The sequence below is a fragment of the Tachypleus tridentatus genome, chromosome 2 (genome assembly GCF_004210375.1).
Source record: "Tachypleus tridentatus isolate NWPU-2018 chromosome 2, ASM421037v1, whole genome shotgun sequence".
In the NCBI taxonomy this organism is placed as follows: Eukaryota; Metazoa; Arthropoda; class Merostomata; order Xiphosura; family Limulidae; genus Tachypleus; species Tachypleus tridentatus.
In genome coordinates, this window is record NC_134826.1 from 155,437,141 (window position 1) to 155,509,229 (window position 72,089).

At 33.9% G+C, this 72,089-nt stretch overlaps 2 protein-coding genes across 7 annotated transcripts in view; both read left to right on the plus strand.

Moving 5' to 3' along the window:
• Positions 1 to 4,241: 4,241 nt before the first annotated feature.
• Positions 4,242 to 43,395, plus strand: LOC143245434 (histidine--tRNA ligase, cytoplasmic-like). Of its 6 annotated transcripts, none has more exons than XM_076491786.1 (14): positions 4,242 to 4,433; positions 5,680 to 5,929; positions 11,169 to 11,252; positions 11,677 to 11,796; positions 16,906 to 17,127; positions 26,527 to 26,634; positions 26,785 to 26,883; positions 30,693 to 30,786; positions 31,708 to 31,835; positions 37,992 to 38,064; positions 38,629 to 38,807; positions 39,163 to 39,279; positions 42,918 to 43,064; positions 43,192 to 43,395. In XM_076491786.1, exons 2-14 carry the CDS (start codon positions 5,807 to 5,809, stop codon positions 43,324 to 43,326), a joined length of 1,629 nt encoding a protein of 542 aa, XP_076347901.1. In that variant the 5' UTR covers positions 4,242 to 4,433; positions 5,680 to 5,806; the 3' UTR covers positions 43,327 to 43,395. The 6 variants fall into 6 exon arrangements, with proteins under 6 accessions (XP_076347901.1, XP_076347900.1, XP_076347899.1 ...); XM_076491785.1 differs by having other exon boundaries at positions 4,245 to 4,958; XM_076491784.1 differs by having other exon boundaries at positions 4,252 to 4,649.
• Positions 43,396 to 68,337: 24,942 nt separating this feature from the next.
• LOC143245433 (sodium- and chloride-dependent GABA transporter 1-like) overlaps positions 68,338 to 72,089 on the plus strand; it is a 220,192-nt gene continuing 216,440 nt past the window's right edge. The window contains exon 1 of the mRNA XM_076491783.1: positions 68,338 to 68,453. The gene's annotated coding sequence lies outside the window, so the exon portion shown is untranslated. The remainder of the gene's footprint in view (positions 68,454 to 72,089) is intronic.

Consider the following 72,089-nt stretch of genomic DNA (forward strand, 5'->3'; position numbering starts at 1 on the left):
CAGCACTTCTCTGCACTCTCGTGAGCTTAACTCACTTTCTCTGCATTCTTTTCCTCCAAACCTCAAGAGTTTTATAGAAGTGACATTTAGAAGCTTGTGAATCGTTGGCAGGAAGTAATTTTGTTTGTTTGTTTGTTTGGGAATTTCGCACAAAGCTACTCGAGGGCTATCTGTGCTAGCCGTCCCTAATTTAGCAGTGTAAGACTAGAGGGAAGGCAGCTAGTCATCACCACCCACCGCCAACTCTTGGGCTACTCTTTTACCAACGAATAGTGGGATTGACCGTCATATTATACACCCCCACGGCTGGGAGGGCGAGCATGTTTAGCGCGACGCGGGCGCGAACCCTCGAATTACGAGTCGCACGCCTTACGCGCTAGGCCATGCCGGGCCGGCAGGAAGTAATGAATAATAATAAAACATTAAATAACATTAAAAGCGTTTAAAATCTTTTTTTCTGAACCTAAAATCGGGCATTACTTAAGGAATAACTTTATACAAATTATTATAACTTAAATTTTTATTAAAAATATAGAGGGCAATGAATTTTTAAATGTAGCATCGATCCATTTATCATTTCTACAAACATCGCTATACTATATAGTGCATGTCATTTATAGTGGTAAAACGTACAGCTCTGGTATTAATTACAGTCTTGTGTTTAGCACTTCCATCTTCCTGGTGTCCTAAAGGAAAAAATATTATTATTGTTCTTTTTCTTTTTGCTTTTCAAAGTTTTCTTCACCTTTTAATTTTCTGTCTTGCTCTTTTAACTGTTTCGTTAACTCCCATATCGCCTCGTGAAGTCATCTCGAATGTTTACGTTACTCAATGTTCTATTGTATTAACATCAAAATAACCATACTTCTGTAAACAATGCTGTAACGTTATTCTTTTGCAGAGCTGGTTCTTTTAAGTTATTTGGCTTATTTCTACCTTAACAGTTGTACAAGCTTCTACACTATTATAGCTTGTAGGCCTAAGTTTAAAAGTAATTCTTAACAGAAATGCCTCACAAACGGTACAACTGACGAAAAAACAGTTTACTTGTAGAGTTTCAAGGCCAGAAACTGAATATACGTAACACCGAGGCTACCGAATTTGGTAAAACCTTCATGAAATTTGGTAAATTTTGCTAATTTGTCTATTGCATGGCCAATAAAAGATTTTCAAATTTATTGCCTCCTTTACGTGAAATTTGACCTTGTGAGGGCAATTTTATATGTCTAAATATTTGAATATGCTTGATAAGGGCTCATTGCGCAGGCTTAAGATAATTTCAGACAATGATGATCCACCGGCAGCTCTTTCAGCCTTGTTTTCATATACTGTAGCTTTATGATTTCGTGAGTTGTGACTCGTAAGTGTCAGTATTCGTTTACAGTATAATGCATTATTTAATTTTAAATTTATGTTTTGCTTAATTTTTATAATTTTATTTAATTTACGTTTAATCTAACCCACAAATCATAATGGCTGAGGAAAGGAGTAATAACGTTAGTGATTTAGTAGAAAGTCCGTGCACAAAAGTAAGCCAGCATAAGCCTAGTTACGAACAGAAACATCAGTTGTCACAAAAATGGCTTAATGATTCTAAGTTTGTCTTTGTCCAAGTTCGAAAAATTTAAATAAATCATTTTGTAAAATATGCAGTTATGACTTATCTGTGAGTGTTACTATACCTGAGAAACATATTGACAGTGAAAAACATTTGAAAAATATTAAAGCAAGTACCCAGACTTCTGAAGTAATTGATTTCTTACGGCCTTCTACTTCTTCATATAGCATACCTCAAGTGGCTTCCACTACTGAATCAATGGCCAGCCAGCAGTTGTCTTATTTTTTACTTCAGCGGTATTAGAAGATGGGATGACTTTAACAATTACAATACTAGAAGGTTTGCAGAATCGAATTGTAAAAAGTGTACTTTGCATTTCTAACTTTTATTCTGCCATATGTAAATAAAATAAATTTAGAGTTTCAAGTTGAGAGCTTCAGAATTTATAGGTTACGTGCCTCCATCAACAGTAGTATGAAAGATATCTTTGTTAATTTTATTAAAAGAGAAATACTAAAAGATACAGATATATCGAAGGTTAACATCAATGATCCTTCAATTTACCTTCCTTTAAAATATATCGTGGAACAAGAACTGAAAGTATCTTTCTGAAATATTCTTCCAAAATCCAAACCAAAGAACTCAAATAATTTCAGCCTAAGACACTGAATTTTTATGTCAAACTAAGCAAGAAAATGTACAAACGGTTTGTATCATCTGGTATGTTCACGTATTTACAGCTATTTGAAAGTTTAGATCCAGAAAATATGTCTCAAAGACAACCACATTCAATTATCCCATTGGTCATGAAATTTCCTAATATTATTGAGTGAAAAGATACCAGTAGAGAATGTCGAGAGTTAACTTTGTAAAATAATGGACCAGAGAAATACAGGCATTATATTTATCAAGAAAATGTGGAGATAAATTTTGTTTCCCAATTATCTCCAAATTAATGATAAACTTAGTATCATTGTCTCATTCTTCAGCTACAGTAGAAAGGCTGTTTTCTTTGGTAGACAATATTACGGTAAAATATCGTTCCTGGCTAAGTACGGAAACACTATATGCCTTATTATATGGCAAAAATATTTTAGAAAACACATGTAAAGAATGGCAACTGTGTGAAAAAGTGTGAAAAAAAATGAAGGAAAATAAGTTGTAAACCAATGAAGAAGAAAAAACACCAAGTTTTTAATAAAAAAAGGTTAGTTACATGTTGTTGTTTTTTTATTTAACTTGGTAAAATCCAAGAATTTTCGGTAAATTTTAGAAAATTATTTGGTAAAATCTGAAAAAATCATCTCGGAACACTAATCCAAATGCTTCACTCAATGACTAACAGTAACACTACCAACTGAAATTAAACTTTATCACCGCTGGCTTACTAATTGCCTGGCCTGCTACAATTTACTTCTGACATCTCATTCTAAATGTTTCTCGAATAATAAATTTCTTAATGTCAAACTTAGAATGCCCCAGGTGGGCCTATTTTATAACCTTTTAAGTCTTAAGGTTATGTGTCTTCCAGCTAACTTTTAAATTAAAACCCAGAAATCATAGTTCACAACAATAGGCGTGGCTCCCTTGTGGCACAGCAGTATGTCTGCGGACTAGATTCACACCCCTCAAAACCGGGTTTCGATACCCGTGGTAGGCAGAGCATTGCGTAGCTTTTTGCTTAATTCAAAACGAACGAACAATAGTTTGCCTATTTTTGTGTTTTTATCCGCTAGTTTTATCAGTGCTGTGAATATTGATTTTGTTTCTCGACGAAGATGTAGAGAAATAAGTTTGCAAGAAATAGAAACTTCTATTAGATGTAATTTAGTTGTGAACCTTATTTATACTATAAATGAAACTTTAGACCGAATAAATACAGACTGTGTATATATTTAAGTAGATTGGACTTTCCAATTTTTTGGTCGCTAAAGGACTCAACTCACAATTTACGGGTTGCGAGTTCGGATCCTTTTAACGAACATTCTCTCCTTTTCAGCCGTGAATCTGCCATATTGGCATTATTAATCCTACTTTTCGTTGGTATAAGAGTAGCCCAAGTGTTGGCGGCGGGTGTTGTTAGGTAACTATCTTTTCTATAGTGTATCACTTCAAAATTAAGTAGAGCTAGCACCAAAATCTCTCGATCAGTTTTGTGGGAAGATAAAACTAAAACAAAAATGATCCATTATTTGTTTTAATGAATAACGAAAAGGAACCTACCCAACGGTAAGGCCTAGCATGGCTAGGAGGTTAGGGTACTCAACTTGTAATCTGAGGGTCCCGGGTTTGAATTCTCGTCACACCAAACATGTCCGCCCTTTCAGCGCTGTAAGTGCGCTGTAATGTTACGGTTAATTCCACTGTTCGTTGATAAAAAAGTAGCCCAATGCTTGGCGTTGGGTGGTGATGACTAGCTGCCTTCCCTCTAGTCTTACACTGCTAAATTAGCTACGTCTAGCGCAGATAGTCCTCGTGTAGCTTTGTGCGATATTCGAAAACAACCACGCAAAAGTAAAAAATTAACAATCGGGAATTTTCGAAACATTATAAATAAATATTCATTACAGCAAAAATATAAAAGTTAACTGTGGAGTATTTTCTAAAGACATTTTATTTTTAGAAGTAAAAAATAATTTATTCAAAATATGTACCTTTCTTTATGTATTACATAAAGCCTATTAGCACAGCGGTGCGGATTTACACCGTTAGAGAACAAGTATTCTGTTGTGTAGCTTTGTGGTTGATTCCAAATAAACAAAGCTTTATGTATTAATTTATGTAATTTACGCTGGTTTTAAGTTTGCAAAGTATTTAGTTCTATTAATCAACATTTAAATATTACTATTTTCAAAATGTTTCTTCCAAATTTCCGGTGAGTGAAGCGAAAGTGCCCGCCGAGTGATTGTAGCTATGGTGTATACTGACCAATATCGTTTAGTATGAACGTGAGGTCGTTTATCCACTAGGCAAAATCGTACGAAATTTTAAAATATAGAAGGCCAGCGAATAAAACTATTGACTGTTGACGTAGATAGAAACTTTGTTATTAATGAAGTAATTACTTCTATGCTACAACCAGTTTTGGAAGGTAAAATTACAATTTATAGTTCTAACGTTAACTTCATCTTGCTTGTTATTGTTGTCAAAAGATCATATACCATACCGGTATATTGCATGAATGGAGGAACCTCGAATTTTAACGTTATAGACTCTTAAGCATATTATTTAGAACTAAAACTACTAACTACGAACAGTTCAGTCACCGATGAAGTCCTCCTAATGCACCTTATTCCTATGAACCCCTGTAGATTAGTGTTTCTGAACAACTGTTCCGTCAGTCACCTTATCAGGCCATGAGATTTTATAAAACAAAGAAAAACTGACATAATATTCACAGGTATATTATCAATAAATATTTGTTGTACTAGTATGTTTATAATCTAAAACAGTTTAGAGAGGCAGCCCCTAGAAGTGAGAATCACTGTAGTGGTGCTGTAGCACGTCAAAAATCTTCCTTAATTTCTTGAACATTTTGTTTTCCACACAAAACTTGTATCACTAAGTGTAGAATTCTTCGAAACTAAAAAAAGAAAAAAATCATTTTGAGAATATTTTGAGAAAATGCAATTTAAGTTACCACTTTTGTTAGGTTAGCTTTATAACCTTGTGTTTATAAGAAGTGGTAGGCCTAATTTTTTTTTCTGGGTGTTTGTCTTGGTAAAGAAAAAACATAGCTTGGTGATATATGTGCTCTTAACTTTATTCTTCTCTGTAGAGTGCTGACGTCAGTGGTAAGGTTTACGGATTGGTATTACTTTTTGTTATAGCATTATTAGTTTAAATTAGAACTAAAACTTGTTTACACTTGTTGAAGATTGTGTTCAAAGTGTATTAATGACAGCTTTGTTAACACTTATTAATATATTTCTCTACATATCTCATACCTATAAAAGTATTCTGTAACCCTGTAATATTTTTATTACATTTAATATAACTGTTTGATTTTAATATCTCAATTATTACATTTATGTTCTCAATGATCAAGGTAATATTGATTAAAATACCCATAAATATTTGCAGGTTTATGTTTTAACAAGTATGTCTTTCTTTCCTTGCAGCATTTGTGACCTTTCTATATTCAGTGGACAGTGGGATAAACACAGGTGAATACCTGTGCCTGTACTTCCACATGAACTGACAGTGGTCTTTTGTGTATCAACAATTCTTGCCTACTTTCCAATTCCCATGGCAGCGACATTGATATGTAACTTTGCTAAATTATCTGGTAACCTGTCGTATAGTCATCTGATGGTCTCAAACATCATGTTTCTCAAATATTTGAATTTCTCGTTTCGACTGTGCCATCAGGTACAACTCAGTTTTTATAATAAATTATAAATGTTGAACAAGAAAAATTATGTGAACTTAATGGTAATTAGTGTTAGATTAAACTATTTTGGAACTTGTCAGTCAATAATAATACAAATAAACAAACATTAAAAGGATGTATTGTTGGTGCTGAACCATCACACATAATGTATAAGTGTGTTAAAAAGGATAATCTTCATTTCAAGAAAATTAAAACTATTTGTGATACATTGGAAGAAATTTGAAAACAAATTATTCAAGCCAACCATCTCTTGAAAGAGCTTGCTAAAGTTTTATCAGAATTTAGTTGTTTCACATAAACTTTCATGTGAAAATTGCAGTAGTTATGTACAAAATAAGAGGTTAAATCCCATATAATCCAATTCTGTTTACTCAAATCCTGTTTTAAGAAATGTTTATTATCCTTATCATCTCTATGTGAAATTTGGGCTTTGCAGAATTTGGATTTCAGGCCCTTTGCCCGTTTTTACTTATTAATAAATGACATGATAGATAATTTATTGTACAATGTAGGATTTAACATATAAAACTTTAAGGTTCATAGGGCAAGTGGTACTGTCTTTTGCATGTTAAGTGCCTAAAGAAACTCTTGATATAGGAATCTTTACATATGTTTTTGTTGGTACTTAGCATTTATGTAGCTTTTATTAATAATTTGAAGATTTAAATTACTGCTACTCTAGACTTGCATAAAAATTGTTCTTATTTTTGTAGCTAGGTACCTGATGAAGGTTTCTCATTATGTTTATAGGCTTATGATACTAAAAACCAGGGTTTAATCCCTTGTAGAAGAGAGAGAGAACAGATATTTGTTGTGTGGCTGTGTGCAGAAACAAAGAAATAAGCTCAACCATTTAAAATATTCCATCTATAATGTCCTCCATAAACTATCAGAGGTTTGTAATACATTACCACTGTTTTAAAACACACCATTTGTAATACATCACCACAGTTTTAAAACACACCATTTGTAATACATCACCACAGTTTTAAAACACACCATTTGTAATACATCACCACAGTTTTAAAACACACCATTTGTAATACATCACCACAGTTTTAAAACACACCATTTGTAATACATCACCACTGTTTTAAAACACACCATTTGTAATGCATCACCTCTGTTTTAAAACACACCATTTGTAATGCATCACCTCTGTTTTAAAACACACCATTTGTAATACATCACCACTGTTTTAAAACACACCATTTGTAATACATCACCACAGTTTTAAAACACACCATTTGTAATACATCACCACAGTTTTAAAACACACCATTTGTAATACATCACCACAGTTTTAAAACACACCATTTGTAATACATCACCACTGTTTTAAAACACACCATTTGTAATGCATTACCACTGTTTTAAAACACACCATTTGTAATACATCACCACTGTTTTAAAACACACCATTTGTAATACATCACCACAGTTTTAAAACGCACCATTTGTAATACATCACCACAGTTTTAAAAACACACCATTTGTGATACATCACCACGGTTTTAAAACACACCGTTTGTGATGCATCACCTCTGTTTTAAAACACACCATTTGTGATACATCACCACTGTTTTAAAACACACCATTTGTAATGCATTACCACTGTTTTAAAACACACCATTTGTAATGCATTACCACTGTTTTAAAACACACCATTTGTATTGCATTACCACTGTTTTAAAACACACCATTTGTAATGCATTACCACTGTTTTAAAACACACCATTTGTAATGCATCACCACTGTTTTAAAACACACCATTTGTAATACATCACCACTGTTTTAAAACACACCATTTGTAATACATCACCACTGTTTTAAAACACACCATTTGTAATGCATTACCACTGTTTTAAAACACACCATTTGTAATGCATTACCACTGTTTTAAAACACACCATTTGTAATGCATCACCACTGTTTTAAAACACACCATTTGTAATACATTACCACAGTTTTAAAACACACCATTTGTAATGCATCACCTCTGTTTTAAAACACACCATTTGTAATACATCACCACTGTTTTAAAACACACCATTTGTAATACATCACCACTGTTTTAAAACACACCATTTGTAATGTATTACCACAGTTTTAAAATACACCATTTGTAATGCATCACCTCTGTTTTAAAACACACCAGTTGTAATACATTACTACTGTTTGTCTAACTTTCCATTGATTAAGTTTTGTTTTGTAAGTTTATTTAGTGTTCTATTGATGAGTTTCTCTGTTTTTACCGTGGAGTCATTAGTGATCTTACTCTACTGGTGTTTGTCTAGTAACTCCATCTTGGTGCCACGATTATTGATGTCTCAGATGAGTGAACTGGTAGAATCTTGATTTTAGATGATTCAATGGACTGTTTACTCTTTAGTGATGTTTGATTTCTTGAGGATTGTGTGAGTTTGATGTTGGTTTGTTCAGCTGTGTCTATAGTTTGGACTGTGCTAGGTTATGTGGCAATGTTTAGACTGAGTTTAAGAATCTTGTTTTCTGCATCACTTGGTAGTTTTAACTGTAATTATGGCCTGTGTTTGTAGTCATAGGGTCATCTGTCTTGGTCGTTTTGTTGAAGTTTTGGACTTTTTTCTTACTTGATGCTTTCTAGATTATATCTATAGCATTTGGTGTAAAGGTGTGAGGTGTCCAGTGTATTGTCACTGGAGTATAATTATTAAAATAATTTAATTACTAACTAGTATTTATTAGCTGTTAATCTGCAGGGAAGTCCTAACAAGGACTATTTCAGTGGCTGTAGTGGTGGTAATGTATGGCACTTCATCCTAGGTCATGATTAGAAAGTTTGGAATGGTATCCATTCATATGGGACTGGACACCACAAATGTTGAAGTTCCCCAGTGGTTCAGCAGTAGGACTGAAGACTCATAATGCTGAAAGTGTGTTTTGATTCCTGTGGTGGGCACAGCACAGATAGCTCTACAAACTGATCAACATATGTTTAAAAATATTCACAACATTAGTTTCACTTGACCTGTTAAAATGAATGAAGTCACATCAACTGTAAGATTAAAATATTAACCTAAATTAATGTAAAGTTACCATGATCTCATGACCAACAGTGAAGTCTTGATCACCGCCAGCTTTTTCCTGTCTTATTTAATCAAAATACTTCTTCAAGAAGTCTGACATTCTGATCTTTAATCTGATATTATTTTTAATTCAGAGATAGTTTAGTTAGTAAGACTACAACAGTGTTATTAGTTAGTAAGACTACAACAGTGTTATTAGTTAGTAAGACTACAACAGTGTTATTAGTTAGCAAGACTACAACAGCGTTATTAGTTAGCAAGACTACAACAGCGTTATTAGTTAGCAAGATTACAACAGCGTTATTAGTTAGCAAGACTACAACAGTGTTATTTGTTTATCAAGTTGCATAAACATAGGCAAGAATGCAAAATATAACATTAATATCAGACAAGTACATAGTGGTAATGACTTCAAAATACTTCTGTGAACACATATAAAACTGCTTTTAAGATATTCATTTTAAACCTAGAACATTTTATATCTGTAATTGGTCTGTAGCATACTTGTTATACACAAGGTGCTGTACTTTTTATATCTGTAGATTGGTCAGTAGCAACTTGTACAGAAAGTTTTGTACTCTTTATATCTGTAGTTTTGTCTGTAGCAGACTTGTTATTCACAAGGTGTTGTACTCTTTATATCTGTAGATTGGTCAGTAGCAACTTGTACAGAAAGTTTTGTACTCTTTATATCTGTAGTTTTGTCTGTAGTAGACTTGTTATTCACAAGGTGTTGTACTCTTTATATCTGTAGATTGGTCAGTAGCAACTTGTACAGAAAGTTTTGTACTCTTTATATCTGTAGTTTTGTCTGTAGCAGACTTGTTATTCACAAGGTGTTGTACTCTTTATATCTGTAGATTGGTCTGTAGCAACTTGTACAGAAAGTTTTGTACTCTTTATATCTGTAGTTTTGTCTGTAGCAGACTTGTTATTCACAAGGTGTTGTACTCTTTATATCTGTAGATTGGTCAGTAGCAACTTGTACAGAAAGTTTTGTACTCTTTATATCTGTAGTTTTGTCTGTAGTAGACTTGTTATTCACAAGGTGTTGTACTCTTTATATCTGTAGATTGGTCAGTAGCAACTTGTACAGAAAGTTTTGTACTCTTTATATCTGTAGTTTTGTCTGTAGCAGACTTGTTATTCACAAGGTGTTGTACTCTTTATATCTGTAGATTGGTCAGTAGCAACTTGTACAGAAAGTTTTGTACTCTTTATATCTGTAGTTTTGTCTGTAGCAGACTTGTTATTCACAAGGTGTTGTACTCTTTATATCTGTAGATTGGTCAGTAGCAACTTGTACAGAAAGTTTTGTACTCTTTATATCTGTAGTTTTGTCTGTAGCAGACTTGTTATTCACAAGGTGTTGTACTCTTTATATCTGTAGATTGGTCTGTAGCAACTTGTACAGAAAGTTTTGTACTCTTTATATCTGTAGTTTTGTCTGTAGTAGACTTGTTATTCACAAGGTGTTGTACTCTTTATATCTGTAGATTGGTCTGTAGCAACTTGTACAGAAAGTGTTGTACTCTTTATATCTGTAGTTTTGTCTGTAGTAGACTTGTTATTCACAAGGTGTTGTACTCTTTATATCTGTAGATTGGTCTGTAGCAACTTGTACAGAAAGTGTTGTACTCTTTATATCTGTAGTTTTGTCTGTAGTAGACTTGTTATTCACAAGGTGTTGTACTCTTTATATCTGTAGATTGGTCTGTAGCAACTTGTACAGAAAGTTTTGTACTCTTTATATCTGTAGCAGACTTGTTATTCACAAGGTGTTGTACTCTTTATATCTGTAGATTGGTCAGTAGCAGACTTGTACAGAAAGTGTTGTACTTTTTATATCTGTAGCATACTTGTTATTCCAAGGTGTTGTACTCTTTGTATCTGTAGATTGATTTGTAACAGACTTGCACACAAAGTATTGCACTCTTTATATCTGTATATTGATCTGTAACAGACTTGTACACTAAGTGTTGTACTCTTTGTATTTGTAGATTGGGGTGTAGCAGACTTGTACACATTGTATCTTTGTATTCTGTAAATTGGCTCAAAGAAGTCTTGTTATATATAAAATAATGTAGTCTTTCTGTTTATAGATTGATTTATCCACATAAGGTTGTTTTTGTTTTTTTTCTGTTGATAGATTAATCAAGTTCCAAAGTCCTTAGAAGTGAAGACTTCATTAACTAATCATGGTCTTGAGAAATACACTCTTAAAACTCCAAAGGTATTGTTTATTTTCTCAATAGTGTAATCTATGATTTTGTAAAAGAAACATTTTGTTTGTAATTTAATATCTTAAATTTTAACCAACACATTTGTTATGTATTGAACCAGAGTATATCTTTTAACTAAATTTTTTAGAACAATTTATGGTTTGTAAAGTTTAGGAACTAAAATAATATTCTTATAAATAACCAAAGATGGCAGATGAGATGTAACAGTAGAAGCACTGATGAATCTGCAGATCAGACTGTATAAGTAATTTAGTTTTGATAGAAAGATTCAGAAAGATGTTTGATTGAAATCTATATACTTATAGAAATTTGATTATAGTCTTTGTAACACTTTTAAAATATTATAAGTATGTCCAGTGTAGTTGTTTATAATAAAGCTTTTAAATGTTTAAATAAGTGTTTCAATGCTCTTAGGGAACAAGAGACTATGGTCCTCAACAGATGGCAATTAGGGAGCATGTGTTTGATAAAATTATTCGTTGTTTTAAACGTCATGGGGCCGAAACCATTGATACTCCAACTTTTGAATTGAAGGTAAATAATCCACAACTTTGTTTTGATGTAACATAGAGTGAACAAGTTATTGAGGTTTTGGAACTTTGTTCTTACAGTAGGTAATAAGGTCATTTGCAAATTAGTGGTAAAACTCTGGTGTAGTAACAAATTTAAAATGTTTTTGTTTTATGTACAAGTAAAATATCCAGAAGAAAAATGTAGTAATTACTTTAAGTTTGGTTGTGGTGAAGAAGGGTTCAGGGAATTAGTAATTACTTTAAGTTTGGTTGTGGTGAAGAAGGGTTCAGGGAATTAGTAATTACTTTAAGTTTGGTTGTGGTGAAGAAGGGTTCAGGGAATTAGTAATTACTTTAAGTTTGGTTGTGGTGAAGAAGGGTTCAGGAATTAGTAATTACTTTAAGTTTGGTTGTGGTGAAGAAGGGTTCAGGAATTAGTAATTACTTTAAGTTTGGTTGTGGTGAAGAAGGGTTCAGGAATTAGTAATTACTTTAAGTTTGGTTGTGGTGAAGAAGGGTTCAGGAATTAGTAATACTTTAAGTTTGGTTGTGGTGAAGAAGGGTTCAGGAATTAGTAATTACTTTAAGTTTGGTTGTGGTGAAGAAGGGTTCAGGAATTAGTAAGTACTTTAAGTTTGGTTGTGGTGAAGAAGGGTTCAGGGAATTAGTATTACTTTAAGTTTGGTTGTGGTGAAGAAGGGTTCAGGAATTAGTAGTACTTTAAGTTTGGTTGTGGTGAAGAAGGGTTCAGGAATTAGTAATTACTTTAAGTTTGGTTGTGGTGAAGAAGGGTTCAGGAATTAGTAATTACTTTAAGTTCAGTTGTGGTGAAGAAGGGTTCAGGGAATTAGTAATTACTTTAAGTTTGGTTGTGGTGAAGAAGGGTTCAGGGAATTAGTAATTACTTTAAGTTTGGTTGTGGTGAAGAAGGGTTCAGGGAATTAGTAATTACTTTAAGTTTGGTTGTGGTGAAGAAGGGTTCAGGGAATTAGTAATTACTTTAAGTTTGGTTGTGGTGAAGAAGGGTTCAGGGAATTAGTAATTACTTTAAGTTCAGTTGTGGTGAAGAAGGGTTCAGGGAATATAATTTACATAAAACTTGTGTGACCGAAGTTTTAACAGAAAATTTTTGACACTGCTCCTCTAAGACTAACAGTTTTTTCTCATCTGTAGTTTCAAGCCTGCTATGGCTCAATTTGAGTCATAAACTATTCTTTCACTAAAATCTTAGCTGATTTTCAAAACATCAAATATCTTCCCCAATAACTGTGAAAGATCAATTGTTCATGTTTCTAATTGTTAGAACTCTCACAATACTTCAAGATAACTGGTTGAAGTTTATGGTTATGAGAACTTATTGCCACAAGTTAACTATTCATGCCTCCAGTTATGAGAATTTCTATAATGCTGCAAGACAATTGGTCAATGAGTATGGTTATCAGAGCTTCCATAATATTATGGTACAAGGCAACTGGTTAAGGCTTATGATCATCATAACTCCTACAGTGCCACCAGTCAGCTGATTATGTTTCTAGTCATCAGAACTTCTGCAGTGCCACCAACCAACCAGAATCAAAACTACCACAGTTATACAAAGCAATTATTTAAGGCTTCAGGTCATTAGAAACCCCCGAATAATACAAGACTGGTGGTCATCAGAAATCTCACAATGCTTATAGGAAACTAGAGAAAGCTTATTATTATCAGAACTTCTACAATGGTGTAAATCAGTTGTTCAAGGGCATGGCATGGCAACATGGTTAAGGTGCTTGACTCATAATCTGATGGTTGTGGGTTCGAATCCCTATCATCCCACATGTGCTAACCCTTTAAGCCATGAGGGCAATATGATGTGATGGTCAATATCACTATTTGTTGGTGAAACAGTAGCCCAAGAGCTAGCAGTTGATGACCTGTTGTCTTCCCTGTAATCTTACACTGCTAAATTAGGGATGGCTAGTGCAGATAGCCCTCTTGTAGTTTGGTATGGAAATTCAAAATAAACTGTTGGTCAAGGCTTACCATCATCAGAAGTACCACAATTTTACAAATCAGTTGATCAGAACTTGTGGTTATCAGAACTTTCACAGTTCTATAAATCAGTTGGTCAAGGCTTGTTGTCATCAGACCTACCACAATGCTACAAATCAGTTGGTCAAGACTTATGATCATCAAAACTTCCTCAATGCTACAAAGAAATTGCTCATGATCATCAGAAGTTCCATAATACTATAAATCAGTTGGTCAAGACTTATGATAATCAAAACTTCCTCAATGCTACAAAGAAATTGCTCAGGGTTCATGATTATCAGAAGTTCCGCAATACTATAAATCAGTTGGTCAAGACTTATGATCATCAAAACTTCCTTAATGCTACAAAGAAATTGCTCAGGGTTCATGATCATCAGAAGTTCCATAATACTATAAATCAGTTGGTCAAGACTTATGATCATCAAAACTTCCTTAATGCTACAAAGAAATTGCTCAGGGTTCATGATTATCAGAAGTTCCGCAATACTATAAATCAGTTGGTCAAGACTTATGATCATCAAAACTTCCTTAATGCTACAAAGAAATTGCTCAGGGTTCATGATCATCAGAAGTTCCATAATACTATAAATCAGTTGGTCAAGACTTATGATCATCAAAACTTCCTTAATGCTACAAAGAAATTGCTCAGGGTTCATGATTATCAGAAGTTCCGCAATACTATAAATCAGTTGGTCAAGACTTATGATCATCAAAACTTCCTTAATGCTACAAAGAAATTGCTCAGGGTTCATGATCATCAGAAGTTCCATAATACTATAAATCAGTTGGTCAAGACTTATGATCATCAAAACTTCCTTAATGCTACAAAGAAATTGCTCAGGGTTCATGATTATCAGAAGTTCCGCAATACTATAAATCAGTTGGTCAAGACTTATGATCATCAAAACTTCCTTAATGCTACAAAGAAATTGCTCAGGGTTCATGATCATCAGAAGTTCCATAATACTATAAATCAGTTGGTCAAGACTTATGATCATCAAAACTTCCTTAATGCTACAAAGAAATTGCTCAGGGCTCATGATCATCAGAAGTTCCATAATACTATAAATCAGTTGGTCAAGACTTATGATAATCAAAACTTCCTCAATGCTACAAAGAAATTGCTCAGGGTTCATGATCATCAGAAGTTCCATAATACTATAAATATGAACAAAATATGCAAGTCAGATAGTTGTAAAAGCTGTCTATGCTCTGACAACATTACTCTGACACATGTTGGATCATGTTTTTTTTTATAGATTATTACATTACTCTCACACAAGTTGGATGTTAATTTCTCTCTAGATTATTATATCACTCTGACACAAGTTGGTTATTTGTTTCTAGATTATTACATCACACTGATACAAGTTGGTTGTTATTTGTTTCTAGATTATTAAATTACTTTGATACAAGTTGGATGTTATTTTTTCTATTTCAGTCCTATGAAAAGAAATCACTTAAATAATGGGGTCTTTTTGTATGTCTACACAAAATAGAAAATCATAAAAAATCTTAATTGTATCTTATTAAATTAAGGTAGTAACATTAAAATGTATTTATCCATGATGTTAAGCATGTTAATGTTTGAATATATTTGTTTGCTCATGATTTTAAGCATGATAGTATTTTAATATGTTAATTTACCTATAACATTAAATGTAGTAACATATAATGTATCAGATTGCCCATGATGTTAACTCTTTTAAAGTTTGAATGTTTTGGCTACAAGTATAATTTTTCTTTAGTGTATTAGTACATTATCATGTGTTATATGTTTGTTTTTTCTTTACTGTATTTTTACAGTATTGTCTTCTAGTTATGTAGGGCACTTTGTTTTGCTTCTGCCTGTCTGGTTATCTCAAAATTGATGGAATGGATTAATTTTGCCAAACTTGCATACATATTTTTGGTCATGATTTACATTTGAAGGTAAACATGAAAAGGTCATTTGCACATTTTGTCGTAGTCTTTTTTTACAGATAGTACTTTGTGTGGGAAAGCATTAATGTATAACATTAGTGAAGATGTAGGTGGTTCATAAACAGTCTCTACTTATGTGATATAATTTATTTTTAGGATTATGATATTAGTGTTATACTAATCTGATGCTATGTCTTTTAAGAACTGTTAGATTTGCATGAAACTATTTTGTCTGTTGTGCAGTACTTGGGGTTAAGTAATTCATATTAATATGATTTGTGTAACTTCAACACGTTGTTACAGTTCATGTCACTACATTCAGTCATGCTATGTATGACAACTGTACTTCTTAACAACAGTCTTGTAGCATTGTTTTTATTTCATGAAGGTATTATATCCAAACACACCATTCTTCACTGCATCCTCTCCTTAAGCCTGTGTATGAGAATGACAGTTTCTCAGTGCTCATTTCAATAGTTAATACCATATTAGGGTATGTGGATGACTCTTGTCACTGACCTTTGAGTCAGTGGATTTTCACCTGTTACAACATGCCACTCTTTGCTTACAACTGTTGGTTTATGACTTGATGCAAGTTTCTTTCTGAATGGTCCTGTGGTCCAGTTTGATCCATATTCCTACACTTTCTGGTATCATTGAATACTCAGGGTATACTTGTCATGGAAAATCTAAAGTAATTCTTTTGACCAAAGTGTATGACTATTTTGCATAAGAAAGAGCTATTATATAACTATTAAAAAAATGGTCAATTTCTGTGGCTTCACACTGTGTATGAAATGGTAAACAATGCCAACATGGAGTTCTGATACATATCATTCCATTGTAACTTTATATGTATCATTTGTAGTTATTATGAGACTTTCTGGTTTGCATATACAAAATAGTTTCAGTATAGCATTATCAATCTTGCATTACATTAGATTTGTACAACTTCTATAGGACAAATACAATAGTAAATGATCCTAATGCAGCCTATTGGTACAATAGCTTTTTCAATGTGTGCTCTTGTGATAGGATTTTGGGAAATAATTGTATTTATTATTTCAAATTAATATAGTAAAAAAGTCAAAATAATCTGTTTAAAATATATCAGTTTTTATAATGGCACATGTAACATGTATTTGATTACTGCTCCCATGCCATTAAATTGTTACAGGAAACCCTCACAGGAAAATATGGGGAAGACAGCAAACTTATCTATGACCTAGCAGACCAGGGAGGTGAACTTCTGTCTCTTAGGTACGATCTCACTGTACCATTTGCTCGTTACCTAGCAATGAATAGGATCACCTGTTTCAAAAGATACCAGATTGCCAAGGTTTACCGGAGAGAGAATCCTGTCACGAGTCGTGGAAGGTATAGAGAATTTTACCAGTGTGTATGTATCCAATCCTATCGTGGGAAGTACAGTCTAAATAATTATACTTGTGTGTAAGTATCTGATACTGTAGTGGGAAGTACAGTCTAGAGAATGTTTTGAGTATGTAAGTATCAGATCCTACCATGGGAAGTACAGTCTAGAGAATGTTTTGAGTATGTAAGTATCAGATCCTACCATGGGAAGTACAATCTAGAGAACTTTACCTGTGTATAAGTGTCTGATCCTGTTGTGGGAAGCACAGTTTAGAGAACTTTACTTGTGTATAAGTGTCTGATCCTGTTGTGGGAAGCACAGTTTAGAGAACTTTACCTGTGTATAAGTGTCTGATCCTGTTGTGGGAAGTACAGTTTAGAGAACTTTATCTGCGTATAAGTGTCTGATCCTGGCGTGGGAAGTACAGTCTAGAGAATTTTACCAGTGTGTGAGTATCTGATGGTTTCTTTATGTGTACACATTGCTCATATGAGTACACTTTGAGATGTGTACATAACTATTAATGTGTGGTTCTAGTTCCTTGTTCTTTAACATGTACACATAGTAGTTACTGTTTAGTTCTTTACTTGTATAACAGTTGTTAATACTTGGCATGTCCAAATAGAAGATAATGTTTAGTCTTGGTTAATTATTCTGTGTTATGTGCACATCATTGTTTGTTTGTAGTACCAGTTCTTACTCCTCATGTCCATATAGAAGATAATGTTTAGTCTTGGTTAATTATTCTGTGTTATGTGCACATCCTTGTTTGTTTGTAGTACCAGTTCTTACTCCTCATGTCCATATAGAAGATAATGTTTAGTCTTGGTTAATTATTCTGTGTTATGTGCACATCATTGTTTGTTTGTAGTACCAGTTCTTACTCCTCATGTCCATATAGAAGATAATGTTTAGTCTTGGTTAATTATTCTGTGTTATGTGCACATCATTGTTTGTTTGTAGTACCAGTTCTTACTCCTCATGTCCATATAGAAGATAATGTTTAGTCTTGGTTAATTATTCTGTGTTATGTGCACATCCTTGTTTGTTTGTAGTACCAGTTCTTACTCCTCATGTCCATATAGAAGATAATGTTTAGTCTTGGTTAATTATTCTGTGTTATGTGCACATCATTGTTTGTTTGTAGTACCAGTTCTTACTCCTCATGTCCATATAGAAGATAATGTTTAGTCTTGGTTAATTATTCTGTGTTATGTGCACATCATTGTTTGTTTGTAGTACCAGTTCTTACTCCTCATGTCCATATAGAAGATAATGTTTAGTCTTGGTTAATTATTCTGTGTTATGTGCACATCATTGTTTGTTTGTAGTACCAGTTCTTACTCCTCATGTCCATATAGAAGATAATGTTTAGTCTTGGTTAATTATTCTGTGTTATGTGCACATCCTTGTTTGTTTGTAGTACCAGTTCTTACTCCTCATGTCCATATAGAAGATAATGTTTAGTCTTGGTTACTTCTTCTCCCACTTTGAATATTGTTAATGGTCATGGTTGTATGATCTTTTCCAAGAACAGTTACTGTTTAGAAATTGTTCGTTATTTCTAAAGTGCGTATATATATTTTGTTGTGATGTGTAGTTAGTTACTTAACATGTAGCACATTCTGTGTAGTCATGGTTCTTAACTTTATTTAGAAGGTAATGTTTCACCATATTTCATGTAAGTACTGTTAAGTTGTAGTTAATTATTCACTAACATGTAGATATGGTGGGTAGGTGATGCTTGAATTCTTCAATTCATGCATACTTGGATGTTCATGTTTAGTTCTCTTTCACCATCCCTTGATGCATATGCACGATAAATAATATTTTGATTATGTTTAGTTTTCTTTAACTTACATTTGACAATCATTTATATATATCCTACATTAATTCTATATGTCCACATCTTACTCTGTGTTATATGGCAGTATATTTTGTACCCATTTATTTAGAAGGTAGTGCTTACACTTCATTTTGAGCTTGTGTAATTTAAATGTGTTCATTACCTGACATGTTATGGGGGCACTGTATTGTTGCAGTGTCTTATTCACCCTACAGCTTCCTAACAATAGATTGGTTTCTAATCTAGTTATCTGCCATATAATGCTCTTTCCTTGAGACATGGTATTGCTCACTCCACTTCCCTGTTGATATAGTTATCCCTTTGTTCCTCTCTTTTCACCCCTCTAGCTCCATGTGCCATTGTAAAGGCTGTGTTTTTAATCTAACTCTTTTCTGTTCCCATTTCCATTTCACTTCATTACATTGTCACTTATTTCTCCTTCATCAAATGATGGTTCTCCTGTGATCTGTAAGTCCCTTCTGCCTTTCTTGATTCCACAATTGCCTTTCTTCTCTGCTTCCATCTAATCTCTTTCATTTCATCCCTTTTCCTCCTCAGTGTAGATTCCTGTACATGGTGAGGGGACCTCCCAGGGAAGGTTCTGCTATTTCAGTTTACCTCCTCTTAGATCTAAACATCCACCTACATGTTTGCCATGCATGGTGACCTGTGAAGGAGAGAAGAGGATCCTGGTGGTTGAGGGGTCCAACCGTAACACACCACTTTGGCCTCGAATTCCTGTAGATGGGCAGCCTTGGAGTGGCCCCCCTTGGGTCAGTCAGCTGGTCCACTTGGGCTAGGGTCAACCAAGTACCAGTGTTCTCAACAGGTGTCATGGACATTGTATCTGATGCTGGTGTTTGGGTATAGTGCTCACAAAACACTGGCATTGCTGCAGTGTCCTTGTTTGACATTGTAGTGCGTATCTCCACTCCTAAAGATGGAAGTATGATGCCAACCAATGTCTTCATTCTCACATTTACATCACCACATTCACCTGCCACTGTCAAGGCAGGTTATCTTAATTGCAGGGTGGACCACCTGATTCGACTTGAAACGTTAATCAGAGAAGCCTTTCTCAAAGGACAACATCTTGTATCAATATTCCTTGACATTGAGAAGGCTTATGACACAACATGGAGGTATGGCATTTTGCGAGACCTCCATATATATGAGTTATGTGGCCATTTACCCATTTTTATTAAATATTTTTTAATGGACAGGAGATTCCAAGTTCGTGTGAGTTCAACACTTTTCCTTTCTTTTATACAGGGACTTGGAGTTCCTCAGGGCTGTATTTTGAGTGTCACACTTTTCAGTATAAAGATTAATGCCATCACTGAACAACTCTCTGAATACCCTGTTGGTGGCAAAAGTGCATGCAAATGGTTTTAGAGAGAGAGAAATTAAAGTCATTTGCCGTGGTCCACTTCAGTACATGATCGAGGGCAGTTTGTAGTTGCTGCTCAATATATTTCATGTTCGACAATTGACATGAGATGTGAAAGTTGTCAAACATGAGATATATTGAGGGGCAACTACAAACTGCCCTCGATCATGTACTGAAGTGAGCCACGGCAAATGGCTTTAATTTCTCTCTCTCTAAAACCATTTGCATGCGCTTTTGCTGCCAACAGGGTATTCACCCTGATCCTGAACTCCGTATCGGTGAAGTTTTGCTACCTGTGGTCCCTGAGACCAAGTTCTTGGGGCTTATCTTTGACTGTAAGTTGACCTTTATACCACACATTAAGCAGCTACGGGTCAAATGTACAAGAGCACTGAACATCCTCCGTGTCCTCTCTACCACCAGTTGGGGAGTGGATCGATTTTCTGTGTTAAAGATATATCGTGCTCTTATTCGATCGAAACTCCACTATGGATCACTGGTCGATGGCTCTGCCAGACCATCAACCTTAAAGATGCTGGACCCCATTCATCATAAAAGACTTCAGCTCTACACTGGGGCTTTCTGCACCTCCCCAGTTCAGAGCTTATACATAGAGTCTCATAAACCTTCTTTGCACCTTCACCGTCTGCAACTGTCTTTACTATATTCTTCAAAACTTCTTTCCACTTGGGGTTGTGTTTTCTTTCCTCTGTGGGTCATACTTTTTCAGAACAGACAATCTGCCATTGCTCCTTTTGGCCTTCACATCTAGGCGCAGTTGGATGAATTGGGTCTGTCCTTGGATAACATTGCAGTATCCATTGGTCAGCCCATCCCACCATGGCTTATTACAGTCCCCTAATGTGACCTTTCTTTAAGTCATCTGAGAAGAGCAGATACTCCCAATTGGAAGTACCCTCTTTTATTTACTGAACATCTTTCGAACAATCTTTCCATTTCAATTTATACAGATGGTTCTAAATCAGGTGACTGTGTGGATTCTGCTATGGTTTATTGTGGTTTGGTTGTTACATGCAGAATCCCCTCTATACTTCTGTGTTCACTGCTGAACTGTACGCCATTTCTCTTGCCCTGGATCATATAGAAGCAAAACAGTACTCCAACTGCACTATTTATACTGACTCGCTTAGTTCTCTACTGGCTCTGGAATCGCTTCACGTTGGTTCACACCCTGTTCTCGCTGATATTCAAAACCAACTGGCCCATTTCTTATTAACATCTACTTCTATCCAGTTTTTCTGAATACCAGGCCATGTTGGTATTCATGGGAATGAGCTTGCAGACACAGCAGCTAAAGCTATCTGCTCTTGCACTATCACCGCAGTGTCTATTCCAAACATGGACTATGATCCTGTATCCAAGGCTCTGCTCCATGCCAGCTGGCAGTCGACTTGGAGTGAGCAATGAGAAAACAAGCTTTTCCAAATAAAACCCTATATTGGACATTGGCTGTCTTGCTGTCATAAGGATCGGAAGGAGTAAGTTGTTCTAACTGGATTACATATTGGTCACAGTTTTTTAACTCATCGTTTTCTTTTATCTGAAACTCATGCACCAGTGTGTAGTGTATGTAACACTCAAATCACTGTAAGCTACATTTTTCTTTCTTGCCATCGTTACGACTCTCAACGACGGCACCATTTTAAACATGTTCTGTTCCAAGGATTGTCCATAACATAAGACAGTGTTATTGGTGACAGTGACACTGTCCACCTTGATAAAGTTTTTAGTTTTTTAAAAGGCCATTAATCTTTTTAATGTCATTTAAATGTTTTATATTTATTCAATAATCCTTTTTTATTGTTATTCCCTTTAAAGTATCACAATTTCTCTAGTTTGATTTGAAATTAGAAAATGGCCATAACATTAAATAACTCGACACCAAGACTGGAAAGGCCAACTTCAGGTGAATAACACTGCTGTTTGAACTACCTGTTAGTCATCCTGGCAAGTTATTATTACAATTTTGCTATATGTCTTTTAAAACTTTTATTACTTTACTTTTTGATAATGGTTGTAATGACACATAACCCAGAACCAGGACTGGAAAGGCCAACTTCAGGTGACTGATGGTGGTTCTTGTACTTACCTGTTAGTCTTCCTGGCGGTAATTATGATAATTACCATTATGCTACAGAAAATCTCTTGCAACTTTTCTTGCTGTGGTTTCTCTCCTAACATTGTTGACTAGATGTCAACATTGGTTTTATGCTATTTATGTTTTTAAATGCTGTTTTGTTTTACCTTCATCTCCTTTTATGAATTTTACTACATTTACTTTATTTTTACCTTTTTACCAGACGTTTTGTGCAGATAGCCTAGCATCAACCAACCAAGCTATTTCTTCTTTCCTCTGTACACATTTCTAATTTCTTATTTCCATCTTCTTTCTCTTTCTGGCTGTTTTTTCCTTCCCTTCTATTCCATGGTAGGAGTACCTGGTCTCCCCTTTTCTTCTCTATTCTCTCTTTCTATTTTTGATGTTCTTTGTGTGGTGGATAGATGCTCTTGTCCTTTATGGGTCAAACAGTGTTTTGTCACATCCTCTGGTGGACAGATGCTCTTGTCCTTTATGGGCCAAACAGTGTTTTGTCACATCCTCCATCTTCATTGTTCCTGTTGCTGTTTTTTCATATTTCAGACAAGTCCTCTGCTTGAGCTCTCTCTTCATTCCCTGTTATGGGATAAATCTGGAAACTTTTCCTCTCACTGTGGACTATTGCACAAGTACACATTAACCCAATAAAAACAATGTGAAGTATGTTGCATAACTCTTGTTATATTTTCTTCCAATAATAAAACCAGTGGAAATTTTTTTTTTAATTTTATAATAAGTTTCATAAAAGTATGTATTTTCAAAAATATATAATATTTAATTTTATTGTATTTTTTCTTACTGTTCCTACCAAAGCTTCAGTATTTAATGCAGTTGTTTGTGCACAAGCTCTGAATTGTTCACAAGCAAGATGGTTTTTGTGTCAAATAAAAACCTACTATACCTTATCTTGCAGTTTACACATTGCATATTCTCTGGAACCTATTAAATAAATATTAAAGGTTTTATTAAGAGAAATGTTTATATTTTATCTTTCACATTCTCTACCATATCACTAACTAAATCTATTACACTATGTAACACACATTTTGTTACTGGTTGGTATGTGTTTTTTCTTAATTCTTTATGTTGTAAAAGTACAGTAAATGGCCATTATTCCCTTCAAACTTTGCTTTTCTGACCTGGATAATGAAATTTAGAGATTAACCTATTTTCTATGTAAAAATGGGCAAATTTGCACATTTTCATTTACATAAGATCTGAATAAAACAACATATGAATCAAGATTTACACGTGTTTATACTAAAGTTATATAAAAATGAACAAAAACGTTTAGAAGTGAGTAGTTTTTCGAGTTTTGCAACTGTAATGTAAATCACTTTATAATGTAAATCAGCCCCCAAATATTGTCTCCCATCATGTTTTTGTTATACGCTTCCAGGTCACAAAAGCAAAGTTTGAAGAGAAAAATAGGTCTTTTTCATTTACTTTAGGCATAAGCAACTGGGAAATAACACTTTCTGTCCAGGAACAAGAAAAAGTAAAAATGTTGTTACGTAGTGTTATCAACATACAGTACAATAAAGTGCTTAAAGTTAATAATACAAATATGTACTTACCTTTTAACTAATATTAAAACATCTTTGTTTTTTGTTATTTCACATCTTTTCCCTTTTACTTATGGTTTCCTTTTCTGGTGTTTGCCATTGATTATTTATGTTGACACATGTCAACAGGAAGCTAATAATGATAGGATGGCATGGATAGCAGAGCATTGAGGAAACTCTTTTTATACAGACTTCTTAATAATATCAACTAGCAGAACAAGGGTAGGATTTGGTTATTCCACAGAAATGATTAAACCTTACAAATACATGAAACACATGTAGCACATAAGTTATTAAAAGATAAAATTAAACCCAAAATACAATTTAACTGTCTTTCTAACTATAACACATTTTGGTAAGAAACAACTAAAGAGCTATCTTCAACAAAGCAGTTAACAATAGTACAAGCAGTTTCATCTACACAAGAATGACAGCCTGGTGCCAGTTTTGACATAACTGTTATTGGATTATAGTGTAAATGAGTTCTTTCTGACAACTATAAATGTGTTAAAAATACATATTTCTAAAGGTTAATGTTAAACTATGGATGGGTGGGCATGGCACTTGTCGGGTTGACAAAATTTATTTCTTGTTTGAATTGCATTCAGTGAAAGTACTTTGAATCACATGTGTCAGAAGGGCATTCAGTTACCTCTGTTATCTACTTTTCTTTGTGACTTACTAATAGTTCCTTTTCTCCAACAGTCTGTTTATAGAGATTGTCCTGAATCTTTGGAAATTACAGGTGGAACCTGTAAGACCACTTTAGACCTTTTAATCTTTGGTTGCTTGTTTGTTTCATTATGATCCTGTGACCTCTCCCATAATTGTTTCTTGTCCATCAATTTCCCATTCTTTCCAGATTCCTACCACTAGGGGATAAAAATTTTGCTGTGTATGTCAGTGTTGAGATTATAATCACCAAAGTCTGATGGGAACATGTCTGGTTGATTTGATTCTTCTGTGGCAGGTATTCAGTACTGGTTCTTAGGTGATCCCTGTTCTGTCAGAATGACTTTTTATCCATTCTCTGCACTAATACCATTGTCTCCTGAACCAAGTTTCTTCCCATTAACTTGGGATTCCATTACCACTCTATCACAGAGTTCTATTTAGCCTTTTCCAGGTTTCACCTCCAAGCTTTTTGTTATCCTCAAACAAATCAGGGGACTAACATTTTGTGATCCTTCTGTCTTGTCTCAACAAATTTCTTGGCCTTTCCCAATTTAGGTCAGCTTCATTAAATCTTCCCTAAAAACACTGGCCATTTTGTTCATATGATCAACTCCATTACATCTTCCCTAAAATCACTGGCCATTTTGTTCATATGATCAACTCCATTACATCTTCCCTAAAAATACTGACCATTTTGTTCATATGATCAACTCCATTACATCTTCCCTAAAAACATTGGCCATTTTGTTTAGATGATGAACTCCATTAGATCTTTCCAAGAAACTCTGGTTCTTTCTTTCAGATTATCAGTTCCATTACATCTTCCCTAGGAACATTAATTGTTTCCTTTAGATTATCAGTTTCATTAGATACTCCCAAGAGACAGTGATGATTAGAAAAGTCTGATTTCTACTAAGAGAATTAGGAAGCCTCTAAGCTGTGAAATATTTTGTTTACCAGTTTAAAAGGAAGGCTTTTATTTTTAAACTGTATTTTTTTTTTTCAGGTAAACAAATAGCATTTGATAGATTTCTGTTATTCTTGAAAATGATATTAAAAACTGATAATAAATATTGTTTTATATGATTTCATTAGTGCACTAAAAGAATGAATGATTGAATGTGGTTATAAAGATATTCTCTATCTAAACTAGTGATGTTCTTAGCCTATGTGTACCGAATTGTACTGAAAACCCTAAAAAAGAAGAATGATACAACAGCCTGAATTGGGAAGGAGCTATGTTTTTAGCCTATGTGTACTGAATTGTGCTGAAAACCCTACAAAAGAAGAATGATACGACATCCTGAATTGGGAAGGAGCTAAGTTTTTAGCCTATGTGTACTGAAAACCCTACAAAAGAAGAATGATACAACATCCTGAATTGGGAAGGAGCTTAGAACAAATAAAACTTCTGTTGCTGGTGTTTGACTGAGAGAGGTTTCAATATGAACAGTTAATTTGTGTAAATAATAAAAAGATCACTAGATTTTAGATGGGTCCTGAATTACAAATAGTTAAATCACCAGAAAGCAGCAATAGTCAGACTTCATAAGACAGTAGGAATAATTAATAAACAACAGTATTGATAAAATGTTTCATTGTTGACTCCTTCCAAAATTAATATATGTTTTTAAAAGCATCTCAATGCATGTTGCTGGAACTATGATGTTACATGTTTGATGTACAGAACACATGCTGAGAAGATGTAAAATCAGTTTTGTGCAAAACATAAAGTATGTATTAACCATTAACATAATGAGAAACTCTGGTGGTATAGGTACATTATAATTATTAAGACTCCAGTTAAGTAGTAATATTTCTCTTACAGGACTTTGACATTGCAGGCCAGTATGACTTGATGCTTCCAGATGTTGAATGTGTAAAAACAGTTGTGGAAATCCTGTCAGAACTGAATCTTGGAGACTTTATGATCAAAGTAATTATTTTTATAAAATTATGATTATTAGGGAAGAAATTACTGTTTTAACTTTCTCACACAAAACATAAATTAGACTTTTTCAAGTATGAGACAGTTATAAGTATGTAATTAACAAAGCGCTGATAAAGATGAAGTTTGTCTTTACAGGTTAACCATCGTAGCTTATTAGACAGAATATTGGAAGTGTGTGGTGTCTCACCAGACAACTTTCGCAGTGTTTGTTCTTCTGTTGATAAACTGGGCCAGGTACTGTCATGAGCTAGTTTCTACTAAGTACTGACTGTGTATTTAGTTATCATCCATGTAGGTTTAGTCATATTCATGTAAGAGTTTATAATGATATGTAGCCTGCTAATCATGACAGTGATAAGTGTAGGTACTTTACTATGTATATGTTACTAATCATGACAGTGATTAGTGTAAGTACTTTACTGTGTACATGTTACTAATCATGACAGTGATTAGTGTAAGGGCTTTACTATGGTAATAATCATGACAGTGATTAGTGTAAGTACTTTACTGTGTACATGTTACTAATCATGACAGTGATTAGTGTAGGTACTTTACTGTGTACATGTTACTAATCATGACAGTGATTAGTGTAGGTACTTTACTGTGTGTATGTTACTAATCTTGACAGTGATTAGTGTAGGTACTTTACTGTGTACATGTTACTAATCATGACAGTGATTAGTGTAAGTACTTTACTATGTATATGTTACTAATCATGACAGTGATTAGTGTAGGTACTTTACTGTGTACATGTTACTAATCATGACAGTGATTAGTGTAAGTACTTTACTGTGCACATGTTACTAATCATGACAGTGATTAATGTAAGGGCTTTACTATGTATATGGTAGTAATCATGACAGTGATTAGTGTAGGTACTTCACTGTGTATATGTTACTAATCATGACAGTGATTAGTGTAGGTACTTTACTGTGTATATGTTACTAATCATGACAGTGATTAGTGTAGGTACTTTACTGTGTACATGTTACTAATCATGACAGTGATTAGTGTAAGTACTTTACTATGTATATGTTACTAATCATGACAGTGATTAGTGTAGGTACTTTACTGTGTACATGTTACTAATCATGACAGTGATTAGTGTAAGGGCTTTACTATGGTAATAATCATGACAGTGATTAGTGTAAGTACTTTACTGTGTACATGTTACTAATCATGACAGTGATTAGTGTAGGTACTTTACTGTGTACATGTTACTAATCATGACAGTGATTAGTGTAGGTACTTTACTGTGTGTATGTTACTAATCTTGACAGTGATTAGTGTAGGTACTTTACTGTGTACATGTTACTAATCATGACAGTGATTAGTGTAAGTACTTTACTATGTATATGTTACTAATCATGACAGTGATTAGTGTAGGTACTTTACTGTGTACATGTTACTAATCATGACAGTGATTAGTGTAAGTACTTTACTGTGCACATGTTACTAATCATGACAGTGATTAATGTAAGGGCTTTACTATGTATATGGTAGTAATCATGACAGTGATTAGTGTAGGTACTTTACTGTGTATATGTTACTTATCATGACAGAGATTAGTGTAAGTACTTTACTGTGTACATGTTACTAATCATGACAGTGATTAGTGTAGGTACTTTACTATGTATATGTTACTAATCATGACAGTGATTAGTGTAGGTACTTTACTGTGTACATGTTACTAATCATGACAGTGATTAGTGTAAGTACTTCACTGTGTATATGTTACTAATCATGACAGTGATTAGTGTAGGTACTTCACTGTGTATATGTTACTAATCATGACAGTGATTAGTGTAGGTACTTTACTGTGTATATGTTACTAATCATGACAGTGATTAGTGTAGGTACTTTACTGTGTACATGTTACTAATCATGACAGTGATTAGTGTAAGTACTTTACTATGTATATGTTACTAATCATGACAGTGATTAGTGTAGGTACTTTACTGTGTACATGTTACTAATCATGACAGTGATTAGTGTAGGTACTTTACTATGTATATGTTACTAATCATGACAGTGATTAGTGTAGGTACTTTACTATGTATATGTTACTAATCATGACAGTGATTAGTGTAGGTACTTTACTATGTATATGTTACTAATCATGACAGTGATTAGTGTAGGTACTTTACTATGTATATGTTACTAATCATGACAGTGATTAGTGTAGGTACTTTACTATGTACATGTTACTAATCATGACAGTGATTAGTGTAAGTACTTTACTGTGTACATGTTACTAATCATGACAGTGATTAGTGTAAGGGCTTTACTATGGTAATAATCATGACACTGATTAGTGTAGGTACTTTACTGTGTGTATGTTACTAATCATGACAGTGATTAGTGTAAGTACTTTACTGTGTACATGTTACTAATCATGACAGTGATTAGTGTAGGTACTTTACTGTGTACATGTTACTAATCATGACAGTGATTAGTGTAAGTACTTCACTGTGTATATGTTACTAATCATGACAGTGATTAGTGTAGGTACTTTACTGTGTATATGTTACTAATCATGACAGTGATTAGTGTAGGTACTTTTACTGTGTACATGTTACTAATCATGACAGTGATTAGTGTAAGTACTTTACTATGTATATGTTACTAATCATGACAGTGATTAGTGTAGGTACTTTTACCGTGTACATGTTACTAATCATGACAGTGATTAGTGTAAGTACTTTACTGTGCACATGTTACTAATCATGACAGTGATTAATGTAAGGGCTTTACTATGTATATGGTAGTAATCATGACAGTGATTAGTGTAGGTACTTTACTGTGTATATGTTACTTATCATGACAGAGATTAGTGTAAGTACTTTACTGTGTACATGTTACTAATCATGACAGTGATTAGTGTAGGTACTTTACTATGTATATGTTACTAATCATGACAGTGATTAGTGTAGGTACTTTACTGTGTACATGTTACTAATCATGACAGTGATTAGTGTAAGTACTTCACTGTGTATATGTTACTAATCATGACAGTGATTAGTGTAGGTACTTCACTGTGTATATGTTACTAATCATGACAGTGATTAGTGTAGGTACTTTACTGTGTATATGTTACTAATCATGACAGTGATTAGTGTAGGTACTTTACTGTGTACATGTTACTAATCATGACAGTGATTAGTGTAGGTACTTTACTGTGTACATGTTACTAATCATGACAGTGATTAGTGTAGGTACTTTACTATGTATATGTTACTAATCATGACAGTGATTAGTGTAGGTACTTTACTATGTATATGTTACTAATCATGACAGTGATTAGTGTAGGTACTTTTACTATGTATATGTTATTAATCATGACAGTGATTAGTGTAGGTACTTTACTATGTATATGTTACTAATCATGACAGTGATTAGTGTAGGTACTTTACTATGTACATGTTACTAATCATGACAGTGATTAGTGTAAGCACTTTACTGTGTACATTTTACTAATCATGACAGTGATTAGTGTAAGCACTTTACTATGTATATGTTACTAATCATGACAGTGATTAGTGTAGGTACTTTACTGTGTACATGTTACTAATCATGACAGTGATTAGTGTAGGTACTTTACTATGTATATGTTACTAATCATGACAGTGATTAGTGTAGGTACTTTACTATGTATATGTTACTAATCATGACAGTGATTAGTGTAGGTACTTTACTATGTATATGTTACTAATCATGACAGTGATTAGTGTAGGTACTTTACTATGTATATGTTACTAATCATGACAGTGATTAGTGTAGGTACTTTACTATGTACATGTTACTAATCATGACAGTGATTAGTGTAAGGGCTTTACTATGTTACTAATCATGACAGTGATTAGTGTAGGTACTTTACTGTGTACATGTTACTAATCATGACAGTGATTAGTGTAGGTACTTTACTATGTACATGTTACTAATCATGACAGTGATTAGTGTAGGCACTTTACTGTGTACATGTTACCAATCATGACAGTGATTAGTGTAGGTACTTTACTGTTTATATATTTTTTGGTTTCCAGTGGTCCTGGGAGGAGGTGAAGGCTGAGATGATTGAAGTAAAAGGTTTGTCTCCCAAAGTTGTTGAAAAAATAGGAAGTTACATTCAGAGAAATGGTATGTATGTTTTTATTGGCCTTTTAATAAAATCTTTTCCATCACAGTATAACATTGATAATGTAAAAATAAGAAAGTGACAGATAATCAAAGGTTTTATTTCTAAGTTTTTGAAATCTTTTGACTTATTTCAGCTTGAGTGAGCTTTGCTCACTTACCTTGGAAATTCACAAGAATTATTCAGAAGAAAGTTTTCTGAATATAACGATGAAATAGTTCTTGTTTTACATACTTAGACTACTGTTGTTTCTGTTAATTGATTGCTCCTAAATCTTTGTTTTACATACTTAGACTACTGTTGTTTCTGTTAAATGATTGCTCCTAAATCTTTGTTTTACATACTTAGACTACTGTTGTTTCTGTTAAATGATTGCTCCTAAATCTTTGTTTTACATACTTAGACTACTGTTGTTTCTGTTAATTGATTGCTCCTAAATCTTTGTTTTACCTACTTTGACTGCTGTTGTTTCTGTTAAATGATTGCTCCTAAATCTTTGTTTTACATACTTAGACTACTGTTGTTTCTGTTAAATGATTGCTCCTAAATCTTTGTTTTACATACTTAGACTACTGTTGTTTCTGTTAATTGATTGCTCCTAAATCTTTGTTTTACATACTTAGACTACTGTTGTTTCTTTTAAATGATTGCTCCTAAATCTATTAGTTATGATCTATATTGATCCAGATTTGATCAGAACCAAAGATGTAGAAATATGCATGATGCATTATTTTTGCTCTGTGTGTTATGTTCTTCAGATGTTCTGATTGTAACAAAATTTGGAAACAGGAAAAGTAAAAGTTTAATAAGAACTAACATTAAACTTTTTCATTTGAAATATTCTTCACAAACAAGTACTTTAAACAAGAAATGTTTTTTATTTGTGTGATACATGTACTAACTTAGTGCATCATATTTTCAAGATGGCTTAAACCTTGTAGAAGAACTTATTAACAGTGAAGATCTCACAAGCAGTGGAACAGCACGAGAAGGATTGGAAGCAATGAAACTGTTCTTCAAATATTGTGAAATCTACGGAATAATTAATAAAGTTGGGTGGTTAACTGTAGTTTCTCACTAACAATAAAGAATTGGTTTAATAAAACTATTGTCTTCCTAATATATATGAAAGGTATGTTTATTAAAAACATATTTCTCATTTTCCATCAATCAACTTGTTGTCTGTAAGTTTATAATTATAGGTTTTAACATTATTATTTTTTACAAACATATATATACATATTCCTATATTTTCTTAAAAGGAAGAATGATATTAGTAGGACAGACAAACTGAACTTGGACCTAAGCATCAAACAACAACATGTATGTACCAACAGGAGTGTACACAAGAAGTGTGGAGTGTATCTTGTAATATACTGTTATTATAGATTTCTAGTAATTACTGGGTTTGTAAAATCATCTTGTTGTTTTCGGACTTATTATACTGTTGTTAAGGTTTCTAGTCATTAGTGGATTGGTAATATATTTTTGTCTTGGGACTTAATATACTGTTATTAAAGTTTGTAGTCATTACTGGGTTTGTAATATTTTTTGTTTTTTATCTTAATATACTGTTATTAAAGTTTGTAATATTTTTTGTTTTTTATCTTAATATGCTATTATTAATGTTTGTAGTCATTACTGGGTTTGTAATATATTTTTGTTTTCTGTCTTAATATGCTGTTTTAAACGTTTGTAGTCATTACACGGTTGGTAATATCATTTCTTTGTCTTGGGACTTAATACACTCTTATAAAAGTTTCTAGTCATTACTGGGTTTGTACCAGCATCTTGTTCTTTTTGATCTTAATGTATTGTTATTAAAGTTTCTAGTCATTACAGGGTTTATATTATCTTGTTTTTTTAGATCTTAATACGCTGTTATAAAAGTTTCTAGTCATACTGGGTTTGTAATATTGTCTTCTTGTTTTGGGTCTTATATACTGTTATTAAAGTTTCTAGTCATTATTGGGTTTGTAATATCTTGTTCTTTTTGGCCTTAATACACTGTTATTAAGGTTTCTAGTCATTACAGGGTTTATATTATCTTGTTTTATTAGATCTTAATACGCTGTTATAAAAGTTTCTAGTCATACTGGGTTTGTAATATTGTCTTCTTGTTTTGGGTCTTATATACTGTTATTAAAGTTTCTAGTCATTATTGGGTTTGTAATATCTTATTCTTTTTGGCCTTAATACACTGTTATTAAGGTTTCTAGTCATTACAGGGTTTATATTATCTTGTTTTTTTGGCCTTAATACACTGTTATTAAGGTTTCTAGTCATTATAGGGTTTGTAATATTATCTTATTGTTTTGGGTCTTAATATATTGTTATTAATGTTTCTAGTCATTACTGGGTTTGTAATTGCATCTTGTTCTTTTTGGTCTTAATACTGTTATTAAGGTTTGTAGTCATCATTAGGTTTGTAATATCTTGTTTGTTTTTTTGCCTTAATATACTGTTCTTAAGGTTTCTTGTTATTATAGGGTTCATATTATCTTGTTGTGTTGGGTCTTAATACACTCTTATTAAGGTTTCTAGTCATTACTGGGTTTGTAATATTATCTTGTTGTGTTGGGTCTTAATATACTGTTATTAATGTTTCTAGTCATTATAGGGTTTGTAATATAACCTTTTGTATTCTAGAAGGTAACGGAAAATGCCACCAGCCTTTCTTAGCTATATTATATTTGTTGTGTAGAAGTTATAGAGATACACTGTATTTTATGTTATTAGACACAAAATTTGACAACTAACTTTTTTGATAAAAGTATTAACTCTTTCATGATGTGTTATGGGTGAAAAGTCATGTCATCTCATTTGTTGATTTGCATTCAAAATTTTATTGAGCTACTATTTTATGAACTTATATAGTAAGTTTGGTATAAAATTGTAAATTATAATTTAGAAATTATATGATATGTGAGTTAATTTCTTAATTTAAAAGTTAATATTAAATGAACACTTCTAAATATATATATTAGTGAGTCACCTAGTACATTGAAGTTAGCACTGTGTAAAATTATATATTTCCAATGTCAGTGTACTAAGTTTTTAGTTTAATTTAAATTAAGAACTTATATTACTAATGTTGACAAGATAGAATATAAAGTAAAGACCATGTATTTTTATTTTTCTAAGATATGTCTTATGTACTGAATCAAACATAGTGGCCCCATTAACCTCTTCCCGCTTTTGGAAATGGTCTCTAATACAAACTTACTTCAATATATGACATGTGAATAACCAATCAAAAAATTAGATTGCCCCTAGAGTGGGATTCTCAGCCATAATAGTCTTTGAAAAGACTATCTTATTTTTCTGATCTAAGATTTCAACAAAGTAGGTTTGTGTCTTTAATCTACTTGAAGTTGTTGTATATCCTCCATGTGTAAAATATAAAAAGGCTTAGCAACCTATGTCCAGCAGCAACCAACTATAAAGGTCTCAGCATGTTATAGTGCATATACTTTATGTGTTAATGTTCAGATGAACCTGTCTGTGTTATACTGAGCCCATAATGATATGGTTAAAAGCACTCTATATCAATTAAATGTTTCTTCTTCCTGTAAAACATACAGTATTTTTGTAAGTTTTTTATTGTTATGTTTCTTTTGTAATATAGTTATTATTGTTGGAAGTTTTCTTTCAATGTAATATAGTTATTATTCAGTGATGTCAAGAAAACCCACTTGTAGAGAAATATATATGCAAAAACGGCTCGTTTGGGTTGAGAAAATGTAGTTTACGTAGAAGAGCGAACAACGTTTCGACCTTCTTCAGTCATCATCAGGTTCACAAAGAAACGTTGTTCGCTCTTCTACATAAAATATTTTCTCAACCCAAACAAGCCGTTTTTGCATATATAGTTATTATTCTTTGAAGTTTTCTTTCAATGTAATATAGTTATTATTGTTGGAAGTTCTCTTTCAATGTAATATAGTTATTATTGTTGCAAGTTCTCTTTCAATGTAATATAGTTATTATTCTTTGAAGTTTTCTTTCAATGTAATATAGTTATTATTGTTGGAAGTTCTCTTTCAATGTAATATAGTTATTATTGTTGGAAGTTTTCTTTCAATGTAATATAGTTATTATTGTTGGAAGTTTTCTTTCAATGTAATATAGTTATTATTGTTTGAAGTTTTCTTTCAATGTAATATAGTTATTATTGTTGGAAGTTTTCTTTCAATGTAATATAGTTATTATTGTTTGAAGTTTTCTTTCAATGTAATATAGTTATTATTGTTTGAAGTTTTCTTTCAATGTAATATAGTTATTATTGTTTGAAGTTTTCTTTCAATGTAATATAGTTATTATTGTTTGAAGTTTTCTTTCAATGTAATATAGTTATTATTGTTTGAAGTTTTCTTTCAATGTAATATAGTTATTATTGTTTGAAGTTTTCTTTCAATGTAATATAGTTATTATTGTTTGAAGTTTTCTTTCAATGTAATATAGTTATTATTGTTTGAAGTTTTCTTTCAATGTAATATAGTTATTATTTTGAAGTTTTCTTTCAATGTAATATAGTTATTATTGTTTGAAGTTTTCTTTCAATGTAATATAGTTATTATTGTTTGAAGTTTTCTTTCAATGTAATATAGTTATTATTGTTTGAAGTTTTCTTTCAATGTAATATAGTTATTATTGTTTGAAGTTTTCTTTCAATGTAATATAGTTATTATTGTTGGAAGTTTTCTTTCAATGTAATATAGTTATTATTGTTGGAAGTTTTCTTTCAATGTAATATAGTTATTATTGTTTGAAGTTTTCTTTCAATGTAATATAGTTATTATTGTTTGAAGTTTTCTTTCAATGTAATATAGTTATTATTGTTTGAAGTTTTCTTTCAATGTAATATAGTTATTATTGTTGAAGTTTTCTTTCAATGTAATATAGTTATTATTGTTGGAAGTTTTCTTTCAATGTAATATAGTTATTATTGTTTGAAGTTTTCTTTCAATGTAATATAGTTATTATTGTTTGAAGTTTTCTCTCAATGTAATATAGTTATTATTGTTTGAAGTTTTCTTTCAATGTAATATAGTTATTATTGTTGGAAGTTTTCTTTCAATGTAATATAGTTATTATTGTTTGAAGTTTTCTTTCAATGTAATATAGTTATTATTGTTTGAAGTTTTCTTTCAATGTAATATAGTTATTATTGTTTGAAGTTTTCTTTCAATGTAATATAGTTATTATTGTTGGAAGTTTTCTTTCAATGTAATATAGTTATTATTGTTTGAAGTTTTCTTTCAATGTAATATAGTTATTATTGTTTGAAGTTTTCTTTCAATGTAATATAGTTATTATTGTTTGAAGTTTTCTTTCAATGTAATATAGTTATTATTGTTGGAAGTTTTCTTTCAATGTAATATAGTTATTATTGTTTGAAGTTTTCTTTCAATGTAATATAGTTATTATTGTTTGAAGTTTTCTTTCAATGTAATATAGTTATTATTGTTTGAAGTTTTCTTTCAATGTAATATAGTTATTATTGTTTGAAGTTTTCTTTCAATGTAATATAGTTATTATTGTTTGAAGTTTTCTTTCAATGTAATATAGTTATTATTGTTTGAAGTTTTCTTTCAATGTAATATAGTTATTATTGTTTGAAGTTTTCTTTCAATGTAATATAGTTATTATTGTTTGAAGTTTTCTCTTCAATGTAATATAGTTATTATTGTTTGAAGTTTTTTCTTTCAATGTAATATAGTTATTATTGTTTGAAGTTTTCTTTCAATGTAATATAGTTATTATTGTTTGAAGTTTTCTTTCAATGTAATATAGTTATTATTGTTTGGAAGTTTTCTTTCAATGTAATATAGTTATTATTGTTTGAAGTTTTCTCTCAATGTAATATAGTTATTATTGTTTGAAGTTTTCTTTCAATGTAATATAGTTATTATTGTTTGAAGTTTTCTTTCAATGTAATATAGTTATTATTGTTTGAAGTTTTCTTTCAATGTAATATAGTTATTATTGTTTGAAGTTTTCTTCAATGTAATATAGTTATTATTGTTGGAAGTTTTCTTTCAATGTAATATAGTTATTATTGTTGGAAGTTTTCTTTCAATGTAATATAGTTATTATTGTTTGAAGTTTTCTTTCAATGTAATATAGTTATTATTGTTTGAAGTTTTCTTTCAATGTAATATAGTTATTATTGTTTGAAGTTTTCTTTCAATGTAATATAGTTATTATTGTTGGAAGTTTTCTTTCAATGTAATATAGTTATTATTGTTTGAAGTTTTCTTTCAATGTAATATAGTTATTATTGTTTGAAGTTTTTTTCTTTCAATGTAATATAGTTATTATTGTTTGAAGTTTTCTTTCAATGTAATATAGTTATTATTGTTGGAAGTTTTCTTTCAATGTAATATAGTTATTATTGTTGGAAGTTTTCTTTCAATGTAATATAGTTATTATTGTTTGAAGTTTTCTTTCAATGTAATATAGTTATTATTGTTTGAAGTTTTCTTTCAATGTAATATAGTTATTATTGTTGGAAGTTTTCTTTCAATGTAATATAGTTATTATTGTTGGAAGTTTTCTTTCAATGTAATATAGTTATTATTGTTTGAAGTTTTCTTTCAATGTATATAGTTATTATTGTTTGAAGTTTTCTTCAATGTAATATGTTATTATTGTTGGAAGTTTTCTTTCAATGTAATATAGTTATTATTGTTTGAAGTTTTCTTTCAATGTAATATAGTTATTATTGTTTGAAGTTTTCTTTCAATGTAATATAGTTATTATTGTAAGTTTTCTTTCAATGTAATATAGTTATTATTGTTTGAAGTTTTCTTTCAATGTAATATAGTTATTATTGTTTGAAGTTTTCTTTCAATGTAATATAGTTATTATTGTTTGAAGTTTTCTTTCAATGTAATATAGTTATTATTGTTTGAAGTTTTCTTTCAATGTAATATAGTTATTATTGTTTGAAGTTTTCTTTCAATGTAATATAGTTATTATTGTTTGAAGTTTTCTTTCAATGTAATATAGTTATTATTGTTTGAAGTTTTCTCTCAATGTAATATAGTTATTATTGTTGGAAGTTTTCTTTCAATGTAATATAGTTATTATTGTTTGAAGTTTTCTCTCAATGTAATATAGAATTATTGTTGGAAGTTGTTTTTTTTTTGATGTAATGTTACTTCTTGGTATTATATATTTAGTATTGCTGTGTTTTACTCAGATTTCATTTGACTTGAGTTTAGCTCGAGGACTGGACTACTACACTGGACTTATATATGAAGCAGTTTTAACAGGTAAGCATCATCACAACAGACAACTATGTACAAATAGATGTATTCTCAAGATGGCTGTTATCTGTATTAAAATTTCTAACAACAAATACATGGTGATGGTAGTGACTTCTAACAACAGATACACAGTGATTGTAGTGACTTCTAACAACAAATACACTGATGGCAGTGACTTCTAACAACAAATACACTGATGGTAGTGACTTCTTACAACAAATACACGGTGATGGTAGTGACTTCTCACAACAGATACACAGTGATGGTAGTGACTTCTAACAACAGATACACAGTGATTGTAGTGACTTCTAACAACAAATACACTGATGGTAGTGATTTCTAACAACAAATACATGGTGATGGTAGTGACTTCTCACAACAGATACACGGTGATGGTAGTGACTTCTCACAACAGATACACGGTGATGGTAGTGACTTCTCACAACAGATACACGGTGATGGTAGTGACTTCTCACAACAGATACACGGTGATGGTAGTGACTTGAGAATATAGATGTACATAGAATATATTATGTTTTATTCTTCTAACTTAATAACATCTCTTTACAGAATTCAGTCACAGAACTAACTCTCTACACGGACACATGCCTTCTGTTGGTAGTGTAGCAGGAGGTGGTCGATATGACAACCTTGTTGGAATGTTTGATTCAAAGTGCAGAAATGTTCCGTGTGTTGGATTTAGTGTTGGAATTGAGAGGATTTTCTCCATAATGGATGCTCGAACTCATGTAAGTGTGCTGTAACATACTGAATTCCTACTGTATTGGCTTCTGATTCACCAGCTTACAACGAAACAAATTTCTGTTAATTTACAAAATTAATGAACTTTTGCTACAAATTAATGAGTGATAAATATATTTTATTTTGAATGTGAATTACTATAAATATTTCTTTGATTCTTCTTACAAAAATTGTGTACTCACAAATGTATGATTTATTCTATGGTAATTAAATGACACGTAACAAACATGTATGGCTTATATAGATATATCACACATATTCTATTCCACACTGATTTGGTAGATACATATAAAGACACAGATCTTAAAGGTTTAAGATACTCTTTATTCTTCATTGTATCAGATGGGACTTGAGAAACAGAGAACTACAGAAACACAGATATATGTTGCTTCAGCACAAAAGAACATGACAGAAGAAAGAATGAAGATTTGTAAAGAACTGTGGGATGTTGGAATAAATGTAAGTTTGTAAAACAACTTTGTTAATACAGGATTCTTTAACTGACAACATTATAATCAGTTTTACTACTACATAATGAACTAAACATTCTTTATCTGGCATACATAAAAATCAGTTTTACTACTATGTAATGAACTAAACATTCTTTTTCTGACATACATTATAATCAGTTTTACTACTATGTAATCAATTAAACATTCTTCAATTGATATACATTATAATCCATTTTACTGCTATATAATGAACTAAACATTCTTTATCTGACATACATTATAATCAGCTTTACTACAACATAATTAATTATACATTCTTTAACTGAGACACTTTATAATCAGTTTTACTACAACATAATGAATTACACATTCTTTAATTGAGACACTTTATAATCAGTTTTACTACTACATAATGAATTACACATTCTTTAACTGAGACACTTTATAATCAGTTTTACTACAACATAATGAATTATACATTCTTTAACTGAGACAGTTTATAATCAGTTTTACTACTACATAATGAATTACACATTCTTTAACTGAGACACTTTATAATCAGTTTTACTACAACATAATGAATTATACATTCTTTAACTGAGACACTTTATAATCAGTTTTACTACTACATAATGAATTACACATTCTTTAACTGAGACACTTTATAATCAGTTTTACTACAACATAATGAATTATACATTCTTTAACTGAGACAGTTTATAATCAGTTTTACTACTACATAATAAATTATACATTCTTTAACTGAGACAGTTTATAATCAGTTTTACTACTACATAATGAATTACACATTCTTTAACTGAGACACTTTATAATCAGTTTTACTACTACGTAATGAACTAAACATTCTTTATCTGACATACATTATAATCAGTTTTACTACAACATAATGAATTATACATTCTTTAACTGAGACACTTTATAATCAGTTTTACTACTACATAATGAATTATACATTCTTTAATTGAGACACTTTATAATCAGTTTTACTACTACATAATGAATTACACATTCTTTAACTGAGACACTTTATAATCAGTTTTACTACAACATAATGAATTATACATTCTTTAACTGAGACAGTTTATAATCAGTTTTACTACTACATAATGAATTACACATTCTTTAATTGAGACACTTTATAATCAGTTTTACTACTACATAATGAATTACACATTCTTTAACTGAGACACTTTATAATCAGTTTTACTACAACATAATGAATTATACATTCTTTAACTGAGACACTTTATAATCAGTTTTACTACTACATAATGAATTACACATTCTTTAACTGAGACACTTTATAATCAGTTTTACTACAACATAATGAATTATACATTCTTTAACTGAGACAGTTTATAATCAGTTTTACTACTACATAATGAATTACACATTCTTTAACTGAGACAGTTTATAATCAGTTTTACTACTACATAATGAATTACACATTCTTTAACTGAGACACTTTATAATCAGTTTTACTACAACATAATGAATTATACATTCTTTAACTGAGACACTTTATAATCAGTTTTACTACAACATAATGAATTATACATTCTTTAACTGAGACAGTTTATAATCAGTTTTACTACTACATAATGAATTACACATTCTTTAATTGAGACACTTTATAATCAGTTTTACTACTACATAATGAATTACACATTCTTTAACTGAGACACTTTATAATCAGTTTTACTACAACATAATGAATTATACATTCTTTAACTGAGACACTTTATAATCAGTTTTACTACTACATAATGAATTACACATTCTTTAACTGAGACACTTTATAATCAGTTTTACTACAACATAATGAATTATACATTCTTTAACTGAGACAGTTTATAATCAGTTTTACTACTACATAATGAATTACACATTCTTTAACTGAGACAGTTTATAATCAGTTTTACTACTACATAATGAATTACACATTCTTTAACTGAGACACTTTATAATCAGTTTTACTACAACATAATGAATTATACATTCTTTAACTGAGACAGTTTATAATCAGTTTTACTACTACATAATGAATTACACATTCTTTAATTGAGACACTTTATAATCAGTTTTACTACTACATAATGAATTACACATTCTTTAACTGAGACACTTTATAATCAGTTTTACTACAACATAATGAATTATACATTCTTTAACTGAGACACTTTATAATCAGTTTTACTACTACATAATGAATTACACATTCTTTAACTGAGACACTTTATAATCAGTTTTACTACAACATAATGAATTATACATTCTTTAACTGAGACAGTTTATAATCAGTTTTACTACTACATAATGAATTACACATTCTTTAACTGAGACAGTTTATAATCAGTTTTACTACTACATAATGAATTACACATTCTTTAACTGAGACACTTTATAATCAGTTTTACTACAACATAATGAATTATACATTCTTTAACTGAGACACTTTATAATCAGTTTTACTACTACATAATGAATTACACATTCTTTAACTGAGACACTTTATAATCAGTTTTACTACAACATAATGAATTATACATTCTTTAACTGAGACAGTTTATAATCAGTTTTACTACTACATAATAAATTATACATTCTTTAACTGAGACAGTTTATAATCAGTTTTACTACTACATAATGAATTACACATTCTTTAACTGAGACACTTTATAATCAGTTTTACTACTACATAATGAATCACACATTCTTTATCTGACATACATTATAATCAGTTTTACTACTATGTAATGAACTAAACATTCTTTATCTGACATACATTATAATCAGCTTTACTACAACATAATTAATTATACATTCTTTAACTGAGACACTTTATAATCAGTTTTACTACAACATAATGAATTACACATTCTTTAACTGAGACACTTTATAATCAGTTTTACTACTACATAATGAATTACACATTCTTTAACTGAGACACTTTATAATCAGTTTTACTACAACATAATGAATTATACATTCTTTAACTGAGACACTTTATAATCAGTTTTACTACAACATAATGAATTATACATTCTTTAACTGAGACACTTTATAATCAGTTTTACTACTACATAATTAATTATACATTCTTTAACTGAGACACTTTATAATCAGTTTTACTTCTGCATAGTTAATTATACATTCTTTAACTGAGACACTTTATAATCAGTTTTACTTCTGCATAGTTAATTATACATTCTTTAATTTCACTTTGTTCTTGAATGAACTTCAATCTTTTAGAACAGTTGCATTTTCGACGTTGAGAAAATTGTATCTAATTTATATAAAATATTTAAATGGTTCCATTGTTCTCATGAATGATTATTTGCTTCCTCACCTGTTTCTTATTGTCCTGTAAACAAAGTAAAAGTACTTTATATATAATATAATTTTCGAGAAGTTCTGAAATTCAGTATGTATGAATAAGTGATATTTTAGTCATTTTAAATCTGGTAGCGATAACTGTAAGTCGTTTTTATGTCAAAACGTACACATTTTTGTCGTGAGGATGATAAAATATGAACATGATCATTTGTTTTTACAACTAAGTACATATAAATTTTATCACGTATACATACGATGTTCAATATAATTAGTTATTTTATATTTCAGACTGAACAGTCCTACAAAATGAATCCCAAGTTATTAGACCAGCTTCAGTACTGTGAAGAACGAATTATCCCTCTGGTCGTTATTATTGGCGAGACTGAATTACAGAAGGGCGTCGTGAAGCTTCGATATGTTACAAGTAGAGAAGAGGTGCTAGTTTGTTTTTAAAATATGTTTATGGTTTGATGTTAGAGGAAACATTAATGCTTTTTAGAATAGTGAGAGAAGTGAGTAAATGAATTATTTTTGTATTTGATACCTTTTTTGTCTTTTACAGATAGAAATTGAAAGAGATAAGTTAGTTCAAGAAATTACAGCTCATATCAGTACATTTGAATATGAAACACATCTGAAGGAATGTTCGTCAACAATTCATTTAAAACCTGAGACTTCAAATTCATTATTATCCTAACATTTAACACATTCTTGCTGTGTGAATGTTTATGACTTGTAATAATTAAAGATATTTGATTTAAAAAAATGAATGTTTTTTATAAAAGTGTAATATCAACTGTGTTTCGACTTCTAATGTATAATTTTTATCAGACTAAAAATCCTGTTAGCTACATCTTGACCTATACAACTTAATTTTATATACAAATGATATAAATTATTGAAGGTTTGTATGTTTTTTCATCTACAATTTCATAGTACTTTATCTTAAAGTTAGTGTCATACTCAAGTGTCTTTAGTAAGATGACAGATGTACTGAAGTGTCTTTGATAAAAAGTTAATGTTGTATTGAAGTGTCTCAAGTAAGAAGATAGTGTTGTAATGATGTGTCTTTGGTGACAAGTTAGTGTCGTACTGAAGTGTCTTTGGTAAGATGACAGATGTACTGAAGTGTCTTTGATAAAAAGTTAATGTTGTATTGAAGTGTCTCTAGTAAGAAGATAGTGTTGTAATGATGTGTCTTTGGTGACAAGTTAGTGTCGTACTGAAGTGTCTTTGGTAAGATGACAGATGTACTGAAGTGTCTTTGATAAAAAGTTAATGTTGTATTGAAGTGTCTCTAGTAAGAAGATAGTGTTGTAATGATGTGTCTTTGGTGACAAGTTAGTGTCATACTGAAGTGTCTTTGGTAAGATGACAGATGTACTGAAGTGTCTTTGATAAAAAGTTAATGTTGTATTGAAGTGTCTCTAGTAAGAAGATAGTGTTGTAATGATGTGTCTTTGGTGACAAGTTAGTGTCGTACTGAAGTGTCTTTGGTAAGATGACAGATGTACTGAAGTGTCTTTGATAAAAAGTTAATGTTGTATTGAAGTGTGTCTAGTAAGAAGATAGTGTTGTAATGATGTGTCTTTGGTGACAAGTTAGTGTTGTACTGAAGTGTCTTTGGTAAGATGACAGATGTACTGAAGAGTCTTTGATAAAAAGTTAATGTTGTATTGAAGTGTCTCTAGTAAGAAGATAGTGTTGTAATGATGTGTCTTTGGTGACAAGTTAGTGTCATACTGAAGTGTCTTTGGTAAGATGACAGATGTACGGAAGTGTCTTTGATAAAAAGTTAATGTTGTATTGAAGTGTCTCTAGTAAGAAGATAGTGTTGTAATGATGTGTCTTTGGTGACAAGTTAGTGTTGTACTGAAGTGTCTTTGGTAAGATGACAGATGTACTGAAGTGTCTTTGATAAAAAGTTAATGTTGTATTGAAGTGTCTCTAGTAAGAAGATAGTGTTGTAATGATGTGTCTTTGGTGACAAGTTAGTGTTGTACTGAAGTGTCTTTGATAAAAAGTTAATGTTGTATTGAAGTGTCTCTAGTAAGAAGATAGTGTTGTAATGATGTGTCTTTGGTGACAAGTTAGTGTTGTACTGAAGTGTCTTTGGTAAGATGACAGATGTACTGAAGAGTCTCTTTGATAAAAGTTAATGTTGTATTGAAGTGTCTCTAGTAAGAAGATAGTGTTGTAATGATGTGTCTTTGGTGACAAGTTAGTGTTGTACTTAAGTGTCTTTGGTAAGATGACAGATGTACTGAAGTGTCTTTGACAAAAAGTTAATGTTGTATTGAAGTGTCTCTAGTAAGAAGATAGTGTTGTAATGATGTGTCTTTGGTGACAAGTTAGTGTCATACTGAAGTGTCTTTGATAAAAAGTTAATGTTGTATTGAAGTGTCCATAGTAAGAAGATAGTGTTGTAATGATGTGTCTTTGGTGACAAGTTAGTGTTGTACTGAAGTGTCTTTGATAAAAAGTTAATGTTGTATTGAAGTGTCTCTAGTAAGAAGATAGTGTTGTAATGATGTGTCTTTGGTGACAAGTTAGTGTCATACTGAAGTGTCTTTAGTAAGATGACAGATGTACTGAAGTGTCTTTGATAAAAAGGTAATGTTGTATTGAAGTGTCTCTAGTAAGAAGATAGTGTTGTAATGATGTGTCTTTGGTGACAAGTTAGTGTTGTACTGAAGTGTCTTTGGTAAGATGACAGATGTACTGAAGCGTCTTTGATAAAAAGTTAATGTTGTATTGAAGTGTCTCTAGTAAGAAGATAGTGTTGTAATGATGTGTCTTTGGTGACAAGTTAGTGTTGTACTTAAGTGTCTTTGGTAAGATGACAGATGTACTGAAGTGTCTTTGACAAAAAGTTAATGTTGTATTGAAGTGTCTCTAGTAAGAAGATAGTGTTGTAATGATGTGTCTTTGGTGACAAGTTAGTGTCATACTGAAGTGTCTTTGATAAAAAGTTAATGTTGTATTGAAGTGTCCATAGTAAGAAGATAGTGTTGTAATGATGTGTCTTTGGTGACAAGTTAGTGTCATACTGAAGTGTCTTTAGTAAGATGACAGATGTACTGAAGTGTCTTTGATAAAAAGGTAATGTTGTATTGAAGTGTCTCTAGTAAGAAGATAGTGTTGTAATGATGTGTCTTTGGTGACAAGTTAGTGTCATACTGAAGTGTCTTTGATAAAAAGTTAATGTTGTATTGAAGTGTCTCTAGTAAGAAGATAGTGTTGTTATGATGTGTCTTTGGTGACAAGTTAGTGTCATACTGAAGTGTCTTTGGTAAGATGACAGATGTACTGAAGTGTCTTTGATAAAAAGTTAATGTTGTATTGAAGTGTCTCTAGTAAGAAGATAGTGTTGTAATGATGTGTCTTTGGTGACAAGTTAGTGTTGAACTGAGGTGTTTTTGGTGACAAGTTAGTGTTGTACTGAGGTGTTTTTGGTAAAATGCCACAAAATACACAACGTGGTTGATATTCATCAAATCTAGGAATGAAATGTCCAAGTGTGTACTAATGGATTAGTTTTGTAAATAATATAAGAATATAGAACAGATTTTAATATTTTTCTTGGTTTAATCACAAGATAATTACTAAGGCTTTCATTATTTTAAATGTCTGAAGTAAGAATGTTTTATCTGATAGTAAAGTAACAGATAGATTGTATAAATAAATAATGTTTTCTCGGGTATTCCAATACTTGCACACAAAACCTGTATCTCAGTGTTTTGTAGGGTATTCAATACTTGCACACAAAACCTGTATCTCAGTGTTTTGTAGGGTATTCCAATACTTGCACACAAAACCTGTATCTCAGTGTTTTGTAGGGTATTCCAATACTTGCACACAAAACCTGTATCTCAGTGTTTTGTAGGGTATTCCAATACTTGCACACAAAACCTGTATTTCAGTGTTTTGTAGGGTATTCCAATACTTGCACACAAAACCTGTATTTCAGTGTTTTGTAGGGTATTCAATACTTGCACACAAAACCTGTATTTCAGTGTTTTGTAGGGTATTCAATACTTGCACACAAAACCTGTATCTCAGTGTTTTGTAGGGTATTCAATACTTGCACACAAAACCTGTATTTCAGTGTTTTGTAGGGTATTACAATACTTGCACACAAAACCTGTATCTCAGTGTTTTGTAGGGTATTCCAATACTTGCACACAAAACCTGTATTTCAGTGTTTTGTAGGGTATTACAATACTTGCACACAAAACCTGTATCTCAGTGTTTTGTAGGGTATTCCAATACTTGCACACAAAACCTGTATTTCAGTGTTTTGTAGGGTATTACAATACGTGCACACAAAACCTGTATCTCAGTGTTTTGTAGGGTATTCCAATACTTGCACACAAAACCTGTATTTCAGTGTTTTGTAGGGTATTACAATACGTGCACACAAAACCTGTATCTCAGTGTTTTGTAGGGTATTCCAATACTTGCACACAAAACCTGTATTTCAGTGTTTTGTAGGGTATTACAACACTTGCACACAAAACCTGTATCTCAGTGTTTTGTAGGGTATTCCAATACTTGCACACAAAACCTGTATTTCAGTGTTTTGTAGGGTATTACAATACGTGCACACAAAACCTGTATCTCAGTGTTTTGTAGGGTATTCCAATACTTGCACACAAAACCTGTATTTCAGTGTTTTGTAGGGTATTACATTACGTGCACACAAAACCTGTATCTCAGTGTTTTGTAGGGTATTCCAATACTTGCACACAAAACCTGTATTTCAGTGTTTTGTAGGGTATTACAATACGTGCACACAAAACCTGTATCTCGGTGTTTTGTAGGGTATTACAATACGTGCACACAAAACCTGTATCTCAGTGTTTTGTACGGTATTACAATACGTGCATACAAAACCTGTATCTCAGTGAGAGTTTTTAATCAATGAGTAAATAGTTCACTGAGTAGGTTTACCTGTTGTGTCATAAACACCTTATGGTTGGTTACTAGTTATACATATACCAGTGGTCATTAAACAAGACATGGTAAAACACAAAATGTTTTAGAAATATTTGTAATATAATTACTCAGCATATGTGACATAAAAACTCTACTGGCCTTTACCTTGACGTAAGAGATGTACTAGTCTTAACTGTAGCATTTGTGACATAAGAATGCTACTGGACTTCACCGTAGCACCTGTGACATGAGAGGGCTACTAGTCTTGACTGTAGCACCTGTAACATGAGAGTGCTACTAGTCTTAACTGCAGCATGTGTGACATAAGAATACTACTGGACTTCACCGTAGTACCTGTGACATAAGAATACTACTGAACTTCACCGTAGCACCTGTGACATAAGAGTGCTACTGGACTTCACCGTAGCACCTGTGACATGAGAGTGCTACTAGTCTTGACTGTAGCACCTGTAACATGAGAGTGCTACTAGTCTTAACTGTAGCATGTGTGACATAAGAATACTACTGGACTTCACCATAGCACCCGTGACATAAGAATGCTACTGGACTTCACCGTAGCACCTGTAACATAAGAATGCTACTGGACTTCACCGTAGCACCTGCAACATAAGAATGCTACTGGACTTCACCGTAGCACCTGTGACATAAGAAGACTAGTGGACTTCACCATAGCACCAGTGACATAAGAATACTACTGGACTAGCTGTAATATGTGATGATAACAAGCTGAGAATTTTCTTCTTATTTAAGTGAAGAAAAATGGAAGATAACCCAGTGTGGCTTCTAGCTTTCTTTGTAGGTCCCATAGTAGGACAGCAGTAAGTCTAGGGACTTCCAATGCTAACATCAGGGGTTCAGTTGCCCATGATGTACATACAAGATAACCCAATGTGGCTTCTAGCTCTCTCTCTATGTTCCAATGTAGGACAGCAGTAAGTCTACAGACTTCCATTGTTAACATTAGGGGTTTAGTTGCCCATGGTGTACATAGAAGATAACCCAATGTGGCTTCTAGCTCTTTCTCTATGTCCCATAGTAGGACAGCAGTAAGTCCACAGACTTCCAATGTTAACATCAGGGGTTCATTTGCCCATGGTGTACATAGCAGATAACCCAATGTGGCTTCTAGCTCTCTCTCTATGTCCCATAGTAGGACAGCAGTAAGTCTACAGACTTCCAATGTTAACATCAGGGGTTCAGTTGCCCATAGTGGACATAGCAAATAACCCAATGTGGCTTTCTTCTACAAATAAACTCATGATCGTAGTCTATCACATCTGATAAAGACAGATGAAGTACACTCTTATCACATAGAGACTATGAGTGCACAAGTGGCTGAGAAGAATGGTCAAGTGAAACCATAGAAAATACAGTGATGACAGTTCTGCATTGCAACACAGCTACCAGACAACTTGCAGACCATTGTGGTCAAAGTGAAACAGTGGGATCTCCTTTCATCCAACTGTTATGAAGTTATATCAACTTAAATTGTAAGATTTTCAGTAATAATTAAGGTGCTTTATACACCTTACAGTAATTTCATATACTCTCAGTTAACACATGTATGAATATAATATACATCTACTGCAAAAAGTTCTAAGACATTTTAAGGGCATCTGTTATAACAGGATCACACTAGATAAGTGCTACAAACTGAACTACCGGAACCTGAGTTAGTAGTAACCTGTTATAACAGGATCACACTAGACAGTGCTGTACTAACTGAACTACCAGAACCTGAGTTAGTCGTAACCTGTTATAACAGGAACACACTAGACTAGTGCTGTACTAACTGAACTACCAGAACCTGAGTTAGCAGTAACCTGTTATAACAGGATCACACTAGAGTAATCTTGTACAAACTGAACTACCAGAACCTGAGTTAGTAGCAACCTGTTATAACAGGACCACACTAGAGTAGTGCTCTACCAACTGAGCTACCAGAATGAGTTTGTAGTAACCTGTTATAACAGGTTCACACTGGACTAGTGCTGTACTAACAAAGCTACCAGAACCTGAGTTAGTAGTAACCTGATATAACAGGATAATAATTGAATTATGCTGTACCAACAGAGCTACCAGAATGAGTTAGCAGTAACCTGTTATAACAGGAACACACTAGACTAGTGCTGTACCAACCGAACGACCATAACCTGAGTTAGTAGAAACTTGTTATAACAGAATCACACTAGACTAGTGCTGTACCAACTGAGCTACCAGAATGAGTTAGTAGTAACCTGTTATAACAGGATCACACTGGTCTAGTGTTGTACTAACTGAACTACAAGAATAAGTTAATAGTAACCTGTTATAACAGGATCACACTAGACTAGTGCTGTACTAACTGAGCTACCAGAACCTGAGTTAGTAGTAACCTGTTATAACAGGATCACACTAGAGTAATGCTGTACCAACTGAACGACCAGAAACTGCGTTAGTAGTAACCTGTTATAACAGGATCACACTGGACTAGTGCTGTACTAACTGAACTACCAGAACCTGTGTTAGTAGTAACCTGTTATAACAGGATCACACTAGAGTAGTGCTGTACCAACTGAGCTACCAGAATGAGTTAGTAGTAACCTGTTATAACAGGATCACACTAGAGTAATGGTGTACCAACTGAACTACCAGAACCTGAGTTAGTAGTAACCTGTTATAACAGGACCACACTAGAGTAGTGCTGTACCAACTGAGCTACCAGAATGAGTTAGCAGTAACCTGTTATAACAGGAACACACTAGACTAGTGCTGTACCAACTGAACGACCATAACCTGAGTTAGTAGAAACTTGTTATAACAGAATCACACTAGACTAGTGCTGTACCAACTGAGCTACCAGAATGAGTTAGTAGTAACCTGTTATAACAGGATCACACTGGTCTAGTGTTGTACTAACTGAACTACAAGAATAAGTTAATAGTAACCTGTTATAACAGGATCACACTAGACTAGTGCTGTACTAACTGAGCTACCAGAACCTGAGTTAGTAGTAACCTGTTATAACAGGATCACACTAGAGTAATGCTGTACCAACTGAACTACCAGAAACTGCGTTAGTAGTAACCTGTTATAACAGGATCACACTGGACTAGTGCTGTACTAACTGAACTATTAGAACCTGAGTTAGTAGTAACCTGTTATAACAGGACCACACTAGAGTAGTGCTCTACCAACTGAGCTACCAGAATGAGTTAGTAGTAACCTGTTATAACAGGTTCACACTGGACTAGTGCTGTACTAACTGAACTACTAGAACCTGAGTTAGTAGTAACCTGTTATAACAGGATCACACTAGAGTAGTGCTGTACCAACTGAGCTACCAGAATGAGTTAGTAGTAACCTGTTATAACAGGATCACACTAGAGTAATGCTGTACCAACTGAACTACCAGAACCTGCGTTAGTAGTAACCTGTTATAACAGGACCACACTAGAGTAGTGCTGTACCAACTGAGCTACCAGGATGAGTTAGTAGTAACCTGTTTTAACAGGTTAATACTAGACTAGTACTGTACCAACTGAAGGACCAGAACCTGAGTTAGTAGTAATGTGTTATAACAGGATCACACTGGTCTAGTGTTGTACTAACTGAACTACTAGAATAAGTTAATAGTAATCTGTTATAACAGGTTCACACTGGACTAGTGCTGTACTAACTAAACTACTAGAACCTGAGCTAGTAGTAACCTGATATAACAGGATCATACTAGAGTAGTGCTGTACCAACTGAACTACTAGAACCTGAGTTAGTAGTAACCTGTTATAACAGCATCATACTTGACTAGTGCTGTACTAACTGAACTACCAGAATGAGTTAATAGTAACCTGTTATAACAGGATCACACGAGACTAGTGCTGTACTAACTGAACTACCACAACCTGAGTTAGTAGTAACCTGTTATAACAGGATCACACTTGGCTAATGCTGTTCCAGGTTAACACTACACCATTGCTCTTCAAATTAAAACACCAGAACTCAACCTATTCTAACACTCACATTATGGCTAATATTATTGCATCATTGAGAATGACAGATGAAAACAATTTTTGTTTTAAGATTTAACCCAGAAATATCAGTACTGGTTTTTCAACGTATGTGTCGTAATTGAATCCTAAACCTAACCATTCCTTTCTGTGTTAAATACCATAGACGTGGGATCGGGAAGTGTTCACCATTGTGAAACGTTTTGTTCTTTTAAACTTTAAAGTACTTCACCAATATGTTTAGATAGATTATTGGTGGTAATTTACCAGTTTATATCATTTGAGTTATCTGTGTTTAAATTGTATTGAGATATTTTTATTGTTTTGAATCATCGATATGTATTGATTGAGACGTTTGTTTATTTTCTATAGGAATAATTAGATGTAATTGCCAGTAAACCAGTGCTACTGAATGATATCAGAAATGTTATCTTTTATCCAAATGTAACACCAGACTTACATGTATCTTGTATTATTGATGGAACTCTGTAGTAATACTTGACTTTGGTTTGTTACTGTTTAAACAAGAAATGTTCTGTATTAGAACCGACTTTACTTTCTTTGTTTGATGTCGTTTTGTTTTTATTTGTGAGTCAAAACGCACTGTATGGAAAAGTGAGAACTGACACGTGCCGTGTAATAAAGCAAGACGTGCTTTAATTAACTTAAGAATTTAGTTTGTCAGGTTACATATTCGAGGACACCAGCAATTTTGTTTTAAACTTGTATTGCAAACCCATCACCCAGAAATTCCTTTACACAACTTGTTATGGAGGGGCACGACCTATGTGTTAACCCTAAAAATACATTACTAAGCAGAAGGTATTCAATGAGTCACCTTGACTGACATTTAGTCATACACCTACACTGCTACCAACTGTTAGAATTGTTTTAATGTCACAATCTATACTGCTGCTAACGTCGTGTTTTAATATCACAATCTGGACTACTGCTAACGTCGTGTTTTAATGTCACAATCTAGACTACTGCTGACGTCGTGTTTTAATGTTATAATCTAAACTACTGCTGACGTCGTGTTTTAATGTTATAATCTAAACTACTGCTGACGTCATGTTTTAATGTCACAATCAAAACTTCTGCTGACGTCGTGTTTTAATGTTACAGTATAGACTACTGCTGACGTCGTGTTTTAATGTCACAATCTGAACTACTGCTAACGTCGTGTTTTAGTGTTAGAATCTAGACTACTGCTGACGTCGTGTTTTAGTGTTAGAATCTAGACTACTGCTGACGTCGTGTTTTAATGTTACAGTCTAGTTTACTGCTAATATCGTGTTTTAATGTCACAATCCGGATTACTGCTGACGTCGTGTTTTAATGTTAGTCTAGTTTACTGCTAATATGGTGTTTTAATGTCAGAATCTAGACTACTGCTAACGTGTTTTAATATCACAATCTGGACTACTGCTGACGTCGTGTTTTAACGTTAGTCTAGTTTACTGCTAATATCGTGTTTTAATGTCACAATCTGGACTACTGCTAACGTCGTGTTTTAATGTCACAATCCGGATTACTGCTAATATGGTGTTTTAATGTCAGAATCTAGACTCTGCTGACGTCGTGTTTTAATGTCACAATCTGGACTACTGCTAACGTCGTGTTTTAATGTCACAATCTATACTACTGCTGACGTCGTGTTTTAATGTCACAATCTATACTACTGCTGACGTCGTGTTTTAACGTTAGTCTAGTTTACTGCTAATATCGTGTTTTGATGTCACAATCTGGACTACTGCTAACGTCGTGTTTTAATGTCACAATCTAGACCACTGTTAACGTCGTGTTTTAATGTCACAATCTAGACTACTGCTGACGTCGTGTTTTAACGTTAGTCTAGTTTACTGCTAATATCGTGTTTTAATGTCAAAATCTGGACTACTGCTAACGTCGTGTTTTAATGTCACAATCCGGATTACTGCTGACGTCGTGTTTTAATGTTAGTCTAGTTTACTGCTAATATGGTGTTTTAATGTCGGAATCTAGACTCTGCTGACGTCGTGTTTTAATGTCACAATCTGGACTACTGCTTACGTCGTGTTTTAGTGTTAGAATCTAGACTACTGCTGACGTCGTGTTTTAATGTTACAGTCTAGTTTACTGCTAATATCGTGTTTTAATGTCACAATCCGGATTACTGCTGACGTCGTGTTTTAATGTTAGTCTAGTTTACTGCTAATATGGTGTTTTAATGTCAGAATCTAGACTACTGCTAACGTGTTTTAATGTCACAATCTGGACTACTGCTGACTTCGTGTTTTAATGTTACAATCTATTTTACTGCTAATATCGCGTTTTAATGTCGCAATCTAGACTACTGCTAACGTCGTGTTTTAATGTTACAATCTAGACTACTGCTAACGTCGTGTTTTAATGTTACAGTCTAGACTACTGCTAACGTCGTGTTTTAATGTTACAATCTAGACCTCGGTTGGTTGGTTTGGTGTTTTATGGCGCAAAACAACTAGGCTATCTTTGCCAAGCAACCGGTGAAAAGTTAAAATTAAAGTAATATTATTAAAATTTGTAAAAAGGAATGAAGGTAAAACAAAAGAAAGGTGAGAGAAACGTTACAGTAATACAAGTTGCAAAGGATTTTCTGTAACATAACTGTAATTATCATAACTCTTCAGGAAGACTATCAGGTATGTTCAAACATCAGCGTTAGTGAGCTGAAGTTTGCCTTTTCCAGTCCAGGTTTCGAGTTATTTGACGTCACGGCCATTTTATAATTTCATATCCAAGTGGTTTTACTTTAATTCATAAAAAGGAATCATGTGAAAAAACCAAGTCTAATTTATGAATTAAAAACTTAGATAGATTTGCAAAAGCCAATGGAATTTTTGGAAAACTTAAAAACATTTGTAAGGTGGACAGTGTCACCATTGCCAATGACACTGTCCAACGTTAAAGATAAACCATGTTCAAATTGGTGCCGTCGTTGAGAGTCGTCACGATGGCATGACAATAAAATGTGAGCTACTGTGATCTGTGTGTCATAAACTATATAATGGTGAATCAATCCCAGATAAAAGAAAAGGATGAGTTAGAGACTGTGACTAATGCATAGCCTAACCAGGACATCTTCCTCCTTCCGATCCTTACAGAAAAAAGATGGCCAAAGTCCAATACAAGGTTTTATCTGGAAAAGCTTATTTTCACGTTGCTCACTCCAAGTCGACTGCCAACTGATAGGGAGCCGAGCCTTGAATACAGGACCATAGTCCATGTGTGGAACAGGCACAGCAGTGATAGTGCTAGAGCAGACAGATTTGGCAGCGGTGTCGGCAATCTCTTTCCCGCGAATACCAACGTGACCTGGTATCAAGAAGAACTGGATAGAAGTAGATGTTAAAGAGAAATGGGCCAGTGAGTTTTGGATATCGGCGAGAACGGGGTGGGAGTGAACATGAAACGATTCCAGGGTCACTAGAGAACTAAACGAGTCAGTATAAATAGTGCAATCTAAGTACTGCTTAGCTTCTATGTCATTCAGGACAAGAGAAATGGCGTACAGTTCAGCAGTGAACACAGAAACTGCAGAAGGGACACTGTGCACAACCACAACAAACCATGGCAGAACCTGCAGACTCACCAGATTTTGAACCCTCCATATAAATTGGAATAGAAAGATTGTTCGAAAGATGTTTAGTAAATAAAAGACGGTACTTCCAATCGAGAAAGTGTCTACTTTTCTCAGATGACTTAAATATAGGTCATATTTGGGGACTGTAATACGCCATGGTGGGATTGGCTGACCAGTGGATACAGCAATGTTATCCAAGGACAGACCCAATTCATCCAACTGCACCTGGATATGAAGGCCAGAAGGAGCAATGGCAGATCATCTGTTCTGAAAAAGCATGGCCCACCGAGAAAGGAAAACACAACCCCAGGTGGGATGGTTTGGTAAGGAAGTTTTGAAGCATACAGTAAAGACAGTTGCAAATGGTGGGGATGTAGAGGAGGTTCATGAGACTCTGTGTATAAGCTCTGGACTGGGGAAGTGCAGAAAGCACCAGTGCAGAGCCTAAGCCCTTGATGATAAACGGGGTCTAGCATCTTCCTAGCAGAGCCATAGACCAGACACCCATAGTTTAATTTTGATCGAACAAGAGCACAATATGTCTTTGGCAAAGAACATTGATCTGCTCTTGAAGTGGTGGAAGAGAGGATATGGAGGATGTTCAGTGCTCTTGTCCATTTGGCTCATAGCTGTTTGATGTATGGTATAAAAGTCAGCTTATGGTCAACTAGAACTCTGTCTAAGGAACCACAGGAAGCACAGCTTCACCAATATGAAAATCAGGATCAGGGTTAATACCCCATTGGCAGCAAAAGTGCATGCAAACGGTTTTAGAGAGAGAGAAGTTAAAACCGTTTGCTGTGATCCATTTCAGTAAAGATTGCGGGAAGTCTGTAGCTGCTGCTCAATATATCTCATGTTTGATAACAGGCAACGTCGACATAGAACCCGTTTGCAACAATAGGAGGTAGTTGAGCTGTTATGGCATTAATCTTTATACTGAAAAGTGTAACATTCAAACACAGCCCTGAGGGACTCCAAGTTTCTCTAGGAAGGAATAGGAAAATATTGAGCCCATGGAAACTTGGAATCACCTGCCCATTAAAATATACTCAGTAAAAATAGGCAAATGGCTATGTAACCCATATAAGTGGATATATCATAAAATGCCTTACCTCCACATAGTATCATGAGCCTTCTCAAGATGAAATAATATTGATACAAGATGTCATTTGATAAAGATTTCTCTGATTGACTTTTCAAGTCGAAACAGGTGGCCCATGGTGGAGCATTGTCATTGGAGCCCACACTAGGTGGGTAAGAGGAGGTTCTTTAATTCGAGGAACCAAACAAGACGAGAATTAACCATCCTCTCTAAGGTCTTACAGAGACAGCTCATCAAAGCAATTGGATGGTAGTTTGAAAGAATGTTGCAATCTTTCCCTGTCTTAGAGAAAGGTAGTACCAATAGCCTTGTGCCATGAATCAAGAAAGCATTCTCCTGCCAGATCCAGTTAAAACAATCAGAAGAATAGCAAGAGAAGCAGGAGGAAGATCGTGCAGTATCTCATAGTGCATACCATCAGGTCTGACTGATGTACTGCCGGACCAAAAAAGGGCTAGTTTGAGTTTCACCGGTGTAAAGGAGCGATTATAGTCATAGAGAGAATCAGCTCAAAAGGAAAGAGGTGATTGCTGTGCCCGAGTTTTGATGGCTAAGAAGGTGGAGGATGAAGCAGAAGTACTAGTTACCCAGCAAAAACTTTCACCGAGTATTGGCGATGCTCACGGGCATCAGCTACTTCCTGGCCCCGTGGGGGCGTTATAATGTGATGGTCAATCCCATTGTTAATTGGCAAAAGAGTAGCCCAAGAGTTGGCAGTGGGTGGTGATGACTAGCTGCCTTCCTTATAGTCTTACACTGCTAAATTAGGGATGGCTAGTGCAGATAGACCTTATGTAGTTTTGTGCAAGATTAAAAAACAAACTTCCTGGCCATCAGAGAGCAAGATCGAAAGGGGGTCAAAATTATACTGGCCACTGGGCCTTTCAAATCTTTTCCCATATGACTTCTGAACTGGTGGTAGAAGAGATCCTGGTTGTGAATTTAATCCAAGATTCGTTTTGACTGATGAGGATATTGTGGAAAACGTGTTGAGGTTTTAGGATTACATTGAGCAGCTGCTTGTGTTGTACAGTCAGTTACTTCTGCCATGCAGTCGTCTATTGATGGCTTACAGATGATGACAGGAACAAGAGTAGTGAAAGAGGACCAGTTGGCTTGATCCAGCTTCCACCCGTGCATACGGGTCGGGTGGCATCGACCACGTCCAATATTTATCAAAATTATAGGAAAATTATCGCTGCCTCGTAGGTTGTTGTCAACCCTCCATGAAAAATAGAACAATAGTGAAAGGGAGCAAATTGAGAGGTCACTATCAGTAAAAGAGTGACTTGGGGCATGAAAATAAGTATAAGAATCAGTATTGAAAAGAGAAAGGCTGTGATCTGAGAGCATATACTCTACTGAGTGACCCCCTTCCATCAATATCAGCACCTCCACAGAGGGGATTATGTCTATTAAAGTCCCCCACGTTTAAAAAGGGAAACGGCAACTATTCAACGACAGCATCAAGGTCTGATTGATTATATGTCTCTCCAGGAGACAGGTAGAGAGAACAAACAGTGATGGTAAGATCCAAAGAAACACAGATGGCTATGGCCTCTAAGGATGTCTCAAGTGGCAAAGACAGGATAGACACATGCTGATTGACCAAAAGTGCCACCCATCCATGCACTCGTCCATTATACAGCCTATCATTTCTGTACAAAGAAAACTGCCAAAAGGTGATTGTATCGGCAGGTTTCAGAAATGTTTCCCGTAAGGAAAGACGTACAGGATGGTAAGAAATAATCAGAGCTTTGATGCCATCCACGTTAAAACGTAAATCTTGACAGTTCCATTGTATCAAAGTGGTCATTTTTATTTATGTGTAAGCAAATTGGATGGAGAGTACTTCTGTTTTTGACCACGTTTTTTTTCTTTATTGGAGGGAGCTCTATTGTACTATGTGGATCCTACACTAGGTCAATTGTGCAGGTCTCTTATGTTAGAAGAAGATTCCAACGACTGAGGACGTGAAGAAATGACCATTTTGCATCTTGGTGCAGGAGTAGATGTACCCGTGGAAATGTTTTTATCCAAGAACGAAAGGAAGAGGATCTGGTGTTTTGCAGGAATGAATGGTAGGGACATAGATGGGTGTTGACGTTGATACATCAAGTTTCTTAACCATTGAGGTCAAAAGACTGTTAATATGGTTTGAGAACGGAGACATGGAGAGATATGTCTGCACTCCCAGTGTAGTAGTGAAACGAAGTGCAGCAGTATACATCTGAGGTGAAGTGGTGGATAATAACTTTTGAGCCTCAGGGTAAGTAATTTTTGAATTGTCTTCAGATGCTGCAACTCTTTTTCTTCCAACCACTTAGGGCAAGAACAAAAGTAGGATGAGTGAGAGCCGTTACAGTTAAATCAATGGGGTCTGTTTCATACTCACAGGCATCGTGGTCCTTCTTTGCACGAGAAGCACATGTCAAGGAACCAGTACATGATGTATTTGAGTGACCATACCACTGACATTGGAAACATCTGAGAAAGTTCAGAATATACGGCCGTACCTTATTATTGAGATAACCTGTCTTAGTTGTAGTAGGTGGACGTGTTAATGAAAATATTAAAATGAGTACATTGGTCGGCATCATAATTCCATCTTTTCAAGTGGAGATATGCCTCACTGCAGAAACTTCTCGGGTGAAGAAACCAGCTATGATCTCTGACTCTGGGATGTTGTTCAAATCCCTTTCAACAATAACTCCTCGTGATGAATTCAAAGTAGCATGGGGAGTAACCTCAATGTGTATATCCCCATTTGCCTTCAAATGCAAGAGAAGTTTTAAGGTCATCAGAGCGAAGTTTTTTGATTGACTTAGGAGAGCCAGCAAGTTCCTCTCGTCCCTCCTGAATAAAAAAGGGAGACATTTGCCCTAAAGATTTGTGTGAAAGAGAATGAAGTACATGGTGTTCAGAAAGTCACTGTGCAGTTTTGTAATCATATTTTATTCAGTCTATTTCAAGCCAGCAACTGATATCGGTGTTTAGAAACAAAATAAGAAGATCCAGGCCTGTATTGATACCAACGGGGGCCACTTTCAACATTGTTTATATTTGTCATTCATATTTACCTCCTATATTCTATACTGAAACATGTCTGTTAATAAATATATAAGTGCACAGTGTCTTCCCGAACACGTTGTATAAGAAAATGAGGTGTTACAGAGTTTGAAGATTGGTGCTCAGAATCTTCAACACGTGGTCGTTTACCTATGGACTGTTTTATCACAAGTTTACTTTTTTATTTGTGGGATCCATAATAAATAAAGAATATTTCGGTTCCCACTAACCTCACCCACCGTGGAGCCCTATGAGGGGACGCACAACAATGTCAAACAAGGATACTGCAGCAACACCAGGGTTTTGTGAGCACTATACCCAAACACTATCATCAGATACAATGTTTACAATACCTGTTGAGAACATTCAACAGTGGTACTTGGTTGACCCTAGCACCAAGGGCACCAGCCGATTGACCCTAGGAGACTGCCCATCGACAGGAATTCAAGGCCAAAGTGGTGCATTAGGGTTGGACCCCTCAACCACCAGAATCCACTCCTCCCCTTGAAGAGTCGCCACGCGCGGAAAACACGTGGGCGGATGTTTAGAACCCAGAAGAGGTAAACTGAAAGAGCAGAACCTTCTCAGGGAGTTCCCCTCACCACGTACAGGAATCCACACCGAGGGTCTAGGTTTTAATTTCACTATCTAGAATTTAGATAACTACTAATATCGTGTATTAATAACCTTATATAGACTACTGTTAACTCCGTGTTTTAATATTACTATCTGGACTGCTGTTAGCTACATGGTTTTATATTATTATATAGACTTTTGTTAACATTGTGTTTTAATATCTGTTTAGAGTACTGCTAATTCCATTTTTTTAAATATTTCTATCTAGACTTATCTTAACTCTAATCTAATATCTCAATATAGAATGCTGCTAATTCCATGTTTAATATCACTGTCTAGGATTTTGTTAAGTTCGTGTTTAATATCACTGCCTAAGCTTGTGTTAAATTCGTGTTTTAGTATCACTATATAGACTACTTTTAACATTGTGTTTTAATATTACAGTTTATACTACTGCTAGAAATGCGTCTTAATGTCAATATTTTATATATTACTAATAACTTACTAGTAATGTTTCAGGTATTTTATTTGTTTGTTGATATTAAATATATTTTCTCTCTTTTGTATAACTTGAGTGGGCACCTCGGTATGGTTCCTGTATTTTCAGTTTATCTAAACATCTACCTACGTACGTAGTGATTCGTAAAGAGCAGGAGAAGATCCTGGTGGTCCTACACCAATACGCCACTTTAACCTTGAAGTCCTGTACACGGGGTGAGTACCACTCTCTGTAGACGTGTTGTGGACGTCTTATGCTCGTGTCCGGGCACAGTGCTCACGGAACTCTGGCACTGCTGGAGTGTCCTTTTTTGGCAGTACAGTGTGTCTCCTCGTATGACTCTTTGATTGATGTGGTCAGTGGGCTCTGATTGTTTTTCTTTCAATATGGATCCCCCAAATCCGATAAAATGAGATAAAACCATACCATTCATAAACACTGCGTCTTGAAGACTGGACAGCAATCTCTGCCTTTTTCTACATCTGTCATTTTCTCTCGCTTTGTCAGACATAAAGCAAATTTTTCCCATTTTATTCAATAAAGATTAGCTGGCTCGCACTCAAGAAGCAATGTTCTGTAGACATCTTCGTGGAAACATATACCTCAAACAGTGAACTCCACTTGAATTTCATGGGAATTGCGAATATACAAATGGATTTTATTCCAAACGCTACTCTGAATTCTTCATGGGAAGTTATTGTTAAGAGGGATTTGAAGAACATCTCCGAGTCAAATATCGACGATGGTGTCTCCACCCAAGGAGCTTCTGCAATGAAGCGTGTCTCCACCTACAAGGACGTAATTATTCTGCCTGCCAATGTTCTAATTTACCTCACCACACCCACCCATTGCTGTCACGGCGGATTATCTGAACTGTAAAGTACGGTATGGCCATATATTCCCAGCCTTCTCGCACGTTTCCAGTGTCAGTAGTTTGGTCACTCAAAAGCATCGCGTCGTGGTTCTTTGACGTGTGCTCATTCTGATGGCAAAAACCATGATGCTTACAAGTGTGAACTGGACTCTCACAGGGTTAATTGCAATAGCTCTAGCCTCTCTTGTTTTCATGATGCTTACAAGTGTGAATTGGACTCTCACAGTGTTAATCACAATAGCTCTAGCCTCTCTTGTTTTCATGATGCTTACAAGTGTGAACTGGACTCTCACAGTGTTAATCACAATAGCTCCAGCCTCTCTTATTTTCATGATGCTTACAAGTGTGAACTGGACTCTCACAGTGTTAATCACAATAGCTCCAGCCTCTCTTATTTTCATGATGCTTACAAGTGTGAACTGGACTCTCACAGTGTTAATCACAATAGCTCTAGCCTCTCTTGTTTTCATGATGCTTACAAGTGTGAACTGGACTCTCACAGTGTTAATCACAATAGCTCCAGCCTCTCTTATTTTCATGATGCTTACAAGTGTGAATTGGACTCTCACAGTGTTAATCACAATAGCTCTAGCCTCTCTTGTTTTCATGATGCTTACAAGTGTGAATTGGACTCTCACAGTGTTAATCACAATAGCCCTAGCCTCTCTTGTTTTCATGATGCTTACAAGTGTGAACTGGACTCTTACAGTGTTAATCACAATATCTCCAGCCTATATTGTTTTCATGATGCTTACAAGTGTGAATTGGACTCTCACAGTGTTAATCACAATAGCTCTAGCCTCTTTTGTTTTCATGATGCTTACAAGTGTGAACTGGACTCTCACAGTGTTAATCACAATAGCTCCAGCCTCTCTTATTTTCATGATGCTTACAAGTGTGAACTGGACTCTCACAGTGTTAATCACAATAGCTCTAGCCTCTCTTGTTTTCATGATGCTTACAAGTGTGAACTGGACTCTCACAGTGTTAATCACAATAGCTCCAGCCTCTCTTGTTTTCATGATGCTTACAAGTGTGAACTGGACTCTCACAGTGTTAATCACAATAGCTCCAGCCTCTCTTGTTTTCATGATGTTTACAAGTGTGAACTGGACTCTCACAGTGTTAATCAAAATGGCTCTAGCCTCTTGTTTTCATGATGCATACAACGGTAAACTGGACTCTCACAGTGTTAATCACAATAGCTCTAGCCTCTCTTGTTTTCATGATGCTTACAAGTGTGAACTGGACTCTCACAGTGTTAATCACAATAGCTCCAGCCTCTCTTGTTTTCATGATGCTTACAAGTGTGAACTGGACTCTCACAGTGTTAATCACAATAGCTCCAGCCTCTCTTGTTTTCATGATGTTTACAAGTGTGAACTGGACTCTCACAGTGTTAATCAAAATGGCTCTAGCCTCTTGTTTTCATGATGCATACAACGGTAAACTGGACTCTCACAGTGTTAATCACAATAGCTCTAGCCTCTCTTGTTTTCATGATGCTTACAAGTGTGAACTGGACTCTTACAGTGTTAATCACAATAGCTCTAGCCTCTCTTGTTTTCATGATGCTTACAAGTGTGAACTGGACTCTCACAGTGTTAATCACAATAGCTCTAGCCTCTCTTGTTTTCGTTCTTGTTCTATGTGGGTGGAGGAGAAGGAGATCCAGTGTTTGAAAACGATTATCAACCTTTATTTAACAACTTCACAGATATATGTTACTACACTGTTCCACAGCTACAGTGGAAGAACAGATGTATTTTTATACTTCTAACAGAGTCGTTCTCAGACCTCGTGAAGAGTCTTTTGCCATCTGTGGTTACTCATGTTGGCAAGTCAGTGTGTACTCCTGTGCCTGTTCCCACCATTATTTTCAGAGACTTCCCAGGTCCATGTTCTTCAGCTTAAGCTTCTGACGTCTACTCAGGTCCACTGCCTTCAGCCCTAGCTTCTGACGTCTGCTCAGGTCCACTGCCTTCAGCTCTGAAATGTAGAACAGTTTTTGTTTACGTCCTCAGTTACTGAAATTTACATCTACTGACAAAATCTTGCCCACTTGACCCAGGCAGAATCCATGGGGTCGAGAAGCTCTTCTAATAAAAAGGATGACGTGGCCATAAACAGAAGGGTTATTTACCCAGTTTTCCTTTGCATACAAAAATAACTTGATACAGTGGACACATCAAGGTTTCCATTCTAGTCTGGATGACATAAAGACCTTGATCGATTCATATCATTCTGTATGTGTTTCATTACAAAAACATTTTTTGAAACCTGCCAATACATTCACCTTTCAGAAGTTTTTGTTATACGAAAATGAGGTTGTATGATGGACGAGTGCATGGAGGGATTGGTCGACAAACGTGTTTATCCTGTCTTTGCCACTTCCTACTCCCTTGTAGGCCGTCGCTTGGATACTACCGTCGCTCTTTGCTGTCTCTACTCTCTACTTCTGGAGAGATTTGTGATCAATCAGAGTTTGATGCTTTCATTGAACAGTTGCTATCTCACTTTTTAATTTTAGGAGACTTTAGTGGACACATGCCCTCTGGAATGGTGCTGATATTGAAGAGATCACAACCTTTTTTAGTATTTATTATTTTACTTATTTTGTTGCAGTCTGCTATTGATCTTTCTATATGCTCCCTTCCACATTTCTCTCGTTTTTCATGGATGGTTAAAAGTGACTCATGATACAGTGATCATTTTCTTATCATTTTGACATATATTGACCATGGTCAATACCACCTGACCCATGTGCCTTGGTAAAAGCTGAAATAAACCGACTGGCCCTCTCATCACTGTCTTGGAACTTGATCCTGCCATCGATAGATTACTGTGTGGTAGCAGCGACTAACTATTGTCTGGAAAGCTACTCAATCTATTTCTAAGACCTTGGCACGTTTTTCATGATATTCTTATCCATAGTGGAGTCCTGTCTGCTAGATGATGTGAAAGACTCAAAAATGGGCCTGGGATACCACTCTTTTAAGCCACATTGCTTTCCAGCGGGCTCATACCTGTACATGTTAAGTTAAATGTAAAGGTCAAATCTTGGAATAAGTCCACAACTAGCATCTCTTTTCCCATCAGTATCAAAATCATATGAGATATGATTCGGAAGGTCAGTGGAAAGTATACTTCCCATCTCCTTTCCATCTTGCTTTCCAATGGTCAGGAAGTTGCTGATGTTCAGAGCAACGCCTACATTCTCATTGAGAGGTTTTCTCATGCATTTGGAACTTTTTCTATCTTCTTGATCATCAAGTCTCGGGCAGAACAATCACCTCTTCCCATTTGGTTTGGTCGTCTCTATGATTATAATCGTCCATTTACATTGTTGGAATTCAAGTTTACTCTTCATTGGTCAGACCTTATTATATTCACTATGAGATGCTTTGCCATATCTCTATTGCCTCTCATCTGGTTGTTTTTAACTGGATCTGGAAGAAGGATGTTTTTCCTGATACTTGACACCAGCCTATTGCCAGTCTTTTTTCTAAACTTGAAAAGGATCCCAAGATTCCTTCTAACTATCGTCCATTTGCTTTGACCAGCTGTCACCTTAGAGAGAATGAATAATGCTTGTCCCATCGACAGTACTCCACTGTGTACCACCTAATTCGTCTTCAAATGTCGACTAGAGAAGCTTTCCTCAAATGGAAACATCTTTTTTCCATGTTCTTTGACATTGAGAAGGTTTACAACAATACTTGGAGGGATCGCATTCAACTGGACCTCCACTTGTATGGGTTAGTGGCTCTTTATCAATTTTCATCCAGAAATGTATATTGGACAGGCGATCCCACGTCCATGTGGGCTCAACACTTTCCTTGTTTTCCGCAGGAACTACAAGTCTCCCAGGTCTATGCCTTGAGTGTCACATTTTTCAATATCAAGATTAATGATATTGCTACACAACTTCCTCCTATTGCTGCAAACAGGTTCGATGTAAAGGACATTCACATCTCTTGTCAGTTGCCGAACATGAAGTTTATTGAACATAATCTCCATACTGCCCTCAATCATTTGTTGACGTGGACCACAACAAAAGGTTTTACCTTTATCTTTCTCCAAAACCGTTTGCATGAACTTTTATCACCAACAGTAACTTTAAAACACAGGTCCCTGAGACAAACTTCTTGGGGTTTGTCTTTCATTCCTCACATCAAGCAGATACTTTTCAAGTGTATAAGGGAACTGCCCTGTGTTCCACCTATTGGGGACTGAATCTGTGCTCTTCTTCAGTCCACAATTTGTACACAAGAGTCCTACAAACTTGTTTCTTATCCCCACCACTTGCAACATTCTTGTCAGTATGACATTAAACTTCGATTCTTGCCAGAACATCCCAGTTAGACAATGCTCTTTTGGAACAGACAGTCTTCCATTCTTTCCTTTGACCTTTGTGTCCAGGCGCATCTGTCTTTGTTAATGTGTCACATTCCTGTCTCCATTGATTAGCTCATCTCTCCATGGTATTGCCATCCCTATATATAAAATTATTCTTTGAAGGTGGATATTTCCTGTTGGAATTACTGCCTTCTTTTTGCCGAATATTTATTGAACCATTCTTATATTCCCATTTATAAGAAAAATACAAATTCAGGTGACCCTGTGGGCTTTAACTTCTGTTTATGTCCATTTTTTCAGGATATCTGGATACGTCAATATCCAAAGGAACGTGCTTGCCGATACCATGGCTAGTTCCGTCTACTCTGGTGCCATCACAGCTATGCCTAAACCTAGACTACACCTTGGTCACACTTTCTAATTCATCATTTTCTTTTATCTAGGACTGGTCCAACATTATGTAGTCTTTGTGATACTCAAGTTACAAAGTTTTACTATCGTGCTCTTCTTATGACCGTGAGTGACAGTACCAATTTGGACATGTCTTTTCTACGGGTTTATTTCTAACGTCAGACAGTATCATGGAGATAGGGATATCATCCAACTTGATCGTGTTTTTAACTTTTTAAGAGCCATTGGCCTCTTAAATTATTTATATCTTTTATCTGAATATTCTTTTCTTTTAATTTGATTTTTTATGTTTTATAATAACTTTCACGTTTCTTAACTTTAGTTTTCGCTTCATACCTGTCAAAGTTATGATAGTTTTCAAGACAAACAAACTAAATCCTATTTACCATGTTACACAATATACCACTAAAACTACTGTTGTGTTGGTAGTGTTCATTTCAAACCAACTAAACCTTACTTTCTCGGTTAAAGACTGTACCAGTTAAAGTAATGTTATATTGATAGTGTTCATCACAGTCAAACAAAACCTTACTTTGCAGGTTAAACACTATACCAGTTAAACTAATGATATACTTATAGTTTTTGTAAACTAATGATATATTTATAGTGTTCGTCACAAACAAACAAAATCATAGTTTATTATGACGCACTATACCAGTTAACGCAATGTTATAGTGATAGTGCTATGACAAACAATCTAAATCTTACTTTCATATTATGCAATATACCAGATAAAGTAATGATATATTGATGTTGTTCGCCACAAACAAATAAAATCTTTCTTTTCAGGTCAAACACTATACCAGTTAAACTACTGTGATATTGCAGCTTTCGTCACAAACAAACTAAATCTTACTTCTAAGGTTAAACACTATTCCAGTCAAAGTAAAGTTATATTGATAATGTTCATCACAAACAAACTAAATCTTACTTCCAAGGTTAAACACTATTCCAGTCAAAGTAAAGTTATATTGATAATGTATATCACAAACAAACTAAATCTTACTTCCAAGGTTAAACACTATTCCAGTCAAAGTAATGTTATATTGATAATGTTCATCACAAACAAACTGAATCTTACTTCCAAGGTTAAACAATATTCCAGTCAAAGTAATGTTATATTGGTAATATTCATCACAAACAAACTGAATCTTACTTCCAAGGTTAAACACTATTCCAGTCAAAGTAATGTTATATTGATAATGTTCATCACAAACAAACCGAATCTTACTTCCAAGGTTAAACACTATTCCAGTCAAAGTAAAGTTATATTGATAATGTTCATCACAAACAAACCGAATCTTACTACTCAGGTTAAACACTATACCAGTTAAAGTAATGTTATATTGATAATGTTCATCACAAACAAACCAAATCTTACTTCCAAGGTTAAACACTATTCCAGTTAAAGTAATGTTATATTGATAATGTTCATCACAGACAAACTGAATCTTACTTCCAAGGTTAAACACTATACCAGTTAAAGTAATGTTATATTGATAATGTTCATCACAAACAAACCAAATCTTACTACTCAGGTTAAACACTATACCAGTTAAAGTAATGTTATATTGATAATGTTCATCACAAACAAACCAAATCTTACTTCCAAGGTTAAACACTATTCCAGTTAAAGTAATGTTATATTGATAATGTTCATCACAAACAAACTGAATCTTACTTCCAAGGTTAAACACTATACCAGTTAAAGTAATGTTATATTGATAATGTTCATCACAAACAAACTGAATCTTACTTCCAAGGTTAAACACTATACCAGTTAAAGTAATGTTATATTGATAGTGTTCATCACAAACAAACCAAATCTTACTACTCAGGTTAAACACTATACCAGTTAAAGTAATGTTATATTGATAGTGTTCATCACAAACAAACCAAATCTTACTACTCAGGTTAAACACTATACCAGTTAAAGTAAAGTTATATTGATAATGTTCATCACAAACAAACCAAATCTTACTACTCAGGTTAAACACTATACCAGTTAAAGTAATGTTATATTGATAGTGTTCATCACAAACAAACCAAATCTTACTACTCAGGTTAAACACTATACAGTTAAAGTAATGTTATATTGATAATGTTGATAACAAAATTCACTTGTACCAACCGTATCTGTTTTAACATTACATATTTCGTGTACAGGTATATAAAACCATGTCAAACCTGTTTCCAACACGGCCAATGGCTAAACTTTGCATTTTTTTTCTCTCTCACTGAACGAATACTCTTTTTGCGCATGCGTAGGAATATTTTCCACCTGAACGAATCTACAGAAAACAATCAGTGTAGTGCGTTGTCCTGTTTATTGTGCAACTGTTTTTATGATTGGAATATTCATCTTACAAGTGAGTTGTTAAGGTAAGTGTCTTGTTGGACAAAATATTGTTATGTTTGTAGTACTGTTTTACTTTTACAGAGTTCAATTTTGTCTTATTCAGGGAATTTTCACAAGCTATCGAAAATAGCATCGACATAAAATCAAGTTCACATGAGTAGTACTTTTTGTAATAGTTGTAACATATAACAACAACTGAAGATGAACATTCTATATAGTTAAAACACAAAACTGCACTGTAATTATACAGACATAATGACTTTACAGAACTGTACTGGACCAATATAGACATCACATCTCTACAGAACTGTACTGGGACTATACAGACACAATATCTGTACAGAACTGTACTGGGACTATACAGAAATAAAATATCTCTACAGAAATGTACTGGAACGTTTCAGACATAACATATCTATACAACTACAATATCTCAAGAGAACTGAACTGTTCAATACAATCAAAACGTTTTTTAGTGGACTGTTCCGGTTCCATGGAACTTCAACTTCTCTACAGAACTGTACTAGATCTATACAGCCACAACGTCTCTACAGCACTCTACTAGATCGACACAGCCATGCCTCTACGGAACTGTTCTAGAGCTATACAGCCACGTCTCTACAAAACTGTTCTATATCGACACAGCTACGTCTCTATAAAACTGTACTAGACCTATACAGCCACGTCTCTACAAAACTGTACTAAATCGACACAGCTACGTCTCTATAAAACTGTACTAAATCGACACAGCTACGTCTCTACAGAACTGTACTAGATCTATACAGCCACGTCTCTACAAAACTGTACTAGATCTATACAGCCACGTCTCTACAAAACTGTACTAGATCTATATAGGCACGTCTCTACAGAACTGTACCAGATCTATTTTGCCACGTCTCTACAAAACTGTACTAAATCGACACAGCTACGTCTCTACAGAACTGTACCAGATCTATACAGCCACGTCTCTACAGAACTGTACCAGATCTATACAGCCACGTCTCTACAAAACTGTACTAGATATATACAGCCACGTCTCTACAGAACTGTACTAGATCTATACAGCCACGTCTCTACAAAACTGTACTAGATCTATACAGCCACGTCTCTACAAAACTGTACTAGATCTATATAGGCACGTCTCTACAGAACTGTACCAGATCTATTTTGCCATGTCTCTACAAAACTGTACTATATCTATATAGACACGTCTCTACAGAACTCCACTAGATTGACACAGCCACGTCTCTACAGAACTGTACTATATCTTTTGTTTGTTTGTTTGTTTTGAATTTCTCGGAAAGCTACTCGAGGGCTGTCTGCGCTAGCCGTTCCTAATTTAGCAGTGTAAGACTAGAGGGAAGGCAGCTAGTCATTACCATCCACCGCCAACTCTTGGGCTACTATTTTACTAACGAATAGTGGGATTGACCGTCACATTATAACGCTTCCACGATTGGGAGGGCGAGCATGTTTGGGATTCGAACCCTCGACCCTCGGATTACGAGTCGAACGCCTTAACACGCTTGGCCATGCCAGGCCCTGTATTATATCTACATGCATATAGTCACAGCGTGTCAACAAACTTTACCAATTAAATATAGACAGCGTTTCTACGGGACAACAGCGGTTTCATACATTTATAACGTATCTAGAAGGCTGTACCGGTTATATATGGCTATGACATCTCTTCAGAACTGTACCGGTTCTATACAGCTGTAGCAACGCTTGATGATAGTTCCGGTTCTATGGAAGTAGCAATAACGGTAGACTTAATTGTTACAGCTGTAATGCAACAAGTATAAGAAATACAGTAGGTGACTTTAGAGTACTGGTTGTAATGTAGGGTTTTGATATAATAGAAACAACTGAAGCATGGTTATATGTATATTATTTGGATGACAGAAGTTTCTTTGTGCTACAGGGTTACAAGTTATTTAATAGGATAGAGTAGTAAAGAGAAGAGAAGTGATTTGATAAGTGAAACGTGAGTTACATGTTGTTGAAGTATTTAAGATAATAGCAAGAAGACTGAATACATTTAGATGTTTATTAGTGGATATGAAAATGTATTACTCACCATCAGATGGTACTGTTGAAATTAGTGAAAAACTTTACCATAAAATTAATATGTCAGCTATTAATGAACTCATAATTATTGGTAATTTTAATTTTAGACACATAAACTGGGAAATGCTAGAGTCAAACCGTGGGAGAGTAAGGTTTTTGAAACTGTTCAGGATGAATTTTTCCGCCAATTGGTCAAGGAATCTACTAGAAACAATACTATTTTAGATTTATTGTTAACTTCTAATATAGAAATAATGGAGAGGGTAGAAACCAAGTAACATCTGGGTGCAAATAATCGTTGTTTTATTAGGTTCGATCTTATGTTGCACGTGGAGATAAGGAATAATTATACTTTGGTTACAAATTTCAAAACATAAAATTAAAAAAAAAATCAAATAGTTTGGGCAACTGAAATATTTGGAGACATTGGTCGAATCTGGAAACAAATATATCAATTAAAAGAACATTAATAAATAAAATACAAGAGGGGATGGATAGGAGATTACAAGTCAGTAAAGAGTTCGAAGATTAATAAATAAAATACAAGAGGGGATGGATAGGAGATTACGAGTCAGTAAAGAGTTCGAAAATTAATAAATTAGATACAAGAGGGGATCGATAGGAGATTACGAGTCAGTAAAGTGTTCGAAGATTAATAAATTAGATACAAGAGGGGATGGATAGGAGATTACGAGTCAGTAAAGAGTTCGAAGATTAATAAATTAGATACAAGAGGGGATGGATAGGAGATTACGAGTCAGTAAAGAGTTCGAAGATTAATAAATTAGATACAAGAGGGGATGGATAGGAGATTACGAGTCAGTAAAGAGTTCGAAGATTAATAAATTAGATACAAGAGGGGATGGATAGGAGAATACGAGTCAGCAGAGAGTTCGAAAATTAATAAATAAGATACAAGAGTGGTTGGATAGGAGATTATGTAAAACTAGAGAGTTAGAAGATTAATAAATCAGATAAAAGAGGGGCTGGATAAAAGATTACGAGTCACTAGAGAGTTAGAAGATTAATAAATTAGATAGGAGAGGAGCATGATAGGAGATTATGAGTCAAAAGAGGATTAGATGATTAATAAATTAAAAGAGTGGATGGATTGGAGATTACGAGTCAGTAGAGAGTTCGAAGATTAATAAATTATGTACAAGAGGGGATGGATAGGAGATTACGAGTCAGTAAAGAGTTCGAAGATTAATAAATTAGATACAAGAGGGGATGGATAGGAGATTACGAGTCAGTAAAGAGTTCGAAGATAAATAAATTAGATACAAGAGGAGATGGATAGGAGAATACGAGTCAGCAGAGAGTTCGAAGATTAATAAATTCGATAGAAGAGTGGCTGGATAAAAGATTACGTGTCAGTAGAGAGTTCGAAGATTAATAAATTAGGTACAAGAGGGGATGGATAGGATATTACGAGTCAGTAGAGAGTTCGAAGATTAATAAATTAGACAGAAGAGAGAATGGATAGGAGATCATGTGTCAGTTGAGAGTTCGAATATTAATAAATTAGATAGAGGAGAGACTGGAATGGAGATTACAAGTCAGTAGAGAATTAGAAGAATTATAAATTC

Excerpts from the sequence above, each read along its gene's own strand:
- LOC143245434 (XM_076491786.1), top strand. The coding sequence starts at position 5,807 with ATGGCAGCGACATTGATATGTAACTTTGCTAAATTATCTGGTAACCTG. Across the intron at positions 26,635-26,784 it reads TTGGAGACTTTATGATCAAA|GTTAACCATCGTAGCTTATT; the intron begins GTAATTATTTTT and ends TTGTCTTTACAG. Across the intron at positions 26,884-30,692 it reads CTGTTGATAAACTGGGCCAG|TGGTCCTGGGAGGAGGTGAA; the intron begins GTACTGTCATGA and ends TTTGGTTTCCAG.